The sequence below is a fragment of the Diceros bicornis genome, chromosome 4 (genome assembly GCF_020826845.1).
Source record: "Diceros bicornis minor isolate mBicDic1 chromosome 4, mDicBic1.mat.cur, whole genome shotgun sequence".
Taxonomy (NCBI): Eukaryota; Metazoa; Chordata; class Mammalia; order Perissodactyla; family Rhinocerotidae; genus Diceros; species Diceros bicornis.
In genome coordinates this window covers 99,246,870-99,318,061 of record NC_080743.1, presented here as the reverse complement: position 1 = coordinate 99,318,061, position 71,192 = coordinate 99,246,870, and the positions used below count along the sequence as shown (strand labels likewise).

The 71,192-nt window shown below is 45.8% G+C and overlaps 2 protein-coding genes across 2 annotated transcripts; both read left to right on the top strand.

Moving 5' to 3' along the window:
* The first annotated feature begins 43,015 nt into the window (after positions 1-43,015).
* Positions 43,016-48,794, top strand: IL19 (interleukin 19). Its single transcript, XM_058538148.1, has 5 exons — positions 43,016-43,244; positions 43,398-43,463; positions 45,896-46,048; positions 47,234-47,305; positions 48,694-48,794. The coding sequence occupies exons 1-5, from the start codon at positions 43,092-43,094 to the stop codon at positions 48,751-48,753; spliced, it is 504 nt and encodes a 167-aa protein (XP_058394131.1). The 5' UTR covers positions 43,016-43,091; the 3' UTR covers positions 48,754-48,794.
* Positions 48,795-66,933: 18,139 nt separating this feature from the next.
* IL20 (interleukin 20) lies at positions 66,934-70,226 on the top strand. The gene is made up of 5 exons (XM_058538143.1): positions 66,934-67,092; positions 67,382-67,447; positions 67,563-67,715; positions 68,427-68,501; positions 69,515-70,226. Exons 1-5 carry the CDS (start codon positions 66,934-66,936, stop codon positions 69,590-69,592), a joined length of 531 nt encoding a protein of 176 aa, XP_058394126.1. The 3' UTR covers positions 69,593-70,226.
* Positions 70,227-71,192: the final 966 nt, after the last annotated feature.

Sequence of the window (71,192 nt, the reverse complement as noted above, 5' to 3'; positions counted from 1 at the left end):
CGGAGTGACTTCTTCCTCTTCCTCCTTGGAAAGGAGATTGTTTCTGGGGACGGCTGTAGGACTAACAGAGAGAACTAATCAAGGAACATGATTTGTTCATTATGAGGGCAAGGCTGGGCGCATTCCTAGCAGCCGTGCTGCTGGCTGCCTTCAGGGGGTCCCTGGGTTTTGATTTGAGTTCTTTGCACACTGATCTGCTCCATCTCTTCCTGCGCCCGGTGCCCTGCCTTCCAGTCCCTCCCTCAGCTCTCTGCCTTCCAAAGCCTCTGTGTGGATTCCTTCACCAACAGCTTCACCCTTACCAGGTGCTCCCGTCTCCTCCCCCTGCAAAACCCCCACTTTCTTTAAAACACTTTACCACTTTAAAACACACTAGAACACTTTAAAAAATAGGTTATAACTGTAATTTCTCACCCTCCCAGGAAAACTCAAATAGTTTTAACTGGTAATATTGCAAATAGAGTGTCTGAGTAAAGTGGAGCATTCCTGGCTCTGTGTGTGTGTGTGTGTGTGTATGTGTGTGCCTGCGCGCGCATGTGGGTGTGTGAGAGTATGTGAGTGCGTGTGTGAGTGTGAGTGTGCACTTGAGCGCAGGGTGGGGGCAGGCCCTGGGCCCTCCCAGACTGGTTGGATTATTATCCCATCTTCCCTTTCCAATATGAAAGATGAATAGAGCCAGCCACGGGCAGATGCCCGCTTCTCTGGAATTGCCCATCCCGGTAACATCTGTGGCGTCTAAGGGCTGAGTTTGAGATGACTTCTCTTTGTTCTAAGCTTCTGAGGAAGCCTGAGAGGTGGCAGAAAAATTTCACCCTGAAAATAATATTCAAGCAAACCAACTGCCCACCACTCCCAGATTAAATGTGGGTGGGTATTCCTGAGCCTGGGGCAGGTCTGAATTCCTTAGAGTGTCTTTTCCTTCTCCAATCCCAACCCAGGCATGGCCTCGGCCTCCTCCCTGTCATGTTAAGGGCTGTATTTAGTTGGCAGGGGTGTAGGCTCTCAGACAGGGTGGCCAGGAAAATTTGGATAATGACGAAGACATGATTGCTCTGGTTGCCCCTTTGGGGTTCAGCACATTCATGTTCCCTCCATTTTCAAGAGGTGTTTTCAAGACTGAGCCTGGTGGCCGGCCCCTTGGCTTAGCGGTTAAGTGCGCGCCCTCCACTACTGGCGGCCCGGGTTCGGATCCCGGGCGTGCACGGACGCACCGCTTCTCTGGCCGTGCTGAGGCGGCGTCCCACATACAGCAACTAGAAGGATGTGCAACTGTGACATACAACTATCTACCAGGGCTTTGGGGAGAAAAAGGGGAAAAAAAAAGGAGGAGGATTGGCAATAGATGTTAGCTCAGGGCCGGTCTTCCTCAGCAAAAAGAGGAGGATTGGCATGGATGTTAGCTCAGGGCTGACCTTCCTCACAAAAAAAAAAAAAAAAAGACTGAGCCTGATATAAGTATCATGTATTCTTTAGAATAAATGATAGAAACAAGACAAGAGCTAGCCCTTGCCATGTCTCAGGCACTGCTCTAAGCGGTGTACATAGATTAACCCCTTTAATCTTCACGACAATCCTAGTATAGACCTGTATAATTGATGTCGGTCCCTCCACAAGTCCATCTCACAGTTGGGGAAGTGAGTGTCAGAGAGGCAAGGTGCCCAATCCAAGCTCACACAGCTAGAAGGTATCAGAACCAGGATTTGAACCTCTGTGCAGGGCAGCCACAGGGGCCACACTCTGTTGTCCCTTAATAGACAGAGTTACGGGGCAGCCAGTTGGCATATTAGGAAAACCATGGGCTTTGGAATCAAAGACATTTGGTCCTAATTCCAGCTCTGCCAGCTTCTGCTGGGTGGCCTTGGGCAAACTGTGGAACCACTGAGTCTTACTTTCCTCTCCAATCCAAGAGTCACAATGATACATTTCACAGGGCGGTGTGGAGACAAGCTGAAATGAAGTAGTTAAAGTTCACCAGATGGTGCCCAGCACATAGAAAGTACCCAATAAATGTTAGTTCCCTTGTCCCTTTTTTTGTCCCTCTGTTGGGAATGGTTTGCATTCTAATAACCATGGAATGAAGGGCTTTCAGGATCAATCACGGAGTGGATTAGAAGGATTTGTGTTGTGGGAGTGTTTGTGGGATACCCAAGCAGGCCACTGACAATGGAGGTCCCGGAGTTGTGTCCTGACTAGGCCTTCTGTGGATGACTTCTATAGTTTCTGACACTTTCAGTCTCTCCATCTCAGGTGGAGTTTGCTCTCTGAGGAATCTGTGGGGTGACTATTTTTAAAATAATGTGAGGCAGCTGTTGATGGCTGCTTCAGGGGCAGCACGTGAGCCAAGTCCCAGGAGGGGAAAGCCATGAATCAGGAGTCATGTAGCAAGACAGGGTTTTCCTACAGGCCGGCTTTGGTCAGCACGGGTCCACGGTTCCCTTGAGGGATTCCCCGGCTGCATGCCCCAGCGGCCACGCTCGGGTAGAATGCCTTCGATTCCCCCATCTGGCCTGACTCACTCCAGCCCCCAGATTGCTCAGTGACGCCCAGAGCTCCATCAAGGTGCTTCTTGGAGAGTCAAATAGGACCCCAGTAGGCAGCCCCCCAGTCGCCACAAGGCTGGGCGGGGGCCTGAACAAAATGGCACATCTTCTCAATTCTGGGAAAGGTTGAGCTTTCCTTTCACTCTCCATCTCACACCTGGAACCTCAAAAATAGAAAAAATGCAAAGGCTGGAAAAAATAATTATAATAGTTATCAATGCTTTCTGAATCTCTGACACTACTCGATTAGTCATAGCCGCAGGTTGGGTGGCTGTGATCATAACACTTTGTTGGCCTCTTTAACAGTTGGTGATGATTAATTACATCATTTAATTGCCGGGCCAGGGAGGAGAGTGCCCGTTGACAGGGCGGAGAAGCTGAGCACCGGGGGAAGAAGAGTGGGACGGGCTGACACCATTAAGGGTAAAAGCCCTGGGCAAAGGCTAATTTTAGTGCACCTGAGTCATGAGGGTGAACCCCCAGGTCAGAGATCATCACTCAGTGTCCCAAAGACATCTAGAGGGCTCATGAGGGTGAACCCCCAGGTCAGAGATCATCACTCAGTGTCCCAAAGCCATCTAGAGGGCTCCTGGGTCATGTCTCCTCTTGACCCGTTAGGTAGTAGATGGACAATGTTCTCCAGCACTGAGGCCAGTCTTACTCCATCACCATTACCGTCAAGCTGCTTGCCAGTTTGGCCACTGGCAGAGACTTCTCATTGGCCACCAGGTCCAGTCTAAATTCATATCAACACCTCAGTTTCCCCAACTGCAAAATGGAAATAAAGATACTACCACTCTTGTTGGGAGGATAAAATGAAATAACAGGTCGTGCCTAGCACGACGAGTGGCATATAGTAGGCATTCAACAAATGGTGGTTTATTTCACAGGAGTTTCTCTCTATGGTCTGTCCCATCATATACTCCAATGTCCTGTCTCCTGTTCCCTAAACCACTCTTCCTGCCTCCCATGCATTCACTGATTGCCATGCTATGGTGCCCTAGGTGTTTCTCCTCCATGAAGCCTCTTCCCACTGCTCCAGTTCTCACTGACACACCCTTCTCTGAGCCTCCTATATTTCAGTTTGGCCCTTGATCATTGTATACCCTCTTGGGTCCTCCCTACTGTGGCAATGAGTGTAAGTTTCATCTTCCCATGTAGGCTATAGTTTCTCAAGTTCAGGAACTGGACTCATTGCTTTTGATTTCAATGCCCAGCAGGTCACTAAGTAAGCAATAGGTTCTTTAGAAAAGACCTGGGGGGGTGGGTGTGGGTGTGTGACAGTGGAAAGTTACCCAAAGTGATGGGGAAACCAGCTGGGGCACTTCTGTTTGGGGATTTCCCTGGACCATGTTTCATGACCTGTCCCAATCCCCCTGCCTGGTCAAGCTGTAATCCTGCCACACTCCCTACTTTCTATACCTATCTCTACCCATGGCACCCGTTTGAATTGGCAAAGGTGCTGTGAGGTGGAAAATGTTGGGAATCTCAGGGCAAAGGCCAGTGAGTGCATCTTTCAGGGCAGGATGAGGGGCCCCAAAACCTTGTGCTCTACGGATCACTCAAGGCCTCCCAAACCCCACCCCACCTCCTTGTGCCTATTGAATCAATTCTGGCTGTCCTGCTCTGGCCCAGATGTTTCTCTTGGGGGCTGGGAGGAGGGGCTCCCTTCTTTCTGTGCAAACAGCTCAGACATAGGGGCCAATGTAGATCCAGACACATGGGCCAGGTGAAGAATTTGAGAACTAGAGTAACACTGGCAGCCAGCAACAGTCTGTGGGCAGTGGTCTGAGAACTAGAGTAACACTGGCAGCCAGCAACAGTCTGTGGGCAGTGGTCTGTTAGAGGGGTTGGACAAGTCGTCTGAAATCTGTAGTACCTTTCTAGCTCCAGCCCTACCTTCTTACACATTTCAGCTTCTTTGCATCCAACTGGGTTTATTCTGTCATAAACACAGGTTGCCTTCTGCTCTGGGGCTGTTTTATGGGACCAGTCCTGAATGATGCTTGGTCAGGGGTGGGCTTTGAGTTTGCTCAGCCAGAGCTGCTATACCTGGATGATGCTCAGACTAGATGCCTAAAGAGCCTGGCCTCTCTTCTACTTACCACCTAGTTTCCACCCTACCCAAGCCAACTCACCTTGGACCATTCCCTGTGCTCAAGGGTTGTAAAATGTAGTATTCTGGAGCTGGAAGGAACCATAAGGACTAGCTAGTTTACCTTCTTCCTCATTCTGTGGATGGGGAGACAGATTCGGGGCCTGGGAGTACCTTGCTGTGAGCTCACACGGCCTCTACACAGGGAAAGCAGTGCACTTGCCTACCCCGATAGGAGCCTGCCCCCCGGCTTTTCCCCGGAACCCACTCTCACTCTATCTATTGTGTCTGAATCAATGACTCCCTTCTCCTTATTCCTTCTACTACCAGTCTTAAAACTCACCTTCTCTGAGAAGCCTTCTCTGATTAATTCAGTTCACTCTCCATCCTGTATTAGACTTGAGCTATGTTAATTTTCACTTAGTATTGTTTTTTCCTCCATGAGCTCCTGTAGGATTATTTCAATGTGTTCTTTATCATCCCCATTAGTCTGCCAGCTCCTGGAGGTAGAGTCCATAGGCTTGCTATCCCTATCATTCTAGGATCCCCTGAAGGCCATGGTCTCCTTCCTCTGGATCCCCACCCTTTGGCCAGCTCAGGGTTACACACTCAGGGATGCTCACAGTCCAGGAGGTGGGTAGCATTGCCTGATGACTCAGGTCACAAGTCTCTTTGAGTTGAGAGTGAGGCTGGGGTAAGACTTCGAGGAAGAAGAACCTTCCCTGACTTCTATGCTGGGGTCAGCCTCTAAGGGTCAGGGCTCACCCCCTGCAGTACAGAGGCTTTGTTGCTGGACAGGAAGTGAACATCCTTGGTTTTTGCATGGCCAAGTTAAGTAACTTGTCTGGGGTCACACGGTGACACATTCATTGCCAAACCTGTTCCTTTTGCCAAGTCAGTCCTCCTTTGTGCTTTCTTGCTTAACTCATGCAGAATTCTAGAATTCTCAGGCAGGAAAGGAAGCCGTGGTAGGGGGTGGGTGGGCTGGGGATCATGTTATACATCCTCTTAAGCAGAACACATGGAAGTCAGAGGCGCCAAAGAGTTTCCACACTTACCTGTGATCACCCGTTTCAGCATTCCACATCTCAGAAAGTTCAGCTATTCTTGCAAATGTCTAAGTATTTGCTGCTGTGATTTGATCCGGAGCGCCTTCCTGTGTTTTTCCCACCAATATGGGAATGGTCAGGTGTCATGCTCATTTGCCTAAAAAAAATATTACTTGAAAAATTGCTCTCCAGATTGAAGCACCTCAGTTCCCTGATTTTTTTTCTTGCTCAAGGCCCAGCCAAACTTCCTGCTGCCCCCTCCAGACCTGCGTTTATCACCCACCTCTATCGTGAAGGCAGCTGGCCGTTTCAGGCCATGTTCTCTCAGGGATCAGGACTCCCCGGGGCATGAGGGGAGCCCAGAGAAGGTGTGGTGGTTTGTAGGAAGTGCAACATTCTGGGATATTGGCTCTGGTTCTTTCTCCAAGTGACTTTAAGATGAAGCAATTTCTGAAGAGGGTTAAAATAAGAACCTTGGATGTTATCAAGCCCAATCTCTGATTTTAGAGACAAAAGAACTGAATCTCAGAGCTAGTTACTGGCAGAGCTAGGAATTTGTGAGGGCCACAGACCTCCTGACTGCTCAGGGAACCCAGAACCTTCTATGTCTGGTTGTGCTGAGTTGGAGTTGAAGGAGGAAGCAGAACACAACTGCTGTAGGTTGTAGGGACAAGTGACTTCCCCTGGGCCACTCGCTGCCTACCTCTCCCTCCCCAAGAAGCAGAGTCCAAGTTTCCATCGGGGCAACCCTACCCTGCTTCCCAATCCAGACCACCATCCTGAAGGGCCATGAAGCTTTTGTTCCAGTTGTAGAGATGCCTTTACTTTTCTCTGAAGCTTTGGCCCTGCCTTTAACAGCTCTGGGCCTTACCTTGGTTGGCTGTAAAATGGGGAGAATTGTCCCAAGTTCTTGTCTGCTGCTCCCACGCAGTACATCTGAGAAATGCTTTGAGATCCTCATAGAGAGGAGCAAGGGAAGAAACTTCAACAAGAGGTCCAGATCCTCATGAAGACGGGGAAACCAGAGTGTTAAAATCCAATGGCTGTTGGCCTGCGGTGCTGGCAAGTCAACCTTACAAGCATATACAGTGTTAGACATTTTTCTTGAATTATTTGCACAATAACTGTATGAGGTGGGGTATAATTTTACCTCAGTTTCACAGAGAGGAGACTGAAAGTCAGAGAGAAAGCTGAAACGACTTGCCCAAGTTCACCCGGCTAAGAAGTGGCAGAACTGGACTTCCAGCCCAGGCAGCCTGACCCCCAGGCTTGGCCCTGAGGCCATATTGCAAGACGGAATGGTGAGTCCCCCTCCCTGCCCCCGCCACACACAAAGGAAAGGATGTGTGACCTAGAGGATTAAGAAAGGGGGATGATCTGTGAGAGACAGAGGGAAAGGGATCAGGATCAGAAAGTTTGGGAATTGCTGGGTTAGAGGAGTGGTAAGAAAGGGAGAGCAACTGCTCACTTCTCTCCCTCTCAAGCTGCTGAGCTCATGTTCTTCACCTGGCGAGGGGGTTCATCCAGGCCTGTGCTGTCTAGCCTGCAGGGGGCTTGTACCAGCCCCACTACAGCCCAGGTGTCACCTCTGTGAGGAAAGTGGTGCTTTTGTGGAGCCACAATCCTCTGGGGATTTCAATTTGTGTGGAAATGACAATGACAGAAGAAAGGAAAGTGAAGTTTAGCATCAAGCTCCCATCCCCCCATCCCCCAAGTCAATTTCCTGTGAAGGTAATAAAGCTAAAGCTCAGGGTCTTATACTTGCACCAGCCCTTTCCACAGCCCTGGACCAAGTTTTACATTAGTAATTACATATATATATATATATATATATATATATATATATATATATATAGTTTTTTCCTTAAAGAGAGCTCTCCCTCCAACTGTATATGCCTCAAGGCCCCGTCAAATCTGGCTATGCCCCTCACCCACCCAATCGGCCAAATATCAGAGTCCCACCACCCCTGAGAAACACCACCGACCCCTCCTCTGCTCCTCGAGCCCTCCCACACAGTGTGAGCCTTGATTGAAGGTATGATTCAGCTAGGAATAGCTGGGTTAAATTTTTGTAAAGAGGTTGCCGTGTGTGCACTTTGTAGACCTCAAAGCCACCAGAAGGTGGGAGCTTAGTGTACTTTCTTTGTAATGATGACTCTCTATGATTTTTCTCCATAGATAGATGCTTGCATGCACCTACATGATTCCCAGAAGATATTTAGAGGGAGCATTTACATACCAATCTGTGTGTTCCTCACCATCCACACGTGTGGATGTACGTAAGCACGCATATACGCGAACACTTCTGAACTGACTTCTAGGCTGCTGGCCAGGTTTAGAGGAGATGGAGGGGCCCTGGACTGGAGATGCTGAAGGGGAGTGAGGAAATGCGGAGAGGAAATGAGGACCAATAAACTATATTCTCACGGCAGATGCTGCTGCAGGTCGCTGAGAGACTGGAACCAGGGGCAGAAGTTGTCAGAAAGCCAGGCCTTGGCCTCTTGCTCTCTGAGGCCACATGGCCACTCCTTTCTGCTCTTCTTGGTGCCCCTGCATTCTTCTTTCTCCCCAGACCAGCCTTCTCTGCATCTCTGAGCAGTTTGCAAAAGACCACAACTACACGGCTCTGGAGGCTACTTGTCTTTAATGCAAGGGACCAGCAAAAATGGATTAGTGCTCTGAAGTCTCAAATCCCAGTTCCTGGGAGACAGAGACTAATGGCTCAGCCTAGGTCAGGTGTCCACTCTCCATTCAGCTTCATCCAGGGGACCAAGGTCATGTGGCTGCCAGGGCAAGACTGGGAAAATATCATGAATGATGTCCCAAGTCAAATGGCTTGTCTTCCATGAAGGCCCCTGACCAATACTATGGAAGAAGTTCCCACTCTCCTGGCACTCTATTTGTCCCTTTCCGTGGCACTTATTGCTTCCTACCTTGTGTTAGTATTGCTTTTATAAACATCTCTGCCTCTATCCCACATATCCATAAGCTTCTTGTTTGTTTATCTTCATGTATCTAACAGTTCGTGTAAAAAAATTTGGGCATGTGCTCAATAAATATTTGAAGTCATGATAATCCCCAAATAAATCAATTTTCAGGAAACTAAAACAACTTGGCTAAGTCTGTCATTTCACTGCACTGTCTTGAGTAGATTAAATTCAATTAATTCAACCAATATTTGTTGAGTACCTTCTACGTACCAGGCACTGTCCTGGCTGCGTAGAGGCTACAGCGGTAAACAAGACAAAGAAAGTCCTTATGTCATTGAGCTTCCAACTTAGTGGTGGAGACCATCAATAGACAGTGTTTACTATGAACTGGACTTTATGCTGGTGCTAAGGCTAGAGATGTGCAAGTCTCCAGCTCTGCCCTGAGGGAGCTCAGTTTCCCTAGGGGTCACAGACGAATCAGGATATGTTATTCCACAACAGGACAGTGCTATTAAAGGATGGGGGAGAAGTGCTGTAAGACTTCAGAGAGAGAGTGATTTACCACCCGGGGGAGAAGGAGGTGGCCAAGGGAGGTTTCACTGAGAACCGTGACACATGACTGAACTTGAAGGGTGAGTAGGAGTTTTCTAGGGAGAGTGTGAGTTGGGTAAGTGAGTGCGCGTGTGTTTGGGGGATTGGGGGCAGGGGGCAGGAGCTAGGAGGTGATCAGACCCTTCCAGACAGGCACATGCAAAGGAGATTTCAAGCATTTGTGAAAGGGCTGCTCTGTCTAAAGCGTGGTGAGACATCCAGCGCGTCTGGAGCACAAGGAACATGGGGGGAAAGAGTGGTGAAGCGGGCCAGGAAACTTGCTTGGCCATGTGTGCTCAGCCCAGGAGGTGATGAGCATCAACAGCCAGCTGCCCTGGCGTCTGGAGGGCAGTGATGTTGACTGCTTCAGACACGAAGCCAGGCATAGCCTGGAAACCAGCAACAACACCTGGCCAGGATCATATTCTAGATGGCCCGAGGACAAGGCATTGTGCCTTCCCCCGGGTCATTGACCTCTGGCTCATAGAGAGAGATGGCTGGATGATGAGATGAAAGTTTCACTCCCACATTGCAACCTTCCTCAGAAAGCACCGGATCTTCCAACTTTCACTCCCTCGTGAGTGGAGTGGGATTTTCTAAATTTTGCAATTGAATTTGAGAAATCAGAAGAAAAGTTGTCCATTTGTAGTTGGAAAAAAAAAAAAAAAGCCAGCAGAAGGGGGCCTCTGTACCCACGTGTCCTTTGAGTTACAATCCTACAGCCCACGGCCCCTTAGTCAATGATATGCTGACGGCCAGAGAGAAATGATTCTAGAGACGGCTCCTGTCCTGGGGTGGCGTTCCTCATGGGACTGCAGGTCTGCTCTCCACTGTCCCAATGTGCCTGAGCAGGGGTGGAATATAGCCAGCTTCTTGGGACCTTTCCCTAGTCAATGTCAAGACCATTCACATCCTGGTCACCTGCTACCTTTTCAGCTCTGTCTCCATCCCCTCCCAATTCCAGGTTAGCCTCCAGCCATGCTCCCTCCTGCCTATCTCAGATGTTCAGGTCTCTGGGACAGTCTTAGACAGCCTTCTCTCTCTTCTCTGCCTGTCAAACATCACTCATCCTTCAGGTCAAACCCTAAGTCCCGGTGTCTGTGAAGGCTTCCCCAACCCATTTGACCCAAGAGCTCCCTCTTCTGTACTCTCCCAGCACTTTAGACTTACTTCTGTTACTACTCTCACCTCATAGTATTAGTTATTTGTTCTTATGTTAAGTCGACTGAATCTGTGGCGCTCAGGGACTAGACCTCAGTCATCTCTATCCCTGGGCACTAACAACAGTGCCCAACATATAACAGACTCTCAATGCATACTCCATTTGTTAGTGAAGGGTGGTTCATCTGGGCATCTTGTCTGTGGTGGTTGGGTAGCATGAAGACAGCTTGGGGAAGAATTCCAGCAAGCAGAAAATGGGAAAGGGCATTCTAGGGGGAAGAAGCAGTGTGAGATTGGTGATGGAGATGGGATTAGAGCAATTCTATTAGACTCTAAAGCCCACAGCCTTAGGGAACAGTAAGTAATTTAGGTTGGCTGGAGCCTAGAGTAAGTGAAGAGGACGGAAGTGCAGAAAGGTGTATATTACAGTCACGTTATTAGTAATATCTAGGGTTTTTTCACTGCCTATCCTGTGCCAAACCATGGTGTAGGTACTTTAAATATGTCACCTCATTAAAACTAACAGCAGTCCTATTAGACAATCACCCCTGTTTTAAAACAAAGGAACTAAATCTCAGAGGAGTTGAATAATTTGCCTAAGGTCACACAGCCGATAAGAGATGGAGCCATGAATAAATCGAGATCTTTTGATTCCACAACTCAATCTCAAGGGGTATGGATTTTTTTTTTTTTTTTTTTGACACAGGCCAGTTCCAAACCTGGGCTTCTCTTCCATCCCTGTCCTTTCCTCCCTGCACAGTTCTGCCCACTTGTCCTTTCTCTTTGTTCTGTCCCCTCTGCCCAAATGACTAGAACTGGACTCCACCCCAGGTTAACTGCTAGCCTTAAAAAAAGACCAATCTTCTGGCAGATAAGAACGGTTTTTTGAGGAAGAGAAGGATGGGAAGGTGAGGGGAATGTCAAAAAAACAGAGGACCTGGCCAAGCTTTCAAGATGATGATGGAGCAATGGCCCGGGGAGGGCAGGGAGGAAGCTGTTCCCTTTTCCAAACACTTTTCCTTTTTAGGGATTCAGTCCTAAATGGGTGAAGTTCAAAATCAGCCTTGCTCAGAATTACCTGGGCCTGCTTGTTCAAAAGCGGATTTCCTGGCCCCACCTCAGATATTCAGAAGGTTTTTTGTGGCACCCAAGAGTCTGCCTTTTTAAACAAGCACCTCAGAGATTCTACAAACTGAGAACACGGCCTCTGCCACGCAGTTACGCCCATGGGCTTTAGCATTGTGCCCAGAGCACTTGAGGTGCCAGGAACTTGGGCTGGACGCCCTCCAGGTGCCTGCCCCCATCAGAGGCATTGACCTGGAGGCCGTGTGTAGGAGTCCCCGTCTTTCGGAATTAGCGATGTGGTTAGAGTAGCAACGTGACTCTCTGTGGACGGAGGAAGATAGGTCGGATGTGAGAGTCTCCCTCCGTGAACATATGTGCGTCATCTCAGTCAGAGCTTGTATCTTTACTCTCAAAAACAAGTCATTTTTGTTCCTGTCAGCATCTTGGCTGGCCCACAACAAAGAGGGCAAGCTGAGATGGAGAGACTGAGATGATGTTGCTGCTCAGGTGATGCTTCAGGGCATGGCGGGGGTTGGGGAGAGCAAGAAAGCATTAATCGACCTGCCTTCAGTGGCACAAAAATATGATAGAGAAAACTCTGCCAGAGGACATAAGAGCACTGCTTCTGTGAGTTTTAGGGACCACAGCATTTTTGTTTTTGCTTTTTATCACCAGGGATGGGGTGATCTAGGCCAGAGCTCTGTAAGGAAGTGAATTTTAACCTGGATGCCCTTCCAGCTAATCTGAGGCTTTAAAAAATAAGAGACACCCAGGCCTCACCCCAGATCTATTAAATTCGACTTTCAGGGGTGAGACCTGGAAATCCGTACAAAGCTTCCTGGGGATTCTGGAACAGCCAGTCTGGCATTGCTTCAAGGACTACCATTTGGAAGCCACTCCACTAAGGTCAAAGGGAAAATCATTCCAGCTTGAACATTACAATATCAAATCACCTTTTGTCTCCTTGCCCCATCTTTGTCTTTTCCCTTCCGTTCTGGCCATGACATGGCAAGAGGCTCAGAAAAACGTCACCGCTCATTTCTCTTGTAGGGTAGCACAGGGATCTGTCTAGCTGTGTAAAACCCAGAAGGGCCTTATAAGTTTAAGTTTAAATACAACACATATTTATTTTCAATATGTTTAAATATAGGTTGCTTGCAATTTACACTGCCTGCTGAGTTTGCAGATGACAGTTGCAGGATGTGGGCTCCTCGGCGTGGAGACGAGTTGGATGACATCTGTCCAAGTCATGGCACAGAGGGCCCCTGCACTGGGAGAGTTGGGGCCAACGAATCCTGAAGTCCTTTCCAACACAGACCTTCCCTGGCTTCAATGTTAACTGTTTCAATTTTTCCTGCTTTTCATCTGTTTTCTACACCTCCTTAGATTCCCTACTTCGGGACAACCCCCAGATTGGGTGCATTGGAATCATATGAGTAGTGAGAAGCTGAAAGTGACTAGACGTGGAAGGAATTAGGGTTACAAAGTCCCCCCAGGTGTCCATCATTTGAGTCATAGGCTGCGTCTTCGCTCTCGATAACAAGCTTTTATCAACTTCAGCATCTTTTCAGGCGCAGTACAAGCCCAATAAAGATGGAATTGTGTGCTTAAATGTGTTCCTGACCAGAGATGCCCTACATAATGACCCAGGAATCAAACAGACACAAGAGACCAACCCACCAAAGAAACCTCCCTCAACCAGTCTTCTTGTACTGCTTTCTGCACTTTCGTTTGGGGGTGGAGGAGTAGAAAATGGGCTGGGATTTTTCTTTTTTTTTTTTGGTGAGGAAGATCAGCCCTGAGCTAACATCTGTCACCAGTCCTCCTCTTTTTTTTTTTTTTTGTGAGGAGATCAGCCCTGAGCTAACATCCGCCAATCCTCCTCCTTTTTGTTTGCTGAGGAAGATGGCCCTGGGCTAACATCTGTGCCTATCTTCCTCCACTTTATATGGGACGCCGCCACAGCATGGCTTACCAAGCAGTGTGTCGGTGCGCGCCCGGGATCCGAACCAGCGAACCGCGGGCCGCCGCAGCGGAGCGCGCGCACTTAACCGCTTGCGCCACCGGGCCGGCCCCACCAGTCCTCCTCTTTTTGCTGAGGAAGACTGGCCGTGGGCTAATATCTGTGCCCATCTTCCTCCACTTTATACGGGACGCCGCCACAGCATGGCTTGACAAGCGGTGCGTTGGTGCACGCCCGGGATCCGAACTGGCGAACCCCAGGCCGCCACAGCGGAGCGCGGGCACTTACCTGCTATGCCACTGGGCCGGCCCCGAGGGCTGGGATTTTTCCATCTAAAATTCTCTATTTGTTTGGGCTCCGAAAGTCCATTACATCATAGGAAAAGTAGCTGTACCTTTGAAGAAACGAATGGGGACTCACTGCCGTGGGTGGAGCCATCTGCATCCTAGAGGAATGCTCTTTGGGCGAAGAATCCACCAGCCCCCTTCTTTTGCAAATCCATCCCTTCTTCAAAGTCCCACTCAATCCTTGGCTCCCCTGTAGACACTGTTCTGATCATTTAAGCACGAAGTGATGTCCCCCTGTCCACGCCTGGCTCTGATCCTGGAGTACACCTGTATCTGTACAATTCACTAGGCTCTTAATCACGTGTGTCTTTCTGATAGCTCTCAATTAGCTGCCATGGATTATTATTTTTCTTTTTGTGCTAGTTTTACTTTCTCAAGGATACTGTGAGCAAATTAATGCATTTCCATCATTCATTTACATGTCCAACAAATAGTTTTTGAGTGTCAACTTGTGCTGGGCCTTATTCTAGGTCTAGATATATATATCTATGTTGCACCTTGTTCTAGATCTATCTATCTATCTATCAGGTGGTAGGTGCTATAAAGACAAAGTAGGCTAAGGGAGGTGAATACTACGACAAGGGAAATCATTAATCAGAAAGATGAATGACAACACCATTCCTTTTTTTGGTTTATTTCTCAAAGAATACCACATCCTAGATGCTAAAAAGAAATTGACGTCTGTGTGATTAGAATAAGCCGTTATAAAAGGGAAATGATCCAAGTGGAAGAAAAATGTTATTAAGCTAAAAAACATGGCTAGGAATTAAACTCTAAAATGGAAGCCATGACTTGCAAATGGCCACTGCAGGAAACTAAATTAGTGAGTAAAAGATAAACTGAAGATAAATTTCCTAGAACACAGAAGCAAAAGATAAAGAAATGAAAATGAAAGAATAGAAGAATTCACTCGCTGTGAAAGACAGCGATCAAAGAGCCAACCCACAAATAATAGGCGTTCCTAAAATAATTAACAGAATCATTTGGAGCAGAAGCTGTATGTAGAACATTTATTAGCCTTAAGCAAAATCTTGTTTTAAAAATTGAATGTGCTGACAGTATTAATCAGGAGTCTTTGGGTTGTGTCAGGGTCCTAGCCCAAAAGGCTTAAACAAAAAAGGGATTCTATTGATTTGCATAAAGCAGTTCAAGGGTTCGCCAGGAATCCATCTCTCCCGCTCTGGCTTTCCCCTGGATTGGCTTCATTCTTGGGTAAGTTGTTCCCATGGGGTGCCACACACTCACTCCAGGCTTATATTCTTTTAGCTTTCCAAGCCCAAAGGGAGGAAAGCATTCTGTCTTTCTAATGCCTGTAGCATTAACTTTGGGTTAATCCTCATTGACTCTGGCCTGGGTTGGGTCATGTACTCACCCTTGAATCAATCCGGGTGGCTGAGAAGGGTTGTTGCATTCCTCTCCTTGGCAGCACCCTCCCACTCTTGGAACAAGGGACCGTCAGCTCTATCCAGTGTCCACATGGGCTGCAAGTAAGGGAGAGACAGTTTCCCAGAGGATAATGGGGTTGCTGATTCCAGAAGGAAGGGGAATGGATGCTGGGTTGGCTAAATAACATCACACTGGGCAGATTAAGAGAAGAGCTACTCTCAGACCTATTCATGTAGAATTTTTAAATCTAAAAGATCACCAAAACCCTGTAAATAAATATACAGGAAGAAAAAGAAGTCACATTTGCCCCAGATTTCTCCTCCATAAGTCTAAACGCTAGAAGACAATAGCACAAAATCTTTTGCATTGTGAAGGAAAGAGGTTGTGTGACCCACAAATTCTATACCTGGGCAAATTGTCTCTCATAATGTGTGTACCCAGAAAATATAATTCCCAGCACTCTCCTTGAGCAAACTAGTAAAAAAATGTGTTCCAGAACAATAAGGATAAATTAAAAGTAGGTACAAATCATCACCAAGTCCTGTGATTCTACATCTGAAATTGGTCCCCTCTCTATCACAACCTCTATTACTGCCTCAGTCCGAGCTGCCAGCATCTCTCATGTGCACCGTTGCCACAGCCTTTTAACTTGCCTTTCTCTCCCACTCTCAACGCTTCTAAGCCATTCCCCACATATTATCCAATGGTTTCCTAGTAAACCAGATCATGTCACTTTCTTGCTTAAAATAATTTATAGCTTCGTATGACATGTAGAGTAAATTCAAACTCCTTCCCACGGCCTTTGAAACCTTGCCTGATTCAGCCTCCACGCATTGTCCCCAATCATGCTATCCTTTGCTCACCCCACTACAGTCACAGGGCTTCCTATCAGTTCTTTCTGTGAATGTGGAGGCTCCTTCCTATCAGGCCTTTACACATGCTGTTCCCTCTACTCGGAGCTCACTTCTCTTGTTTTCTCTTTGGCTGGCTCCTTCCCTTCCGTTACACCTCAGCTTACTTATACTGCCTGCTCAGATGTTTTCTGGGCTCACAAGCTAAAAATAGGCTTCCTTCTATTTTTCTTGGCACCCTTATCTCAAACCACTGTTCACAATCTGTAATTAGATATTTACTTGTGTTTACTTGTGTTATGTCTGTCTTGCCCTAGAGTGTGACCCCATGAAGGCAGGGACCATATCTCTTTTGTACACCCCCGAATTCCCAGGTCTTAGCAGAGTGTGGGACACAGAAATGGTGCACAGTATATATTTGTAGGAAGAAGGAGAGAAGGAAAATTGAAATGAGGTAGCTATATATAGAAATAAATATATATAGAAAGGTGTCGAGGTAACTGACTTCACGGTAATTTCTAAGGTGATGGCAAACATTTTTTTCTATTAAAGAGATGAACTGTGATGTTAAAAAAATGGAGTAGGGAGCAGATTTTAAAGTTCTAGATTAAACAAACAAACCCAGTACATAGTGCTTTCTGTTCCTAATTTAGTGCCACAAAAAGTGATATAGGCTGACGTGATGCAGAGGCTCTGAGAGCAGAATTAGCTGTGAGTGTAGAGCGACTGTGGCCCTGAAGGAAGGCTAGAATGCAGTGAATCAGAGAGAGGTAAGAAGGGCATTTCTTGTGTGTATGTGTGTGTGTGCGCGCGTGTATGTATGTGTACATGTGTGTATGCGTGTGTCTTTGTGTGTATGTGTGTGTGCACTTGTGTGTGTAGGGATAAGGTAGAAAAGATTAAGTCAGCAGAGGTCTAGAGGTGAGAATGAGAATATGTAGTGAGGGGAGGGGTGAAGGGCACAGCAAGACTCCCATGTGCCAGAGGACTCACATTGGGTTAAAATTCAGAGGAAATCCAGAAACTGCTGCCGCAGGGACAAAGCTTTCTCCTTGAGGGGATTAGGGGTTGATTGTGTGCCTGCTGCAGACCTAGGACTGTGACAACGAGGACATCTTGTGGCACAACAAGGAGGGATGAGACAGAGGTAGCAAAGAAGCGACAGGCGTTGAGGTGCTGCCCCGGAAAGGAAGGCCTGGGGGTGGGGCACACGAGTGAAGGGGTGCATGAGGATCCTGGATGACAGCAAAGGAGGCAGAAAGTTCTGGAAACAAACTTGCATGACTCTCCATGAACTCAGGAGTAGGTCTTGTTCAGGGGGCGTGAGCAAAGCTGCTCTCTATTCCTGGAAAACAATCTTTCTGTGTGTCGATAAAAAACAATCTTCCCCTCAAGGTGGCCCCCATGAGTGTTGCTGCCTGTGGCCTGGGCACTTTGAGGAGCAGTGAAGTGTGGCACATGTAGCATTTGTAGGCAGAAGGTCTGGGCTGGCTTAGCGGTCTCTGCCATTTCATATCTATGTAACCTCAAGCTAGTTCAGTATCTTAAGACTGTTCTCATCGAAAGGAAGGGATAGTGGTTAATGATCCCCAGATCCTTGTGTGTGACCTCCATATGTGAAAGGCTTTGCAATCTGTAGTGTCAGTTATTCTTGGGCCTGCACGGTGTTGGGGGTAGGTGGGCGTGAGTTTCTGGAAATGCTGTCTGTGGGCCTGACCTCCACTGGCTTTACCTGCCAGGTCCTCACTTGAGCTCAGCCTCAAAGAAAAACTATTGGCCGGAGGAGCAGAATGTTCCTCCACCCAGTCCTCTTCTCTGGGAGCGATTTTAAAACATGATTTTATCCTTCACCCAGTCTCTGAGAATGTCTGCAACACATCCATATGAACCTCTGGCCATCATCTATCTAGTTTTAGGAGAATCACCGGAAAAGGTGAATCCGTACCATCTTTACCCCTGTTGTAAGTAGCATGTGAAAAAACAAGTTTCGACGAGCAGTTGCCACTAGATGGCAGCGTAGTAGTCTCGGCACGTCAGGTGAGAACCCCTTCAGACAAGAAATGTGGTAGCTGTGGGAGTGGGCTGGGGTGATGAGAACGATATACTTCCAGTAAACGACTTGCAAGATACTTCTCTTCATTTCTAATGAGATTTGGAAATTTCCTCAGATTAATCAGTGGATGGTGAGTTGTGGTTCAACAATTGCCAGACACAGAATCAACCATCCCATATATGTTTTTGAAAACCTTATAGCAACTTCACCTGCAGGCAGTTGCCCTCAAGGCGATGCCCATTCTTCTCAAGACCACTCTTGATTGCCACGAGACTCAAAATTAGGGTCAGATCGCAGCTTTCTCTAAGAGAGGACAAGTACAAAATCTGACTCAGAAGGAAATAGTTCGTATGCTAAAAGAAGTGCAAGATTTTGTAGTATATATTGGCAGAAACCTGGGAAATATATGCAGGAGTATATTCTAAGGGTGCTAGGCCAAGGATGATGGAACATAGCACTGTATCAGATCAAATTTATTGGGTGTATTTATTAGATATTCTGGGTTTAATGTGTGAGCTCTTACAATTTGAAGTGGCTCTAAAGATGTCTCGGTTGGCTGACTCAACAGTGGCAAGTATTTAATAAGGTAGGAATGCTAGAACTTCCCTGACATGATATAGAGGAAGGCATTTAAAACTTAGGGAGAAAGGAATGATGAAGTGACTTTATCACATGAGATCTGCACACCTACCCACCAAATACATCAAACAGAGGGCCCAGAGGATGGTTCATTAAGTCATTGAGAAATACACTGCTGATGGTAGCACTTGCATCTCTGAAAAACTCTGTGGTAGCTGGCTGTTTTCTGTAAGCCAGATATAGTGGTGAAAGACACCTCCGTTGAGTTGGGCTCCCTGATTTCAGTGGGAATGATGGAATTCCCTTATAGCAGAGGTCAAATGACAAGAGACAAAGGGACCACACTTACCATAAAAGGCAGCAGAGACGTAGTGGCAATCAAACTGTTTTGAAACCTTGGGATCTTTAGTGGAACTAATTGATCATGGTGCACCTAGGAATGAAAAAGATTGATAGCCTACTAAAATGTTGGTTGATTTTTGTATGTAAAAGTCTGGTAGCCAAAAACCTGACTTGAGTGGCCTCTCATGCAATTTCCAGAACTAAACCAGTTCCAGACTCAGAGTCCCTTAATTGAAGGGGGACAAAATGACCCCTCCTGTGGGTTTCAGTTAGCGTCTTTCCCTAGCTATTCCAGTGCTTGCTTAACGGGTCTGTGTATAATGTGGTCGTAATGTCAGGGATGGGGACTACGCATGGGCTCAGTAACATGGACTTAGCAACATGGACTTGCCCTAATCAAGGCTTTTCTGACTATCAATGCTGCCGAATGCCTAACTTGGCAACTAACCTAAGCCCCTGAAATAGTACCATTCCCTAAGGGGCCCAGCCAGCCCCCAGGGGCAAGTTGATTATATTGGACTTCTTCTATCATGGAGGGGAGCAAAAATTTTTCCTCACTGGAGAAGACGTGTATTCTGAGTACATATTTGCTTTCCTGGCCAAGAATCTTCTGCCAGCAACATCTATGATTACAAAATATGGTGTACTATACACAACATTGCTTCTGACCAGGAAAATCGCTTCAAAAGAAGTGCAGCAGTGGGTTCATGCCCATGGAATTAACTGGTACAATCATATACCCCACCATCCAGAAGCAGCTGGCCTAATAGAAAGATGCAATGGCCTATTGAAGATATGATACCAGTTGGGAGATTACCCCTGAAAGGATAGGCTCTTTCTCAAAAGACCCGTATTATATTTTGAATCATAGACAAATATACAGTTCTGTGTTCCCCATAGCTGGGCTACACGGGTCTGGGAATCAGAGGCGGGAGTGGGCTTGCTCCTCTCACTATTAAATCTCGTAGCCTGCCCACAGATGTTCTGCTTCCAATCCCTGTGACTTTGAGCTCCGTTGGTTTAGAGCCTTGATTCCCAAGAAACAAATGCTTCTACCAGGACACACACCAATACTTCATTGATTTGGAAGATGAGACTACCCTCTGGCCGTTTTGAGCTCCTTATCCTACTGAACCAACAGGCAAAGAAGCGAGTTGCTCTACTGGCTGGGGTGATTGATACTGATTACCAAAGGAAAATTGAGTTATTGCCACTCAGTGGGGGCAGGGAGGACTATATCTGGAGGTGTTCTCCAGGGTGACTTTTAGTATTTTTGTGTTAGTATTTCATGAATAGTAAAAGTTAATAGAAGATGACGATTTTCCCACTCTCCTACCAAAGGCATAACCAGTGATGATTGAGACCCTTCGAGCGAGATGAATTACTCCACCATATAAAAAAAAAACAGCCAACCATCTGAAACACTGGATGAAGGCAAAGGAAATGTGAAATGGAAAATGAAAGAAGGAAGTTATAAATATCAATTGTGGCCTCATGACCTGTTACTTGCTTATTATGTCTATGTATGTGTATACGTATATGTAATTGTATATATTAACTATTTTGTTCTCTCTCTCCTTCTTATCCTTATTATTTTTTACCAGTTTTGTTGGAAGTTAACTTTACAATTTGGTTTTTAGAAAACATATTCAGATGGAATTGTTACTGAATTGGAGAAATAATTAGTGTTGCTTTGCTTGGAGATGAGTGAAATGACAGTTTGGACTTTACAAACCTGAATTTGGGGAGAAGGCAACACTGTCTTGGTTTATATGCAGGAAAGTTGCATTTTGAGAAGGAAACAAAGAAGGTTTTTTGTAATTATATCAAAGTTCAAATTTCTGTAGTGTTTTGGATGCTGAATAGCCAAAGGGGTGGACTGTATCAGTTATTAAGTTATTGCCTCTCAGCTCTAAACTCACCATTTTTTTCGAATGGGAAAATAACTTTATTTTGTTTAGGAGAGTGGGCAGGCATCCAGTATCAGAACTTCTGAAATTGCACCTTGGTGCCGGTGGCCTTGGTGACCTTGAGCACCAAGGATCCTAGAGCTGGGACTCTGAAAACCACAATTTTGCTTTTCCAGTTGGCTCTACCAATAGGGACACTAGATGGAGACTGCGAGGCTGGAGGAGAAACAAGGGCTTTACTCCCTGCTGTATATTTCCCGAGGCTTTCCTGTCTGCCTGTGGTTCCTGTATCACCCTGGCAAAGCTACTTCATCATAACATAAGCATTTTCTTCTTGTAGTGGCAGCTGGATCCAGTTTGCAGTTTTTCTAACACTTGCAGAATCAGCCTCATCATGTCTCCCTCGGGGACACCAGCAACAGCCAGCCAGTGCCCCTTCCACAGAGATCTGGATCCCAGTCCCCTGGGTCCCCTCTTCTGAACTCAGATGACTAGCACTGGCTGAGCGATGCTTCCTACTCAGAGGTTTGAATTTCAGTTCCTCAGGGCCTCTCTACTAAGTTTCTAAGTTATAAAAATTTCAACCTTTTTCCTTTGCTTCCTTAGATCTCAGCAGTTGCAGCTTTCATGGTATTTTACAGTTCTCTTTTAAGTCTTTTAGTTACTGTGATGGTTAGTTTTATGTGTCAACTTGGCTAGTGTATAGCACCCAGTCATTTAATGAAACACTTATCTAGGTGCTACTGTGAAGATACGCTGTAGATGTGGTGAACATCTACAATCAATTGACTTTAAGTAAAGGAGATTACCCTCAATAATGTGGGTAGGACTCATCCAATCATTTGAAAGTCTTCGGAACAAAAACTGAGGTTTCCTGGAGGAAGAAGAAATGCTGCCTCAAGACTGCAACTCTGGCCTGAGTATTTCCAGCCTGCCAACCTGCCCTACAGATTTCAGACTTGATGGCTCCCACAACTGTGTAAGTCAATTCCTTGAAATAAATCTATATATATGTATGAAGAGATTTTGGTTCTGTTTCTCTGGGAATCCCTGACTGATACAGTTACCTAGTTAGGATCTGTGTATCACTTAACAAACTAAATTCTCTCTCTTCAAATAACTGGTGTGGTTTTGCTCTCCTGACTGAACCCTAACTGATTCAGTTAGGGTTCACAATTGGTAGAAGTTTTTAATAAAGACTCCTATACTAAAGGTGAGTTTAAACAGCTAACATGGGCAGAGATTGCAGCCAGTAAATAGATCACTGCTTAGGCAGAGAAAATAGATGCCGAAGTAGAGTGTGTAGGTTAGAAGACTAACAAGAGACAATGATTAACACATAGAGCAGGTAAGCAGCATTCTTCAGAGGATAATGAAAGGAATTTAGAGCCTCAGAAGAAGCAAGTTAATAAGGCTGTAATTAGAATACACTTTGAGCGTATACAGATTTGAAGAACAAGTGTTTTCTACAAATAGCAGTACAAGTCTACTGGAAGGAAAGGATTATTCCAGGGCAGAAGAAAAAGAGAACAGAACACGTTGGAGTATATAAAGGTTAGAAGTTGGAAGATAGGAAACCCTGTGGCTCAGAGCAGAAGCTACTTGTTGAGATATTGGTTGGGAGTCCAGTTCTTTGGGGAGTATGTTCTGTTTATCTCTTCCTTTGTAACAAATCACCAAAGAACATAGAAGTTTAAAACAACAACAACCACTCATTTTGCTCACAAATTGGGCAGGGCTCACTGCAGACAGATCATTTCTGTTCCACACAATATTAGCTGTAACAGCTAGACCAGGGCTGGCAGATCCATTTTCAGTGCGTGTCACTCATATGGCTGGGGCTAGCTCTCTGGGAGCTCAGTGAAGATGGTGGGCTGTGAGCTTCCCCTCCATGTGAGCCTGTCTCTAGGCAGTTTGGGGTCACTACTGCAGAGTGGCTGGGATCAAAGAACAAGCATCCCAAGAGAGAGAAGGTAGAAACCAACAATGTCTTAAAGTCTGGGTCTGGAAATTGGCCCGGTGTTGATTCTGCTGCACTGCATTAATCAAGTGGTCACAAAACCCAGGTGCAAGGGCAGGAGATATAGCTCTCACTTCTCAGTGGGAAGAATGTCAAAGAATTTTAAGGGCCATGTTTTCAAACTGCCATAGAGGAAATATTAGAAGAAGCAACCAAAATTTTACTCTCGAGAATGCCTTGCTAGCCAAGTCAACTGGTAAAGCATATGTAGTTCTCTTTGCATTGGGTGGGTTCAGTCGCATAAGTCCTTTAGAAATCCTGAGTTAAAGTACCCCTTTCTTGGGCCATCCCCGTGGCTTTGCAGTTAAGTGAGCCTGCTCCGCTGCTGGCGACCCGGGGTTCAGATCCTGGTGCACACCGATGCACCGCTTCTCCGGCCATGCTGAGGCCGTGTCCCACATACAGCAACTAGAAGGATGTGCAGCTATGACATACAACTATCTACTGGGGCTTTGGGGAAAAAAAAAGGAGGAGGATTGGCAATAGATGTTAGCACAGAACCAGTCTTTCTCAGCAAAAAGAGGAGGATTAGCACGGATGTTAGCTCAGGGCTGATCTTCCTCACAAAAAAATAAAAAAAAGTACCCCTTTCTTTACTGTTATATATATGGCTGTCTTGGTTAGGTCAGTCCTATCTGATTATCAACGTGATTTTGGGGATTAGAATCAGCAAAATGAGAGTAGCATAATCCTATGTAAAACATAGGCTTAGCAAGAAAAGCACACCGAGGCAAATCATAATCAAACATATCTTAGAGGCATCCAGATAAAGAAGACACATTATGTTCAGAGGAACAAAGATGAAGATGGTAGCCTATTTCTCATTGGAAACAATGCGAGAGGGAAGACAGTGGAGCACTGTCTTTAAACTACCGAAGGAAAAAAGGGGTCTGTCAGTCCAGAAGTCTATACCCAGTGAAAATAGCTTTCAAAAATGAAGGTAAAATAAAGACTTTTGCAAACATACAAAAGATGAAAGGAGTCATTGCCAGCAGACCTGCACTACAAGAAATGTTAAAGAAAGTTCCTTAGGCTGAAGAAAAATGAGACCAGATGGAAGTCTGAATGCACACAACAGATCAAAGAGCACTGGAAATGGTACTACATGAATAAATGTATCAGATTATTTTCTTCTAAGAATCTCTTTGAACAACTGGCTGTTTTAAAAATAGCGATAGTGTATTTTGTAGTTTATAACATAAGTATAGGTAAAATATGACAACAACAGCATAAAAACAGAGAGGGGAAAAATGAAAGGACACTATTGTAAGGTTTTACACTTTACATGGAGTGGTTTAATACTATTTGAAGGTAGACTGTGGTGAGTTAAAGATGTATACTAAACCCTAAGGCAACCACTAAAATAACAAAACAGTTTTATATAATAAGCCAACACAGGAATAGATAAAAGAGAGGAAATGGAATAATAATAAACTCAATGAATTCAAAAGAAGGCAGAAAATGAGGGGAAAAAAAGCATTAAAAAACAGATTGGGGGGCTGGCCCTGTGGTGCAGTGGTTAAGTTCACTCACTCTGCTTCGGTGGCCTAGAATTTGCAGGTTCAGATCCTGGGCACTGACCTATGCACTGCTTGTCAAGCCACGCTGTGGCGGCATCCCATATACAAAATAGAGGAAGATTGGCACAGATGTTAGCTCAGGGCCAATCTTTCTCAGCAAAAAGAGGAAGATTGGCAATGGATGGTAGCTCGTGGCCAATCTCCCTCACCAAAAAAAAAAACAACAAAAAATTCCAGATGATACGAATAGAAAACAAATAACCAGAGAGAAGACTTAAACCTAACGATGTCAATAATCACATTAAATACAAATGGCCTAAACACCCCAATTAAAAAACAGAGCTCATCAGATTGGATTTAAAAACGAAGGCCCAACTATATGCTGTCTACAGGAAACACACTTTAAAGACAAAACTAAGTTAAAAGTAAAAGAATGCAGAAAATGTCAAAAGACGTACATACTAACACTAGTCCAAAGTAAACTAGAAGTTATATGCACACACACACACACGTTTTCTGATCACAAAGGAATCAAATTAGAAATTAATAGGAGAAAGATATTTGGAAAATCTTCAAATATTTGGAAACTGAACAGCACACTTCTAAATAACCCTTGGATCAAAGAAGAAATCAGAACAGAAATTAAAAAGTGTTTTGAACTGAATGGATACAAAAACACCACGTAAGAATTTGTGGAATGCTACCTAAGCAATACTTAGGGGGAAATTTATAGCATCAAATGGCTGTGTTAGAAAAAAGCTTCATCAATCTGCTAAAGGGCATTTATGGAAAACCTACAGCTAACATCATACTTAATGGAGAAAGACTGAATACTTTCTCTCTAATATCAGAAACAATACAAGGATATTCACCTTCACCAGTTGTATTTAACATCACGTTTGAGAGTCTAGCCACTACAATAAGGCAAAAATATAAATAAATAAATAAAATAAAAGGCATCCAGATTGGAAAGGAAGAAGTAAAAGTGTCTTTATTCATAGTCTACATAGAAAATTCTATAGAATCTACAAATGGGCTACCAGAACTAGTAAGCGAGTCAAGCAAGATTACAGAATACCAGATTAATATACAAAAAGTTGATTGTGTTTCTAAATGTACAAAAATCAATTGTGTTCTTATTTATTAGCAACGGACAATCAGAAATTGAAATTAAAAAATATTATTTACAATAGCATAAAAATGTGAAATACTTAAGTTTAAATTTGATAAAAGATAAAAAAAAACTGCAGTGAAAACTACAAAACATTGCTGAGAGAAATTAAAGACCTAAATAAATAGAGAGATATACTTTGTTCATGGGTCAGAAGACTCAATGTTGTTAATATAGCAATTCTCCTCAAATTGACCTACAGATTCAGCAAATACCAATCAAAATTCCAACAGATGCTTTTTGTAGAAATTAATAAGCTTATTCTAAAATTCATGTAGAAATTCTAAGGATTGAGAATAGCCAAAACAACTTTGAAAAAGAAGACTAAATTTGCAGGGCTAACATTTCCTGATTTCAAGACATTACAAAGCTCTAGTAATCAGGACAATGTATAAAGATAAATAGATCAATAAAACAGAATAGGGAGTCCAGAAATAGATCTGCACACATTTGGATAACTGAATTTTGATGAAGATGTAAAGGCATTCAGTGAAGAAAGGATAGTCTTTTCAGCAAATGGTGCTGTAGCAATTGGATAGCCACATTATAAAAAGAAAAGAACTTTGATGTTTACTATATACCATGTACACAAACGGATCATAGATTTAAGGACAACTTAAAATTATAAAACTTCTAGAAGAAAACATGGGAGAAAATTTTTGTGACCGTGGCTTAGGCAAAGATTTCAAAGATATGACACCAAAAGCACAATCCATAGAAGAACAAGTTGGTAAATCGGACTTCACCAAAATTAAAAACCTCTGCTCCTCCGAAAGCACTGTTAAGAGAATGTAAGATAAACCACAGAATGGGAGAAAGTATTCACGAAACATATGTCTGATAAAAGACTTGTATCCAGAAAATATAAAGTACACTAAACTTTATAACAAGAAACAAACAATTCAATTTAAAAAATCAGCAAAAGCTTTGAATAGACACTTCACCAAAAATGTTATACGGATGCCAAGTAAACAGTGGAAAGATGCTCAACATCATGAGTCATTAGGGAAATTAAAACTGCATTGAGATACCGGTACACTGGAATTTATTAGAATGGTTATAACTTAAAAAACACTAAGTGTTGGTGAGGATTCTCGTATCTCTATTAGTGGGAATGTAAAACAGTATAACCACTTTATAAAACAGTTTGGCAGTTTCTTAAAAAACTAAACAGACACCTACCCCATGATCCAACCATTTCACTATAAGGCATTTACCCAAGAGAAGAGGAAGCATAAGTCCATAGAAAAACTTCTACACAAATGTTCACAGCAGCTTTATTTGTGATAGCTTGAAATTGGAAATGGAATGTCCATTAGAAGGTGAATGGATACAGAAATTGTGGCCTATCCATACAATGGATACTGCTCGGCAATAAAAAGAAATGACCTGCTCATACGTGTAACACCGCAGATGAATCTCATGGATGAATTGTATTGAGTTAAAGAAGCCAGACAAAAAAGATTATATACTTTATAATGCTATTTGTATAATATAGTAGAAAACCCAAACTAATCTATGCTGTCAGAAAGCAGATTAGTGGTTGCCTGGGCAGGGGTGGGAGTGGGGACATGAGTGAGAGGGGCAGGAGCGAAGTATTACAGGGGAGCAGGAGAAAGCTGTTGGGAGTGCTGGATATGTTCATAACCTTGACTGAGGTATGGTTTTTATGCCAAAGCTTATCAAATTGTACGCTTTAGTTATAATAAAAAGGTCAACCAACTCAGAAGTTTACAAAGAAAACAAGTGAAAATTGTCCCTTCTCTCCAGATCCTACTTAGGTTTAGACTTTAGCATTTCTTAATTTCATCTAGACCTGGGCTGTCCAATATGGTAACTACTAGCCACATGTGGCCATTCAAATTTAAATTAATTACAATTACAATTAAAAATTCAGTTTCTCAGTCGTAATAGGAGGCATATTCAAGGGCTCAATAGCCATACGTGGTGAGTAGATTATTGGACCATGCAGATTACAGAACATTTCTGCCATCAAAGAAAGTTCTCTTGGACATCTCTTTCCTAGACTCTGTAGAGATGGGGGTTGCCATAGTCTCATCAGCACTTTTACAAACAACTTTGATCTTTTGCTGGCCATTTGTTGAACAATTACTTTGTGCCAGAAACCACCCTTTAAATGAATTACCTCTAATTGTTACAAGGAAAAACTAAGGCTCAGAGACGTTTAAGTAATTTCCCAAGGCTCACAGTTACTAAGCGGCGTAGATAAAACGTATGCCTACATCTATTGAAGCCCAGAGCCTGAACTCGAAGGGATTCTCGTGTGTGGGATCTCGGTGTGTGGGATCCTGTGGCTGGGCCACTCCTTTTTCCTTCTATACTTGTGAAGACTTTCTTTTTAGGTTCAACCATGGAGTCTTATATTTATCCCTCCTAAATTTTATCTGGTTGGATTAAACTTATTGCTCCAGCTTGTCACAGTATTTTAGGATCCTCATTCTGTCATTCCATATGCACACTAGCTTTCCAAGCTTCATGTCTTTAGCAACTTTGATAAGCATAGCTTCCTAAACTTTATCTAAGTGGTTGATAAAGGACACAGGATATAGAGGCCTATGGCCAGCTATTAGAATCCCCCTTTAGCTTGACATCACTTTACCAGTATGTGCTCCCCTAGGTTCTAGCATCACACCCCATTCCCATCCTTATATCAATAGGAGGGGGAAGTGCCCTGTATTTGGAGCCAAAAGGCCCTTTAGCACCATCTAGAATCCTTTACTGATGTTAATTAGCTGATATCGTTAGCTTCCAGATGTTAGCAAACAACGTATGCTTCTAACCAAATGTGGGGCCTGGGAGGATCAAGATATTGGCACCTACTGTTGAGGCTTGTCATTTTCCACTCGGTCCTCTTCTTACTTAGTTGACCCGTCTTTAAAGTGATTGTATTGATAATCTGTTGCCAAAAAACAAACCATCTCAAAACAGTGAGATGAAATAAAACAATCATTTATTTGCTCACGAATTTGAAATTTGGGCGTGGCTTGGTGAGAGCAGTTTGCCTTTATTCCACGTGGCATCAGCTGGGTGGGGGATGACTTGAGGAACAGCTGGGGACTGGTGCAGTGAGGCTCCTCTGACATAAGCTCATTAAGTGTACACTCTGAGGGTTTCATGATGTTGCCTCATGCCTTCCTGCCACCCTCCTCCCCACCCCGCGTCCAAACTGCCCATATTGACCAGCATGGGTTTCCCAGGACTTGCCACCCTCAGCCATCTCCAGGCCTCTGTCTAGCATGCCTCTCCTTCCCTGTCCTTAACTAACTCCCATGCATCCTTGAAGACTCAAAGTGTCACCTCCACCTGGAAGCCTTCTCTGATATCCCCCATCTCCACACTCAGTTTGCACTGAGTCCCTCTCCACTGTTCCCACAGCACGTGTGTTTCTCTTCTTCAAAGTACCTATCCCTCCATAAGGGGTTGTCCTTTTTATTTATTTCCTTGCCTCTCCCACTAGACTCTTAGCTCTTTAAGGGAAGGAACTGTTGTGTTTTTGTGTTCCCAGTGTGTGGAATATAGTAGATGCTCAGTACGTTGAATCAATGAATAATGTGATGATAAAACAGATTTTGTAAGTTAAAATGACGCTATCAAAATACCAGATTAGTACTGGGACCCAGCACCTGTAAAGGGTCTTAGTGAAGCAGGCTCTCCTGGACCCAAGATGAAGCGAGTTCAAGTATGTAAAGCATTTCAGACAGTGCCTCCCGTGCAGTAAGCACCATGCAAGTGGTTGCTGCTGCTTTCCCTGCCACAGTGATGACGACAACTTCTGCAGCTACGGAGGCAGAGCTGCTCTTGTCAACATTTCTTCTTGTTCTTCCATTAGGCTTTTCCCTTGAATGAGACCCTGAATGACCTTAGCACCCTCCCCAGTGCCCTTGCTCCTCAGGCTCTGGGAGTTCCCTGAAGTTAGAATTGCAGAAAGAGGAATCCTCTGGGAGAGGAAGTGTGTTCAAGGCTCACAGAGTTTGGGCGTGTCTTTCTCTTGGCAAAAGCTTAGTCCCTGCTCCAGTGCCATCGGCTTCTCTCCCATGGGCTTCCACAGCAGCAGGTGGATGCCAGGGGTTTCTGAGCTTCCTCGGGCCTGCAGAGTGAAGGAGAGGCAGAAGTAAGTCAGGGACAGACTCCTCCGGCACTGGCACCCTGGCATCAGCATCCACCTTCCCTTTGCCCTGTGAACCTGGGGTGGTTTGGGGAAAGCACTCCCACTGGAACTAAAGCCGATTACTCTTGGGGAGAAGGCTTGGTCTGCATCTTAATTTGGAGGAGGAGCCCAGGTTCTTCAAGTTCCCTCAGGCCTTGCTCCTGCCCCGCCTTTCTTGGGTGGCTGGAAGCTGAAAAGTCCCCAATTTCTCCTCAACACGTCCCTGGCCCACCCTGCCTGGAGTTTAGGGGCACCTGAGCATAGCATTTTAGCGTGAACTGTGATTAATATTTGGTGTTGGGAAAACCAGGGTTCCAGGCTAAGCTTGAAAATTTTTTGGGTGAGGAAGGAAGGGGAATTTCCAAGATGGCCCTGAGAGAATCAGTGGGGCATGGTCCTGGGTAAGAGGCTTGAGTGCGGTGGGGACTGAGGAGGATTATGGGGAAGCCCCAGGAGGGAAGGGCTGAGAGCACAGCACGTGAGGATGGCAGATGCAGGGCCTTGAGGAACCGCAGCTCTGGGCAAAGACAGGGCAAGAATCTGGCAGGATCTGGAGTCTGGATGATCTGGGGGAAAGAATGGGATTCAGATTTTTTCCGGTACTCTTCTGTCATGTTTCCAGGTAAAACTCACTTCCTTGGGGAGACCTTCCCTGACCCCTGGACCTCCTATACAGGCTCCCCTGGGGAGCACTGTCATAACCCTCACCCTACTCCAGAGTCGAAGTCTGTGGTCCACACCCCAACTCCTCCCTTACTAGTTCTAGGGCCTTGTCCAAGTATTCAAGCTTTTTGCCTAAATTCCCTCAATCTGTGTAGTGTGGCTGAAAATAGTACCTCCCCACAGCATTGTAAAGATGAAATAAAATAATACACTGAAAGTATTTAGCACAGAGGCCAGTTCTTGAATGGTAAGGGTGATGTGATGGCAACAACTGGTTAACGGCCTGTCTCCCTATGACTGTGAGGTCTGCCGGGGCCAGGACTATTTGTGTTGTCCACCACTGTATCCCAGAACCTAGCTCAGTGCTGGCATGTCATAGGTGCCCAGTGAATGTTTGTTGAATGAATGTATAAGTGACTAGGTGTTAGGGACCTTGTAGCGGTTAGAGTCTAGGGTTATAGGTCACTGTACTCATCCTTTAAACATTTTTCTCTAGGTGATCCAAAGTTAAGAAAAGACACCAAGGTTATTCCTGGGTGGAATGACTATGGGTAACCATTTTCCTTTCCTTCTATTTCTCTGTAGTCGCCACAATTTTTCTATACTAAAACAAGGATTACTTTTCTAATAGTTAAAAAAGAGAACATGTTATTAAACAAACAAAACATTATGCATTATCTGGAAGGGAGGAGATGTCACTGAAGGATACAAACGGGTAGGCCATGCAGGGAATGGTTGTATTTCTGTCCACCTTCCCATCAGTCCTCTTAGCCCTCCAAGGCCCCTTGGGGGTCTCACAGGATGCTTCCTGCCAAGGGAATTCTCAAAGAACAAAACCATGGGGACAAGGCTCCTGCTCTTCTCATCTTGAGAAGGATCTCTCTGAAGCAAGTTTGAATCCTAACAGGATATCCATGTCTTCAGAAGGAAAGAATGTTCTCAGCCCTGCATCTTGTGGTGCCCCCAAATGACCATGAGCATGTGTGGTGAGGGGTGAAACATCTTCCCCTGGTCCTCACTCTGGCACTGCCACTTGATGTCAGTGGAGTATTTGTCTCCGGAAGCCTGGGGCCCCCAGGTTGGGGGAAGCACTAGCAGCTGCCCCATGGGGAAGGGAGGAGAGTGGCCATGAGGAAAGAGGCCAGGACTAGGAGCCAAGGTGCTTAGGATGTAGTTCTAGCTCTCCCTGGCTGCATGATCCTCCAATCACTGAGCCTCAGTTTTCCCACCTGGAAATAGGGGAGATGAGAACACCTATCCTACTTACATGGAATTTTGAGTACAGAGCAATACCATATGTGGAAATGCTTTGGAGAGCATGAAGTGATGGGCAGATGCTGTTTGTGAATGGGAGGAAGACTGTTGGAGAAGAGGAAAGCCCAGACTCTCCTAGGTGAGTTATGGTCCTATTGCTTGCAATTTCAGATTAAAAACTGATTATTGAGTTTCCCCTTTCAGTATGAGCTGTCCTACATATTACACTGTCTCGTCCTCATCGGCCCCATGTTATAGACGAGAACACTAAGGCTGATATAAGATAGCCTTATGGGACTTGCCAAGGTCACACAGCTAGTAAGTGACAGAGCCAGAACTCAAGGCCAGCTCTTCTTTCTCAGTCTATTTTGTGGTGACAAATTTGTCTCCATTAGCCCAGGACTTCTCCATCTTTAGGACTGAAAGTCCTGTGTCCCAGAAAACCACTCTGTCCCCAACAACCTGGGACAGTAGGTCACCCTAAGTCCGGTGCTCATTCCCTAACTCAGCATCATTTGGCTTTGCCAGTCACGGTGGGGGCTGTAGACCTATGGGAGCCAGAAATTAATCACCCTGCTTCTTCCTGAGGGGTAAATGATGCAAGCCCCCAGCCATGTGAAAACCCTTCTGCAGTCAGGCCTAGCATGAGCAAACTCCACTGAAAGACCAGGTAGGCAGCTCCCTTCTAGCATCAGATCATTTCCCTGTTTCTGTGGCTTCCATCAATGAGCATGTTGTAACCTGCTCTTAGGGAAAGAGATAGAGAAAAGACAACTCTTCCTTTCTAGATAAATGCCCCTCCCTGTGTGCTAATCATCCCTTACACATGTAGACAGCATATTACAACATTTGTAATGTGGGAGGGCAGGGCAGAAATTATTACCTCCGTTTCTCCAGATAAGCATACTGAGGCACAGAAAGGTCAACCTGTCCAAAGTTATACAGCCAGAAACTGTCAAAATTAAACCCAAATTTAAGTCTTTTAAAGTTTTAAATTTAGAGTTCATGAACTTCTGATGGTCCATGGAAGGACATCAGAGGGAAATTTTGTGTGTTGTGTACTTTTTTGGGGGTCATTACATATATTTCATCAGTTTCTCAAAGGAATGAATCAGACATCTTAGATCTATGGTCTGTGCATGATTAACTTTCTCTGTGTATAAACATTGATGGTGCTACAAGAAAAGCTTTAGGGGTGGAAAGTTACTCTGGCACTTAAAATATGCTTCAGTGCTATTGTGCTTCAAGAGCATTAGGCAAGATAATTAATTTTACTTTGATATAGCTGGCCAAACTGAATTTTCTCTCTCTTCCTGTTTGATAATTCTTCAAATCTGTAAAACGTCATGTTCAGAATTTTTTCTTCTGGTGCCACGTTTTGTTTAATCCTCAACGTAGTTTCATACACTGAAGAGAAAGGCCTACATAATTCATCTCTTCAACAGCCAGGGTTTCCTGCCTCCAGTCCTTCCTGGGGCTGATTGTTTGGGACACTGAGAGAGAAGCATGTAACACTGTGGGCCTGACCTCTCTGATTTTTCTCCGCCAGGGCTTCACCTACAGGGTGTAGAAAAATACTGTCTCTGTGGTGCAAATCCAGGGGCCCCTTCCCACCAGGCACCCAGCTTAGGAGGCAAGCTGTTCATGTTGAGCTTGTCAAAACCCCATACAGGTGGCTGTGGGGAAATACCAAAGAACTATACAATTGTCTGTGCCTTTGAGAGGCTCCAGTCCCTGTCCTTTATTCATTCAAGAAACATTTATGGAGTGCCTACTATGTGCTACATTTTGGATGTAAAGTAATGAACAAGCCAGACAAGATCCCTGCCACCATGGAGTTTGTATCCGAGCAACAACTTGATCTTAGAGTCTGAAAGTAAAAGGTTGAATTAACAAAGGAGCCACCTGGTCGCTAGCCGGAACACACTCTTTAGTGGGAGAGACACTCTCAGTCCTCCTCAAGCTTCAAGTCTGTTGGGAGAGAGATTTCAGATGGCTCAAACAACCTGAAGTGAAAATGAACAGAGCACAAGTAAGTTCACAAGTGCTGGGGGAAGACGGAGAAGGAAAGGATGCACTGAAGGTGGCAAGAGAGGGATTCCTGGAGGACCTGCATCCTGCTGTGAGTTTGAGCCCTCAGCTGAAAATCCTAGCTCACTTCTAAGAGATGTGACAGCTGGCTCCCACTCAGCCTGCCACACTGAGAGCTTGTACCCGGAATATGGTGGGGGTTTAGCCAACCTAAGGGAGAAAATCCTCTAGAAAAGGAAGTCAAGCAAAGCCTCTGGCTTTGGAATGGACAGGATCCTAAGAGCTGGGATGATACCAAGGGAGAGTGCTGCTCGTTGGGGTTTCCTCCGGGAGACAATGTGGATGTAAGATGAAGTCCTCGTGCCTGGCATGCTCTCACACCCCAAGTATTTCAGATCCATCAGCCTCGCTCTGCTGCCCACTCAGTGTAACTATGCAGTGAGCCAGCAGCCTCCAGCCCAACCTCCTCCTCCTCCCAGTCTCCCAAAGTTAAGCTCTCCCCAGGAACTCCCTGGGTCCCGGTGCCCGGGGGAGCAGCTCTTTTCAACTGACAAGGTTCATTTCACCAATAAGGGAAAAACCGTATCTGACTTCCACAGAATTGAGGTTTCTGCTGACATGCCTGGATTTGTTGATTGGGAAGAGCACTCTCAAGCCATACTCTATACCATTTGCTGCTCAGCTTTTCTTTTGCTTGGAGGGAAGAGATGTCTCTATTTCTGTAGAAAGAAGGCTTGACGTCAGAAGAGGTGACAAAGGGTGTGTGAATGAAAAGAGCGCTGGATTGAGGCTTCAGGGATGTGGGCTCTGGTCCTTGCTCCACCGCTATTCACTGCATAGCTTTGGGCAAGGCACTTCTCTCTGAGCCTCAGCTGTTTCTTCATCTGTAAATGAGAAGGCTAGACCAGACGCTCCTCAAGCCTGGTAGAGTGAAGTGGTTAAGAGTGGCGGTGCCGGAGCCGGGCTGCCCAGATTGCATCCAGCTCTGCCACCTACCCCGTGGGGGCCCTTGGGCAAGGTATTTGACAGCTCTAAGTCTCAGCTTCCTCACTGGAAACAATAGACACAAAAATAGTATCTGCCTCATGGGGCAGGTGTGAAGATTAAAAGAGATAATGCATATAGTGCATTATGGTGCCTGGGCTGATAAATGTGCTTACTACTTGTTAGTTATTACTCTTAGCCTAGCTCCTTCACTCTGTGCATTTTGAGTTTGTGACCATGAGAAATGTAATATAATGGAATGAAAGGCACACGAGACATTTGGACCTAACACCATTCTTCTGGTTGTCCATGGCGTGAGTTGAGACACCAGGGCTGTAGCAGAGCAGGACTTCGCCTTCTCCCAGTGGCTCATGCAGCCTTGGGCGGACTTGTGTGACACTCTGCTTTGAAAGAGGTGCTGTTATGATATGTTTGTATCGGCAGGATGGGGGAGAGAAGTGAGTATGTTTGTATGGGTGTTATAAAAGAGTTAAATCTTTATCTTCCATTGTAGTAAGCCGATAAATCATTTCTAAAATGAAGAGTTAAGAAATAGCAATAAATGAGTGCTCTTTAGAATTACGAAACTAAATAGCAGAGGAAGAAGCTGACCGTTGAAATCTGTTGCCTACGGGGCATAGGAATAGAGGGGTGGGGAGGACTGGGGCAAATGACTACAGTTTTTCATCATATATATGCCTTCTAAAATTCTGTATGTGGAAATCTTTGATTAAAAGCAAAAATTAAGTCAGAAAATACACACAAATGCAGTATATTATCATAAGGTCTGTGGTCAGTGGAGATTTACTGTTTAGCTAAGGAGGTTTAAGCTTTGGGCCCCTCACTCGCATGGACTCCTTTCACGGCCCTGGAGGGGCCCGAGCATTGTGTTCCCATGTCATACGTTCTTCTCAAGTTCACAAGAGTAAGGTATATCAGCCTTAATCGCCTCAGATCAATGTCATTTTCCACTCCGACTTCCCCTGGACCACACTTCTCCTCATGTCAGGTGACGTTAGAGAGGTCACAATACCCGCGGGTCTGGCTAAGCAGCAGTTGATTTGGGGATCCACTTGGCCCTTAGAGAGATGTATTTATGTGGCTTGTACTCACATCTGTGTGTGGTTAAGATACTGCTACCCATTCTGGTGTGAGAATGGCATCCAGAAATACTCCTTCCCCCTGCTCTGGTGACTTTTCTTACTGGAAGTGTGTGGGGAGTAGAGGAGAAGCAGGGTTTGAGATGTGTGGAGCCAGAAGCAAGTGTGTTGGAAATTCTTCCAGTCATCAGACATGTAAAATTGTAAGCCAAAGATTTGGCTTTCATTAAAATCTAGTCAAAATGGAAAAATTTACTCAATAATACAATATGTAAATTAGAAATGTCATATACTTTTTCTTTTCTGATGGGAATCTTGTGAATTTCTGTGTTTGTAGGGCACAAACTTATAGCATAATTTATGCATTCCAGCTATCAACACCAAAACACCATTTTGAACAACCATACCAGAGGAAAGACTGACTTTTTAAATTCTCTTTATAGAAAATAGCAGTTAGAAAATCATTGTCATAGAAGAAGCAAACAAAGAGGTGTCAGGTAGTTTATAAAAGTGTTGAATTATCTTTCTGGATTTTATGGTGTTTGTGGTATTTGTCAACTTTTTAAAATTTGTAATTTGTTGTGATTGATTTCTCATTCTAAATAAATATACACTTTTGTCTCTAAGTTTGTACTTTTATTTTTAAATTCCTTCTCTTAAAAAGCAACCCATGAGCTACTGGCCCCATATGAGCTAGATCTGGCCCTGGCTGGGGTTGAAGTTTGTAGGGGGTCCAGTGTAGGGCTGCCAGATTTAGCAAACAAAAATACAGGATGCCCAGTTAACATTGAATTTCAGATGGATAAGCACTGAAATGTGTTTATCTGAAATTCAGAGTTAACTAAGCATCTTGTATCTATCCAGTGAGACTATGAAAGAAAGAGGAGTCAACTCAATGAGGGGAGAGGAAAGTGCTGGGAGGAGGGGCAGACAGAAAGGAAGAGACTTCACAGGAAGTAAGGGAAGTCACAGGAAAGAAGTCACAGGAAGTCAAAGGAAGTCACACTGGAGCTGCGTCTAGAAAGTTGGGTAGGTATTTGCAAGGCAGAAAAGCAAGTGGAGTGCTTTCTCGGTGAGAGCAGGCAGTTGGGTGTGCAGGCTCATCAAGAGAGATGAGGTTGGAGATGTGGACAAGGTCTGCCTTTCCCTCCCCTCCAGCACTGGAGCCACCGGTTGGGTTCCCTCAGGCCGTCGACTTCCTGGGTGAAGGCAAGTCAGACAGCTTGGCTTGGGCGAGTTGCAGCACCTCCCCTGCTAAACAGGCTTGAGGTTGTCCACCTGGAACAGAACAGGCATTCTGTTCCACTCCACCTGATCTGGAGATGAGAAGGCCGCATGAGGTTAGACAGGGCACTGAGCTAGAAGTGAGGAGATGGAGGCTTGAGAACAGGGCGCCACTTCCTCGCGGTGTGGCGGGAGGGCTGGTTCACGTCTCCATTTGACCATTGCTATAATGCGAAGGTTGAACTGGGTGACTTCTGCTCTCTTTTCTGACTCTTATTTCTAAATCCCAAACAGAGGAGAGACTTTTTAGGTTTAAAGCCCCCCAGAACTAGGAAATTTATCTTTTCTTGCTTTATTTTCAAAGCTATATACAAATTCCAAATATATCATTGCAATCCAGACATATTTACCAAGACATCGAAACATTTATATTCTTTCTGTTTTTAAGTCCCTGCTTACTTCCCAAATGAAATAATCCATCAATCTCAATATTACTTTCTTTTACAGATCCTTTCTCTATCACACTTTCCAGTGTTGTACAGGCTTCACAATGCTAGGTTCTTCCTCAAATCTAACCGAAGTTATTCATATAGACCTAATCCATTTTATCTAGATCACTCAGTAGGGCCACCCTTTGCTCAACTCCATGGAGCCTCATTCCCATAGGAGGCCATAGGCACAGTGCCCTCTGGAGTTGTGCAATGCCTGGCTCACTTTCAGCCTGAGCTCCAGGCCTCAGCACTTAGGAGTGGGCAGGCTCCACTCGTTCATGGAGAGAAAATTGCCTTGGCACCACCATGAAGAGTTCATGAAGTTAGAGTGGACAGTGGGTGGGGCTACGGGATTAGAAAGTGTGAGACAGCTGTGTCCAGCACACATCAGACTCACAGCATTCTCCATTCTGGCTCTCTAGTCTTCCTTCACATTCTTTCTGCTTTCCCATTTAATGAACAGAAAATTGAGCTCTGGTACCCCAATGGTGGGTCAACTGGTTCTAGAAGACCCAGTTCTAAGGCTTGACATAACCCTACATCTATGGATGAAATCCATAGTTTGATTGCAATCCTGGGAGGGATGCCCTTCCATCTCAAACTGTATTCTTATTTTTTATATTAAGTGTTAGGCAGCAAGACTTAGGATGGAAGGAAATCATTTCTTATTGTCCCTCCTCCCAATTTAGGGGCTCTAAAGGGGGCTGTAAAATTAATCACAAAGGTTATCATTTTCTAATATCTTATTATGTACCAAGCACAGTACTGAGGGCTTACATTTAATCGATATGCCATGCCCTCATGGTGAATAGTCAGTAGGCACGATTAGCACCATTTTGCAGATGAATAGACAGAGGCACAGAGATGAACTGGCTGGTTCAGTCTGACAGTCATATGAGCAAAGGCAGGCATCCTCGGCTGGGCTGACTACGATAGGCCCGGCCACTACGATACACTGCATGCTGGAGAGGAGCTATGAACACATCACGTATTTTCCTTCCTCTGCAAGCTTCCTGATATGACGTCATTGCCCTGAGATGAAAGCCGGGTGAGAACACACAGTCTGAGCCCAAGGGGATGAATGCGGGGTGAGAGTCAGCATGGACAGTTTTGCAATCATCTCACATCTCACAGCTGGGTCCCCATCTGTGAGCTCTGAGCCAGGCAGCTCAGGCAGTGCTGGAAAAACGACACCCACTTCCCCGGCCTCACCCCCTCCCCAGGAAGCAGGGGTGGGGGTGGGGGAGATCTCTGGACTCAAAGAGTAACTCTTTCTTCCCTCCCCAGCAGGAGGAGAGAGACATCTAACTAACAAAGATGTCTTCTCCTTTTCCAGGTGCCTGACAAATAGCATTAGAATAGATAACGTTTATTGAGTACCTAAGTCCATTAGCTCATTCAAATCATCAGTTTATTTTACTTACTTTACGGAGCTTTGAAAGGTCTTAAGTAGCTCGTCCAGTGTCTCACAGAGAAGAGGGACAGCCTGAGTTTAAATCCAGAGCTACACTGTAACCACTACAATCTACTGCTCCCCTCAACATGTATTATTTCATTATGTCCAAGATGTTGGACAAAAGGCTTCCAGCTCCTGGGGCTCCTTTGCTTTGCACCTACCCCCATCAAAAGCCACCCGTCCTCCCTGTCCTCTTCCTTCTCTGCCAGTGCCCTGCCCACCACTCTGTCTCCCCAGTCTGGCTGCAGGGCAGGGTCTGCTCCAGCCTGTTGTACCAGCCCGTTAACCAAATGGCTTATGGGGTCTCTTGGAATTACACCCATTCCCAGAGTTGCTTCATTTGGTAAAAACAAGCTGTGTTTATCTGGGGAGTTTGTGTTTGGGGAGGAAATTTTTTACACCCTATCCTTCCATCACTATCACCTCAAACCCTGATCTTTGGAGAATTCACGTTATAGAGTCTGTGTAAAAAAGTAATTTAGATAGGGCTTCTTCTGGCCCAAGAGCAAGGATGTCAAGCTCTGTTCCCAGCACTGCCACTGGCTGCTTCAAGCCCCTCTACTTCCCAGTCTCATTTTCTCTCTCTACATTAAGCAAAAATGAAAGGGCCCTCCGAGGGACACAGTGAAGAGGAGAAAGATGATGTCTAAAGAAAGCCTTGCATTCCTGAGACAAAGAAATGTTCTCCATGAAGTTAAACCAAATACTGCCTGTAAAGCATTTAGCTAGTTCTTGGCACATAGTGGGTGCTCAAGGGCTGTATGAGGCATCAGGCAGATGGAGTGGGCTGGAGCCAGGGACACCTGCAGAGTCTCATGGGGCTGGCTGCTGGTAGGAGAGTGCTTCCCTGAGATTGCCCGCACGGGACAGTTGGCGGCATGCCACAGCTCTCAAGTGACCTAACTGGGACTTTTCTGTGTAGACAAAGAATTGTAAGAAATTCTTATTTGCATGGACTGGGGAGTTTGTTTTTGTTAGAAGCTGCATGTCAAGACCCAGAAGAAAGAAGCATTTCTTAATAAAAATTAGTCAGCTATATCTCAAAGAAGAAAGAAAGGAAAACAATGAAGGGAATGAGATGCTAAGGAAACGAGGGGAAAAATAATCTCCCAAAGGCGGACTCACCTAGTAAACCTTAGAGCATTTCCTCTTACCCACCTACATAAAAGTGACCAGCCCTTTCCAAGTGGCAAGCAGCTTGGGGAGAGAAGACACAGGCGCAGCTGGGAGCACCCAGTGAAGGCGAGGCTCCTTCCGGGCTTCTTCAGAGGCTTCGCTGTCCTAGCCCTCATCCTTCACAGCTGCAGAGAGGTGACCTGTTGTCATTGTGTGTGGCCTGTGATGTCCCAGTGCTGGATATTTTGTAGAATGGAGAGGGGTACTCCATTCATCCAGAGGATGAACTTCCTAGTACCTTATTCTCAATAAGAAGAGATGGAGAGTGAGAAGGAAGGAAGGAAGGAGGAAAGTGAAGGGGAAGGACTCTAACGTTTACTATAACCTTTCTGTTGTAGGAATTGTGCTGGGAACTTTTTATCTTTTTTTAATCCTTTGCAGTATTAAATATTTTTTTTAATGTAAGGAGCACCACTGGTTCCATGGGATCTGATCAGAAATGTGTTCCTGTTTGTCTGGTGTAAGGGGGTCTGCCGGGATCTCCAGCTGAGACCTCAGAGGAAAGAGTGCTGTAAACGGGATGGTGCAGTGGGAAGGAGAGCAGGCTCCAGGGCCAGGCTGCCTGTCTTCAAATCCTGGCTCTACCACTTGGTGGCTACGTACCTTGGGCAGGTCCCTTCACTTCTCTAAGTGTCAGCTCCCTCTTCGGTAAAATGGGGATAGAAACAGAACCTGCCTCACAGGGTGGTTGTGAGAATTAAATAAGATAGTTATGGAAAATGCTTGACACGGTGCCCAGTGCATGCACGTATGATAAGTATTAGCTACCACTGCTGTCTGAATCAGCCAAAATGTCTGGAATCGCCTCACCAAGCTAAAGGAGGCATTTTTCTCCTCCACAAAATGTCTGAGGCTCCAGGCACGGGGTGAGCAGGCAGTGTCCCACTGCTTCTGAGAGTTATCTTGTCAGAAGAAAAACTATGCTCTCCTTCTAGTCACTCGGCTTTCTAGAGGCATCCCAGTTGCCTTTAGAGGGGATAGAGCTTTGGGGGACTCTACAGACTGCCCTGCCAGTGGGGTCTATTTTCTTGTTTTGCCACAAAAAGAGAGGTTGGAAAAAGAGAAATTGAACTCTTTAGCAAAATGCTGTTCCATGGTGAGGTCTCAGTGTGTACCTGTCCACTCACTAGAATGATGCTGAGTTAAGGAGAGATGAGGCAAAATGTTTTCTAAACAGGATTTGCTATTTCTTGGCTTTCTGGAGAAGAGCCTGGGACTCCAGAGGAAGATCTGGGGAGTGGTGGTGGGGAGCGAGGACAATGTGGTTCACACTCGCCCACATATGTCCCTTATAACTACAGCAATTACAGCTATAGTTAGGAGTTGGTGGGGTCTGCAGCCCCCTCAGCTGGCTTCCTATGTTTGGTGCCTCCCTCTCTTCCACTGCCACACACGCTACACTTACCCCAGCACCCACATGGCTGGAAGTGAGAGCATTTGGTGGGCACCATGGAGGATGCTGGCCAGAGGACTGGTCTCTTCACTGGCGTTGTCACAAGGCTTATCTTTCAGGTGAAGCTCTGTGTGTGAAACTTGTGCTAGTGCTGGAGAAAGTCTGAGAAAGAGAACTCAACAAACTGTACAATTACGTTGCGTGCACTTTTCTCAATGTGTGTTATATGACACCACTTAAAGTGGTTAAATGAAAGAGACAGAGAAAAGGAGGGATGGCAGAGGCAGGAAGGATGAGAGAATCAGAAGAGGAGGTGATAAATAAATGGCAAGCAATAGGATATATTGGAGCATATGAGGAAGCCATTTGGTGTAAAACTAATTCGTCCTGACCTTGTTTTTCTAAAAAGGGCCTGTAGCCTCTGTTCATTCATTGTGTATCTGCTTTAAGCAATTAACATGTCCCAAAGACAAGAACAAATGCCCTTAAAATATGGATGCAACTTCCCCCACATTGACATTTCCTTAAGGATAAGCATTTCTCCCTAGGCTAGGATTTGTTTGTCCTGTGACCACCCAACTTGAGGCAACAGACCTGCCACCAGCCACGCCCATGGAGACAGCAGACCTGATACCTGCTGTGTCCATCAATCACTGTGCCAACAGGTCAGTCTCGCGACTATTGTAAGAGGGACACTGCAATCATATGTGATACATGCTCTTTGATGGTATATAACCACTCTGTACACCCTACTTCTTTGGAGTGCTCCATTTCTTTGTGAAAGGACTCTCCTGGGCTATACGGTCCTCAAAAGTTGGCTCATAATAAACTCACCCCAATTTTGATTTATAGATTGGTTATGGATTATTTGCATCGACAGCAGCAAGCATCTCAGAGTCTGGCCCTGCCTAGGGACTAGCTAGCAGCAAACATGTCCCTCAGACCCTCTGGCTCAGTGGGTGATGGAGGGGAAGCCACCAACTTGCTTTCTGCAGGGGTCTCTCTCTTCACCATGGTTAATTAGTTATTAGGAGATGTCTTGCGCCTCCCTTTCCCATCTTCTCCAGAAGGTGACATCATCATAGCTGGCTTCAAACAAATGATTTTAAGCAGATACACATTAGGGGTTTATAATAAAAGGGTGTTACCTATTTCAAGGGCAAACATAAAAAACCAAATGTGCTTTTATGGTATTTCAGATCTGTTGCCTAATTCCTAGGGTGTATTACTGACTTTGTTTTTCCTATTTAATTTATTAAAAACAATGCTTTTCACCCCCGTTGACAAAGTGAGCTGTACTGAGTCATAAGAAAGTGATATACACACAATGTACTCCTTAGGACTTGAGAGAACACTGCTTCTGGGGGTGGGGTAGGGACATGGGGGGAGGGGGGAGCGCTCGCATTCAGTTGATTCAAGAAAAGCAGAGGAGAAGACACGTGCCCCTGGACTCCGCAGGCTGAGATATTGAGTCTGTTCTGTTGGTTGCCGTCTGGCTGCCCTGCCAGGTCCACAGGGACCCAGTCGGGGGTCTCTCACTGCTCTCCACTCTTGGTTCCAGCTGACTTCCACCTCTTCATGCAGGACATGAAGGCACGGTGTGTTTCCCTCTGGATCCTGGGCGCGACGCTCTTGCAGTGCTCGGTGCACGCCCGAGGTCTCAGGAGATGTCTGATTTCCACGGATATGCACCGCGTAGAAGAGAGTTTCCGAGAAATCAGAAGAGCCATCGTGAGTACGGGTTTGGGGTGAAGGTGTGGGCAAGGGGGCGTGCCTCACCCTACATTTTAACTTGGAGAGCAAGTTTCTTCTCATTATCTTTTGTGTCTCGGGAGGACACGGAGTACTCATTGCTTGTGGCTGTCCCTATGTTTCCCTCCACAGCAAGCTAAGGACAGCTTCCAAAATGTCACCATCCTGTCTGCATCGGAGACCTTGCACAGCATTAAAGCATTGGTCTGCCTGCTCTTTCCTGTATTATTTTATGGTGCAGTGGCCCTGGGCTGAGAAGGAGATCTCTACGCTGTCTTCTTCTCTTCCCTCATCTCCAGTGTCGTCTCAGTGCTCCAGGCTTCTCATTTGTCCACTGATGTGGTAGGTCATGTTCATGTCTTGAGGACTTTGAAACCCCTGGGAGGGATTCAAGAAGCGCCATTAACGTGGAGAGTGATTGGGGGTGCCGCACACTCAAGTGGGACAGGATGGCTCAGGGGGATTCTGGAAGGTTTCATGGGGAAGCTGAGAAAATGAGCAGTGACTTAAAAGCTGAGTAGGCTGAGTGGATAAAAGGGAGGAAGGGGTTTGGGGAGCATGGGAGAATGTGTGTAAGATCCAGGAATGTGTGTCAGGGGACAGTGAGGCAACCAAGCTGTGGTGTGAGGGACACGAAGGTGAGCGGAAGAGGCTGAGGAGGAAAAACACTCTGGAATCATTTTACCAAGAACCTTAAACGCCAGGCTGAATCTCAGCCTTATAACAGAGGCAGTAGGGAGTCACCGTAGGTTTTTGAGTCAAAGGCTATATGACCACAAAATCTTTTAGAAAGACAGTCTGGTGATGCTCTTTACAGTGGACAACTTGAGGCAGGAAAGCTAATGAGGAGATCGGTCCAATTGTCCAAACAAGAGGCAGTAAGATTGTGTTCTGAAACACTGACTTACAAGGTGATAATTCAATGAACGGAAGGCGCCACTGAGAAGTGCCTTTACATGTGAGCTCCTCCAGTCCTTGTAAACATTCTAGGAAGATCCAGTTTTTTCAGGTATTTATGAGACAGAGTGTAACTTGTATCTGCAAGGAGTTACTTTTTCCTTGGGCTTCTCTGCACAGATTAATTCTTGTAGGCGGTACTGGGCCCGATTTATTTGTGAACACATGTAGCCACTTACTAAATGCTATTCCTGCCAACTGTATAAGAGACTTATAGGATATCCCAGCTGGAAGGGACCCGAAAGGCCATCTATTCCAAAAGGCCATCTTTTTCAAATGAGCAAATTGATACCTACGAGGGAGAAGGACAAGTTAGTGGTTGAAGCAGGAATAGACCCCCAAGTCTCATGCCTCTGTCTCCAGATTCTTTCCCCTCTCAAGGTCTAGAGATAGCTGATGTGGCACAAGGGAAGGGGTCAATGAGGACACAGGTCTCTATCATAGTTCCTCCCTCCCTGATAAAACAAAGGTGTGCAACTTTTTGCCTCTTTGGTTAAGGGAACCAGCAGGAGTGGACAAAGAGAGGGTTTTTGTGTTGCAGGTAGAGTTTGCCGTCTAGGAAAAGCTGCCTGTGGGGCCTAGGAGGCTTGCTGCTTTAATGCTAATGAAGATGGAAGCACTGTCCCACTGTAGACCCCGCCCTTCTCACACTGAGCTATAAATCTCCTGCAGAGTAACTCACCGCGCTCTAGCGCTGCTCTCGCTCTGGGGGTGAGGTGCAAACTGCTAGAAGAGAACTCAGCCTGGCCATCTGCTCTGAGCTGTGCTCCGGGAATTCAGGAGCTCTCCCTTAGAGAGATCTGCACTCTGCCAGCTGCAGACCTGCCCAGATGTATGATTTCTGCAGCTGTTAGTTTCCATCCTTGCAAATCTCAGCTCCGTCCAAATGATCCCTGCAGTTGAAAAACGACAGCCAAGAGAGAGCTGAGCAGGGCGGCCAGGATAAACACAATGTCATTACGATGGAAGGTACATGCCCAGCACACGCCTGGCATGCGGCAGCAATTGAACGGATGGCTGGGAGGCGTGTTGATGGATGGGAGACGTCACAGAGAGGCAGACTTCAGCACAACGTAAGAAAGTACTTTTCAAGAAAGTGGCTCAGGGCCAGCCCCATGGCTTAGCGGTTAAGTGCGCGCGCTCTGCTGCTGGGGGCCTGGGTTCGGATCCCGGGCGCGCACCAACGCACCGCTTCTCCGGCCATGCTGAGGCCGCGTCCCACGTGCATCTATGACATACAACTGTCTACTGGGGCTTTGGGGGAAAAAAATAAATAAATAAAATTAAAAAAAAAAAAGAAAAGAAAGTGGCTCAGACATTGGTCCTTTCAATAGAGAGAAGCCTGCTTCTTGGAAGGGTTTAAGCAGAAGTTAGTGAAGACATGTTGCAGATGCTATAGAGAGAATTCTAGTCCATGACTGGGCTCTATCCCTTGTGAATATATCTCCTGGCGTTATAAAAAGAGGGGATGAACGGCAATCTCTCCTCAGTGCCTTTTCCACAGGTAGCTTTGACGTGGTAAGACGAGATGGACGCTCGGAGACCAAGATGAATTTTAAAAAATGACTTTTAGTTATCTCGCTCCTTACTGCCCCTACTCACATACGCTGCTTTCGTCTCTCAGATAGTAAGAGACAAGGGCCTCTGGGGCTTTCTCCAATCAGTGTCTGTAGCCCCTAGACGTGTGCTGCGTGACCAGGAAACTCCTGGCATTTTACATGGACAGGGTGTTCAAGGACCATCAGGAGCTGAAGCCCCAAATCTTGAGAAGAATCAGCAGCATTGCCAACTCTTTCCTCTACATGCAGAAAACTCTGCAACAATGTGTGAGTCACCACATTAGACTTTGAGCATCTATTCCCCGTCTGCCCCAGGGAGGGCCAGGACATGCTGGCCCCAGTCAGCCATCTGAAGTGGTTCCTGGAGTCTAAGGAAATTCCCTGCCCTGCCATCCACGGGGAGAACTGTCAAGAACCTCCTCCACTGTCACTTCTTCCCCAGAGCTTCCTCTTTGACACTTCATCAGACCCGCTTTCCTCGTAAAGAATCCTCCTGGGGTGACCACTTGTGTCAAGGCATCCCGTAGTGACCCAGGGCCGGACAGTGAAAGGGGCATGCCAAGCACTTGAGGCTTATCATAAGCATCCCACTAGTTCCTTTGTTTCTGGCCCTTTGAGGTTTCTATACCCATTAACCTCTGGGTGGCTCCCTGGTATGACCTATCCCTAGGAGTCACCTATAAATTCATTGCGATCTGTTCAAAACAAACATCAGAAATAAAACCAAACCCAAACAAACCAACAAAAACTTAGACCAGGAGAAATCCTAGGTTCTAGCCCCATCCCTGCCAATAATTTCCTGTGTGACTTTGTGGCAAGTTACTTCACCTCTCTGTGCCCCGAATTCTAAAATTGTTAGAAGAGGTCATGACTCCCGTCCCACTTACATTAAGTTGTATTTAACCAATTATTTAATTAACTAACCCAAAGAATATTTATGAGTGACTCCCTTGCGGGGTCCCATGTTCACAGAGTGGTGACAGGACATGTTTGACACCTCCTTTCCAGTCTGGTGGGCTGTAAACCCAGAAAAGGCAAAAGCCCTGCTCACACACAGGGTGACCCTATACACAGTCCCCACGCCCCTGCTGTTTCAATCCGAGTTTACGCACCTGGCTCTCTCCTGGGGAAGAGAGGGAGACGTGGTGGAAAGAGTAGGGGAGACGGGCCGGCCCGTGGCCTAGCGGTTAGGTGCGTGCAATCCGCTGCTGGCAGCCCGGGTTCAGATCCCATGCACGCACCGATGCACCGCTTGTCAGGCCATGCTGTGGCGATGTCCCATATAAAGTGGAGGAAGACGGGCACAGATGTTAGCTCAGGGCCAGTCTTCCTCAGCAAAAAGAGGAGGATTGGCATGGACGTTAGCTCAGGGCTGATCTTCCTCATAAAAAAAAAAAGAGTGGGGGCAGGGAGAGGTCCTCTGATGGGCGCTGATCTCACGTTCTCATACAGGAGCAGAGGCGGTGTCACTGCAGGCAGGAAGCCGCCAACGCAACCAGAATCATCCATGACCACTATGGTCAGGTGAGGGCGGGAAGATGGAGACAAGAAGTGGGAGCCTATCTGAGAAGCGCCCAGCCTTCAGCCTCCTTGCCATCTGAATTCATTCATTTCCTGACAAGCATTTATGTCAGGCCTTCCTATCCCGTGTGTCTGTAAAGAGGATGTTGGTCTTACCTCTTTTGCTAATTTCCTGGACTCCCCTTCTCCATCAGTCCTCCGCCATTTGCTTATACCCTCACATAGCAGACCTAACCTGTGTTAAGTTTTGAGGGAAAGCGCATACTGTTTAAGATGGGCTGATACAGAGGGAGCAAAGATGCCTCGTGAATTGTAAGCTGTTATGGATGAACCGTGTTCCCTGCTGGGCCAGTGACGCCGTCAGCACTCTGCGTGTGATAAGGAACGGTGCTTCTCACGTGGACGTCGCTGTAGAACACACAGCTCATATGGCAGTGGAGGAAGAGCAGTGCTTCTTACGTGCTCCATCTGGAGATTGTGTTAAAATGCGGGTTCTGGCTCAATAGGTCTGGAATGAGGCCTGAGAGTCTGCATTTCAACGGCACTCTCAAATGATGCCAACGCCTGGAATGGCAAGGAGGTCTGTTCAGAGCTCTGCTTCTTTGTGGAGAGGCTCCTAGGATATGATAACAGCGGCTGAGACCCCTATTGTTCTTACTATGAGCCAGGTATTGCTCTAAGCACACTGCAGGTATTAACAGGTTTATTTCCCACCACAATGCTATGAGCCATTATCTGCATTTGATAAATTAGGAAACCGAGGCACAAACAGGCTAAGTAAGTAACTGAACCAAGTTCATACTGGACTAAGTGGTGGGGGTAGACGCGATCCTGCGCTGCCCGGCTCCGCAGGATATACCTGTGGGTCTCACCGTCTTCTAGTCGGCTGAGAAAGAGGTGGCATAAGCCGGGGCACTTGGGCTCTAGTTCCAGCTCTGCTGTGGGACGTTGGGTGGGACACTTACACTTAGGGGCTCCGGTGCTTTAACACGTCAAGAGGGAACAACACGTTCTTCCTACCCACAGCATAGCGAGCGCCACCGGAGGCAGACTTTCTGGGAGAGAGAAGCGCTAAAGCAAACTGGCGCGAAAAGCGAAATAGGTAGAACAGTCCCATAAGGCAAGTTGGTTTTTTTTCCTCCTGTGAAAAACAGGAAAAACAAAAACATAGGGCAAAGAATGAAGAATTTTGTTTATGAGTTGCTGACATGATTTAATTGCTTGTGTGTGGAAAACAATTGGGTTGCATGTTGTGAAAATAATTTTGGGTTTGTATGCTCTGCATATATAATGGATGAATAAAAAGAAAACCTCGTGGGTACTGGAACATGGGTTGAAAGCTATTACCCAGCCTAGCAAGGCAGGGTCTTATGATGCTTTCCTGGTTTCAGCTGGAGGTCCGATCTGCTGCCATTAAGTCTCTGGGAGAGCTCGACATCTTTCTAGCCTAGACTGGCAAGAATCATCAAGGAGCTTCATCTGCCTGATGACAAGGACCCTAATTACCCAGGGATGAAGGCCCCTGGGAGGCTTCCTGTGGGAGATAGCAGAATTGGAAGGGGAGGCAGGTGGGGAAGGCCCCATTTTAATGCAAATAAGCGTCTTTTTGAAGAAACCTCTCTACTGATTTGGAATTCTCTGCTCTGTGGCTGAGGTATTGGAGGGAAAAATCAAGGTGTGAGCAGATCTCACCCTGCAGCTGAAAGTCCCAGGCTGTCTGATCCCCCCGAAAGTAGCCGAATCGTCTACTGTCATATTTATAATGAAATATGTCTGTTGAAAGGTCCTGTGTGCAGACCATTCTGGAGGGAAAGGGTCAGCTTCCCCTAATTTACTGGGAAGTTGTTTATCCCGTGTCTGTGATGTGAGCTGAGCGACATCCTGCAGTGCGTATTGTACTGACTCATTTTTCTGAATAAACTGTTCTTTACCATGTTGGAGGAAGAGGGAGAATCCCCCTCTGCCCTTTCACTTTAAGGTTCTTATGGCTGGCCAAATAATTAACGACACAGGTTAGCAGGAGAAAATAATACCAAGTTGAATAACATGTATACGTAGGAGAAACCAGGGACACTGCGTTTCTCAACACAATAGCAGAAATTCTCGTCTTAAATACCATGTTCAGCCAATGACAAAGGAGGATGTTGGGGGTGGGGGGAGTCAGTTACAGGAGATTACCACTAAAGCACTGTAAACAAGAGTAAGGTTATTATACAGATTTAAGGCCTCACCTTCCACATTGATAAGTTTCTAGAAATGAGGTCATCACCCCTCTTCCCAATACAGAGAGGGAGACCTTTACAAATGGAGATTTCCCTTATAAATGTAAATGTTTGTTTGGCAACTCCTCACAGGGCCATCCAGAGAATGTGGCCAGAGAGACAGAACTTCCGATAAGATGGACTTGTTGGTGCCTTTTCTATTGTAACGTCTATTTTACATTATATTACAGCCATCAGATAGAAGATCTGTTCCAGGAAGGAGTTAACTATGTCAAATTCTTTAGGCAGTTAGTGGGGGAGGTCAAATGTCTGTCAGAGAAAACAATCAAGGTAAAGAGATATATTTCAGGGTGGCCAAATCTTGATCTCCCACAACCAATTAGTGGAAGTGTCTTCTGACTCATGGAGGGTCAGTCAAGGAATCATAAATGGTGACTATTAGAAATGAAAGGGGCCTTAAAGAACATAAATAGATGGGGAAACTGGGGCCTAGAGAGGGATAAGAATTCACTCCGAATCTCAAAGTGAGTTAGTGCAGAGAAGCGTTCCAAACTGAGTGTCTAAAGTCTCCATCCAGCGCCCTGTTTTCCCACACAATGATCAGGAAGATGGACGTGGGGCTTCTGACCGCTGACTCCCTGACATCACTCCATTTCTGATCTCCCCTCATTATCTGTGTCTCTGTCTTTTCTCTCTGTCTCTCTGACTTTCTCTCTCTTTGTCTGTCTCTGTCATTTCTTACTGCTCCTAACCTAGATACATCTTTGACCCTAAATTCATCCTCCATGGGTATGTGTGTTGGGCTAGAGAGAGGGATGGTTGTCATGGTGACAAAACTGAACAGGTACAGCACAAGGCATGGGATGTGCTGGGCAGAGGGGCTTGGGCCCAGGCTACAGTGGAGAGAGCCCAAAATGAGCACCCTCTTCTAGATGGACGCTCCTCAGACAGCTAATGACAGTGACAACTGACACTTTCCATGGAGCATCTGCCATGTGCCAGGTGCTGAGCTAAGCACTTCCTATGCACTCTCCTGGGTCGGTGTTTATACTGTAACTGGCTAGCTGAAGCATCCTCTCTTTATTCCTACTGAGAAAGAGATGTCACAGAGCATGCTTCAGCTTGCTGAGCAGGACCTCTGAAGTCAGACAGACCTGGTTCCAACGCTATGTGACTTTGAACAAATTACTTAACGTCTCTAAGTTTCAGTGTTCTCTTCTGCAAAATCTCAAAGTGCTGTTGTGAGCATTGTGGGAGATCAAGATTTGGCCACCCTGAAATATATCGCTTTACCTTGATTGTTTTCTCTGAGGGACATTTGACCTCCCCCACTAACTGCCTAAAGAATTTGATATGGTGGCTCCTTCCTGGAACAGATCTTCTATCATGATGGCTGTAAAGATAATGTAGGATAGAGGTTACAATAGGAAAGGCACCAAGCCTCTTTTATCAAAAACTCTGTCTCTCCCTGACCACATTATCTATAGATGACCCTGAAAAAAATTGTCTTCCTGCCCTCTGAAGTCCCAGGCCACTACTCGCCCCCAACACGCTCCTCGCCTTTAGCTGCAATACTTAAGCAAGCAGCTTAGACAGAGGGACGAGTTGCTCATTTCTGAGTTTCTCCCATGTATACATGTTATTAAACTTGATATTATTTTCTCCTGCTAACCTGTCTTGTTAATTATTTGGCCAGCCAGAAGAACCTTAAGGAAAAAGGCAGAGGGAGATTCTCCCTCTTCCCCCGACAGCATCAAGTGAGGTAAAGGGCCCCCGGGAGCCCCAGCAAGGTGGGAAGCTGCGTTGTGTAGTGTAAAGAGAGACAAGCCAGGAGCCAGGGTCCAGTTTCCAGGCTCCTCCTGCCAAGAATCGCCCAGGGCGTGTCACTAAATTTCTTTGATCATTAGTTGTCCGTAATGTGGGTATTGACCTCTGTACTATCTACTGTGTATGATAGTTGAAAAGCCAGGTCATTACGATGGCCTCAGGAGAGACCTATTAACTGCTCACACTGGCTCTCCAGCTTTGTTTCCCGAAGCCGTGTCCCCGCTGCTTGCCCGGGCTCTCTCCAACCCAGCCATACTGGCCTGGTTTGTGTAGCTCAAACACACCATGCATGTTCTCGCCTTAGGGCCTTTGCACTTTCCGGGTATGCATACGTGTAAACTGAGGTAGGGTTGGAAAAACCCTCCAATGTTATACTTTATTGGGATTACTAGGCTGTTCAGAGGAAGCAAGGCTGTTTGCAGAGGACTCAACCTTTTCAAGATGACCTTGGATGGACATCCATCCTGAGCCGGCTGGGTGACAGGACCAGTTTTGTTAGCAGTTTTGACCTCTTAAGGCCGCCCTGGGGTGTGCTTCCCCTGACACCTGCATGGCTGGCACATCTGCCTCCTTCAGACCTTTACTCAAAATGTATCCTGTTTAGGCACAAAACCCCCATTTCCACCTTGAGCACATCTCATACTCTTTCTGCTTTCCTGGCATACTCTTTTGTTTATCATGTTTCCCCACTCAGATATAGGCTACGTGAGGGTGAGCATAGCTTGGTTTCTTCACTGCCTGGCACTTAGTAGATGTGAAATTCACATTTCTTTTCTTTTTCTTTCTTTCTTTTTTTTTTTTTTGCTGAGGATGATTCGCCCTGAGCTAACATCCATTGCCAAACCTCCTCTTTTTTTTTTGCTTGAGGTAGATTATCCCTGAGCTAATTTCTGTGCCAATCTTTCTCTATTTTATATGTGGGTCGCCACCACAGCGTGGTTGGTGAGTGGAGTAGGTCTGTGCCCGGGATCGGATCACACGAACCTGGGCAGCTGAAGCAGAGTGCACAGAACTTTAACCACTTGGCCACAGGGCCAGGCCCTAAATTCACATTTCTTGATTCAATGATCTGGATGAATTAAAACAATGAGGATAGCATACATTTATAGTGCTTTCTTTATTTTTTTTATAATTTTATTAATTTTTCCCCCAAAGCCCCAGTAGATAGTTGTATGTCATAGCTGCACTTCCTTCTAGTTGCTGTATGTGGGACGCGGCCTCAGCATGGCCGGAGAAGCGGTGCGTCGGTGCGCGCCCAGGATCCGAACCCGGGCCGCCAGCAGCAGAGCGCATGCACTTAACCGCTAAGCCACGGGGCCGGCCCTATATAGTGCTTTCTATAAGCCAGGCAATAGTCTGAGAAATATACATAATATATTACAATATGAATATATATATATTTCATTTAATTCTCATGACAATCCTATAGAACTTCTGAGAATAAAATAAAATGAAAAAGGCCACCTCATTGAAAGCTAGCAATACAGATAATTAAACTCTAAGGAGGAAACCAGGGCACAGAGATGTTAAGTAAGTTACCCGAAGTCACACAGCTCATGAGCAGCAGAGCCAGAGGCTTCCAATCCAGGCAACCTGGTTCCAGAATGAACTATAATGTCAACAACAATGTACATGTGTTGAGCACTCATTATGGGCCAGGCACTGAGGTGAAAGCTTTACTGACAACTTCTCCTTCACTCCTTATGATAGTTCTCTAAGGTAAAGATTAGTGACCAACTCAGTTATACACATGAGGAAGTTCGAAGCTTAGAGAGGTTCAACAACACACCCGGGGTCATGCAGCTCGTTATAGACCTGAGATTCAAACTCAGCTGTCCTACTCCAAAGCCGGGGCCCTCAGTCATCATGGAATGTGGCCTGTGCATGATGGGAGGTGGGGAGAGAGGGAGCATCATTGGCATAACGAGCTGTAGCTGCATGAAAGAAATATCGTCCTATCGATGGCTGTAGACGTTGCGCTAGAAGAGAAGGAGGCGGCGGCGGAGCCAGCGGGAGGAAGGAATCCTGAAGGAGGAGCTCTCCCTCCTGTGTCGCTTGCCTGCTCTCGTCATTTCGACCGCTTCACTTGTCCGCCTGGCCCTTCTCTCCTTCCAGACTTGAAGAATGTGTCCTGACTCTTGTAGTCCGCAGGGGGCCTGGCACAAGTTGTGCTTTTGTTTTTGGTGGTGTTGTTTTTCACGGAGCTGGTGCTTGATAAATACGTGCTAAGAAAGCAGGTATAAGGTTCTCTCCTAAGCCGTACCTTCTGAGTCCTCAGACAGCCCCCAGGAGGCACCCTCGGGAGACATAGGGCTCACCTCCAGCTGCCAAGGGGCAAGGAAGGGACCCCACAGCACGTGGCAGGACCACACCAGGCACTTGACGTATTTGATCTCACTCAAGCCTCAGGGGAGCCGAGGAGGTCAGAGGTCTCATCCCCATGTGGTCAGCAAAGGCGCTGAGACTTGGGGAAGGGCGGGGGAACCTGCCCATGGTCACATGGCTAAGGGACAGCAGATCCAGAGAGGGAACCCAGGTCTGGTCTTCCTGGCTCTGGTGCTCTCTCCACTTGCTGCTGGGGGAGTTCACTTTGTTTTGGCCAAGGCTATGTCACCCAGGGCCCAGATTACTACACTGGATGCCAGCAATGCAGGTCATTAAACTCAGATGCACAAAAAGGGGCCTTGTCTTACTAGCAATAAGCCTGTGAAGTTACACATGAATTTATGGACCAACATAGAGCAGAGAATCAGAGGCTGACTTCTGAATGTGTCACATGATGTTTCTGGCCCAGCTGAGAGTCTGGGCTCCTCCTGGAGGATGCTCTACCCTCTTTCCTTCTTCCAGAGCAAATCGCGGACAGCTGCACATGCTCAGGGCAGCTGTCTTGGAACTGTGGACTTGCCCAGAAGTTTGGCCAAACTGCAGAGAGGATAGGTTTTTGTGTGAAATCCCGGTCCTGCCGCTTACTGTGTGACCTTGGGCAATTACTTAATCCGAGGCTCAGTTTCCTCATCTGTCCAAATGAAGGAGAGAGCTGCCTCGGGGAATTGTTATGAGATCCCAGACACCGTTTATACAGTTCCTGGTGGATGGCAGCTATGTGGTAGGTGCTCATTAAAAGTGACAGTTGTTGGGGCCAGCCTGGTGGCATAGTGATTAAGTTTGTGCACTCTGCTTCAGTGGCCCGAGGATTGTGGGTTCGGATCCTGGGCACAGACCTATGTACCGCTTGTTAGGCCATGCTGTGGCAGGAGTCCCACATATTAAAAAAAAAAAAATGGAGGAAGAAGGGCACAGATGTTAGCTCAGGGCCAATCTTCCTCAGCAAAAAGAGGAGGATTGACAACAAATGTTAACTCAGGGCTAATCTTCCCCCCCCAAAAAAAGTGACAGTTATTATTTAATGATTCTCAACTTTTCTAATCTTATTTCCCATAAAACACTTGGGAAAGCCTTCCTTTGGTTTTGGGAAAGCCTTCCTCTTACATGTTTTATAAACTAGCAAGTAAGACAAGGTAAAGGCACTGGCCTGGGCCAGCTGTGCTTTCCCCAACATCCTCCTCTCCAGGAGGCTGGCAGCTGCATCCCTGAGATGGTGCCCGCAGCTTCTGTGCGGCCAGCCAGGCTCCAGGCGCCTTCCTGACTGTCTCTGCTCCTCAGACCCCCTCGTGCAGGCTCGCTGCGCTCCGTCCTTTCTCTGTCACAGGCTCATCCCAGTGCCGGACTCTTCCCAAGCCTCTGTCCGAGCCCGGTTTCGCTCATGCCTGCACAATCCCGGCACGTATGAGTCACTTGACATTCCTCATGTGGCCTGAATGGAGGGGCCGAGCAAACTGACCGTTCCTGGAGGAAGGTTCAGGAATTGGCATATCACGTTTGGCCAAGGAGTGTGGGGGAGGACAAATTCTTAAAAAGTTGTTATGAGCTCTAGAGCATTCTAGAGACAGTGTATACTTCCAGTTCTGTTACTGAGAGACACTCCCTTAGCCCAGTCTCAGATCTCTGATGTGAAATCACCATCAGTAAAGATTTGAGTGTCGTAAAGAGGCCTCTTCTGCTCAGGCACAAGGCTTGATCCAGGCAGTGGGCCCGGGAGAGGGTTCAGAATCCGACTGTCACACCAGAGGATGAGTCTGACTCAGCATGCCTGTGGTCTGGAGGCTTCTGTCTGGTCACTCTCCCAGGTGCTCTAAGAAGACTGTGCGCCTCAGTTTCCTTACTTAGAAAGTGAAGAGAATGTCATGCCTACCTCATAGGGTTGCCGGAGGGTCAAATAAGTTTGTACTTTATGAAGTTCTTAGTGCCTGGCACACGCTAATCCTACCAAGAGACGACAAAAGAGCCTGCGGTCACGTTCTTGTTGCTGTCCTATCTCCACCCCCCGCCTAGGCATAACTTCCTGAGAACCTTCGCCCCACCCCCAGGGCAGAAAGCGGCCTTCCTCTTGCTCCTTCCTCTCTGCCCCACCCACATTAGTGTTCCCTGGGACCCAGAGTGGTTTTCCAGTTCTTGATAAGTCAGAGAGATCTGAGCATCCATATCCTCTCTCCAGACTGAGCTCCTCAGGGACAGCTGCTTTGTGAATGGCTGCACTCAGTAAATAAATATTCCTTGAACGAATGAATGCCTGAACAAATGCATGAATGCAGCAAAGGCAACAGTTGTCTAGGCAGCTCCCTCTTGGAGGAAGCCTGTGGCTTTGTCCTTTGGCTTTAGGAATCTCTGGGACTTCCTTTTATCCTCCACTGGGAACCTCTCTCCCTTGTTTGGTGTCTCTGTTTCTAGCTCACGGCAAGGAGACAGTTTCCCCTCTGTCTGGCCTCCCTAGTTTTGGTTTCGATTGGCCCGATTGTTGTCTTATGGTCCTTAACTCCACCCACATCCTGAAGCCTGAAGGCCTGTGCCTCCCACCCCTCTCCTGGACTAGCCAGCCCTTTGGGTATCTTGCTAACCTGGGCCCCTGCTAAGTGGGGAGTGATGTGGCCCTGAGTGCGCAGGCTCTGGGGCGTGGTCCGCTCTGACAAAGCCAGCAGCGGCACCTTCCTTCTCCCAGCAGGGAGTTCTCAGCTTTTTCAGGCCAGCAGCCCTGTGAGTGGGAAGAAAGAGCTCAAGAAGTACTGACTTCACCTGTTCTTCCTGACCTCCTCAACGCCTCCAAAACCCCCCTACACCTAGCCCCAGAAGAGCAAGATGCAACTCTAGATGAGATGCCCCCAAGGCAGAGTGCAGACAACGCCCCTCTGGGTTAACCTTTGGGGCGGTCACCTTGTGGCAACGAGATTATGTCTGGGAGGCTAGAAATGCTGTCTAAGGTGAGAGCTGTTGGGTATCAGGGCTCAGTCTCTCTGCGGGAACCAGTGCGGGAAACAGTGCTCTGAACTTCGCTAGGAAACGCATCAATAAGCAAGTCTGTTGAGCTCCTGTGACGGGTGTGATGTTGGTCTAGATCCTGAACAGGTCACCGAGGGAAAACTGTCTGTGATTCTTAGAAATGGCAAGTCTCAGACCGCAACTGCCTCCGACTGACGTTCACGGTTCATCGCTTTGACCTTTTTCAGTCTTCTTCAGTACCGGCCACCTCACTCCCAACACCCACAGGGGCACCATCCGTTGTGTACAGAAGTGCCCTCTACTTTCAGGTGTCTGGTTTCAGCTTTTCCTGATGAAAGGAGCGAGGGTCCTTCTCTTCCTGCCACGGCTCTCCATCCTCAAAGCTCATAAAATCATTAGCTCTTCAAAGCCTTGCTCAAACTGGACTTTCTCTAAGAAACCTTCCCAGATATCCTTGTCCCTCAGAAGTAACCTTAGCCCCGCCCCCCTCAACCCAATGCCTGTGATGAACACAGACCCTGAATTGTTCTAGGAAAGTTCTAGGAAAATCTCTCCCATCTTCCCCATAAATAGCCTCATTCTCCTCAGACTTCATGTCACAATTGGGAAGGTATGGTTTCCACGCCCGTGGGCCTTGCACCTGCCATTAGAGTGAGGAATCAACCTTTTGTGTGCCATGGACCCCCTTGGTACCCCAGCAAGCCTATAGACCCTACTCAGACTAATGTTTCTAAATGCATAAAGTGAAATACAAAGGATTATAAAAGAAACCAGTTATGTTAAAATACAACTATCAAAATATGGAAATTACAATAGGTAATATACAATAAATGTGCTTCTTTATTAATGCATTCATTAACAAGATCTAGCAGCGGGCTTATAAACTACTGACATTCTAAGTAGTGAGGAGTATAAACGATATTTTGAAGTGTCTGAAACAACTGTAATGTGATACAAAACATCTGTGATTTCTATCAGCGACAAGTCACAGGTACACAGGTGCAGAATACACAATAGTATTCTATTGTGGTTTGTATTTGTTTCTCAGCCTCATAATTGAAGAAAATGCTAAATTTTGATTAGTTAGTGAAAAGAAAAGATGTGGTTTTTTTCCCATCCGCCTTCTCCCATGTTAAGAACTCCTACATTAGAGGGTCTGTTCCCCTACGATGCTCTGAGGCTCTGTGAGAGGGCCCAAGAGACCATAACTTTTCCACTTGGGTCCCCGTGGGTCGCTCAGGTCAGCGCCCACAAGCAGGAGAGTCTCCCTGCTTGTTTGTGGAATTAAAAGGAAAAGAATTGAGTATATCCCTATTCTCCCAGGTAAGGAAACTGTTCATTCAAGGCCATGTCTGGATTTTTGTTCCCAGAGTCTGTATCCAGGGGAGACTTTTCCCAGTGGCTCCCAATTTGCAGGCAGGGAGCAGAGGAATTAGCTAACTTTGGGGACCCAGCTATGTCAGAGGAAATCTCGGGAGAAGGAGGGCAGCAAGTCAGGCTGGTTAAACAGAGCATGATGGAAAAGTGCAGGAAAGGGAAATGACGTCACTGGTTCTGTCAGCTTTGAGAACAGGGAACCGAAAATGTACACTTCTGATAGCCAGCTGCTCCACCCCGCCTCACCCTGCAGGGAGGTAGCAGGGGCTGCAGGTGGGGCAAAGCTCCCAGCACCACAGGCCTGGAAACAGAAAGGCCTCTACCTGCCCCCCTACCCCCTCTGGCGAGCTGAGGCTCTTCCTCCAGCAGAACCCAGCACCTGTGTTTCTCCGCAAAGTGGTGCAACTGGGCGGGAAGCCCAGGTGCCAGCAACCGTGACGTTGTAGACAGGGAAAACCCTGAGCTGCAAACTCAGGACTTGCCTCCGGAAAAAAGGAGTGGCTGGGTTTTCTTCTTGGTTTCTAGAAAATTGTTTCCTGCCCAAAGTGGCTTGGTTAATATGCTGAGTTTATTTCCTAAGAAGAATTTCCCTTCTCTCTCGTCTGCCTAGCTTATCTTTATGATTGGACCAGTTTTGAAACCCCACTTCCTAAAGTTAGTTTGATGTGCTCGTCAAGTGTACCCCTTATTTCTCCACCACAGCCACATCAGCCCCATCCCTTCAATCTGAGCACTAACAGTGTGCCCAGCACTGTGCTGCCCTTGAAGATCTCTTGGTTAGTGCACAACTATTGCCACGTCTCTCCCTCACCATAAGACCCTTCAGGGCTCCCTATTGCCTCAGGGGAAAACAAAGAATTACAGAATCAGAAGGCAGAGCTGAAAGACCAAATTAAACCCTTTAATTTATTTCCCCACAATTCACAGATGAGGAAACTGAGGCCCAGAGAAGAGAAGTGATTTCCCCAAGACCACAGAGTGGGCTGAAGGTGAGGCTAGAGCTAGAATGTAGGTTTCTACGCTCCCGTCCAAATCCTCATTCATTGGCATGATATTCGTGGTCTTTGATGATAAAGCCTTATTTCCAACTTGATTCTCCACCGCCACTCTGCATGAAATCCAGTTCCAGCCAAGGTAGTTCATGTGCCAGTCCTCAAATGTGCCATGAGCTTTGCTGCCATAGTCATCCCTGCCCTGAATGCCCTTTGCCGGATCCCACTCCTCCTCCCTACCCCTCTTCAGTCTTTGCCCATTTGAATTTTTCCCGCCCTTCAAGGCTCAGCTCAAACTCTCTGTGTGAGCCCTTCCTCCTCTGTGCTCCTCAGTGCATACTTTGTGCTCCCTCAGTACTACCGACTTTCTTTGTGGTTCAGCAAGCACATGCCTTATTCCTCAAATGAAGCTGTAAGCAACCAGGGGCCAGAGACCTGACTGAGGCATCTCTAATCCTCACAGCATCCAGCACAGTGTCTTGCAGATAGTAGGCATTTGGTACATGTTTATTGCAAGAATGGCTTTTAAAATCTATTCTAGGGGGCTGGCCCCATGAGGTAGTGGTTAGGTTCAGTGCGCTCTGCTTTGGTGGCCCTGGGTTCGCAGGTTCAGATCCTGGGCACAGATCTACAACCACACATCAGCCATGCTGTGGTGGCGACCCACACACAAAACACAAGGAAGATTGGCACAGATGTTAGCTCAGGGCGAATCTTCCTCAAGCAAAAAAAAAAACAAAAAACCTATTTTATCAGACACGAAGAGTGATAAAAATCATCTTTTATGCTTAAAGGTTTACGTAACTACGTATATATATAAAATCCTCCTACAACTCCGTGAGCCGGTCAAGCAAGGTAGGTTTTATTCCCATTTTATTGATGAATCAGTGAGTGCCTGAGAGGAGTAAGGACTAGTCTCCAGTCACCCAAGATCACCCTGAACGTTGGTGGTGAGAAAGAAAGTATCAGAATTGGGCCTTCTGGCTCTCAGTGCCACCTGGCCCTCAGTGTTAATACCCCTTATGTTCTTTCCACTGAAGATTCATTTCTTCTGTCAGGAAAGCTTCTCTCTTGGTCTCATTTTTAAGGGACACTACTTACTACAGAAGAATAGTCCATAATGGGTTAAGAGTGTCATTTATTGGAAAGAACACTTGATTGATTTCAACTTCTGGGTCTTTTACCAGCTGAGTGACCATTTGTAAAAAGAGGGAATTGGACTACATGTACTTGAAGTCACTCCTAGCTCTAACAGTTTAGGAGTGATAGTCTATCATTAGGTAAGGAAATTCTTGCCGTTGGGTTAGAATTCCTTAACCCAGAAGATCCACGAACCCTCTCGGCCTTACTGGAGAAGATACTGTGCAGGGGAGCCCCTGGATCCGCCCACCAGTTAGATCCTGGAGCCCAGGCATGGCAGGACGTTGTCCTCCAGAGCTTCTGGGGTTATACCAGCAGGCAGGGGCAAAGAGCAGAGACTCACAGCAAAACTCTGTTTCACTTTTGTCCTTAACATCTCAAGGGGGAAGCTCTTGTTACAAGGTGTGGCAATAATCTGCAATTATTTCTGGCAGTTATTTGCAATGCTGAGTCAACATGTTCTTAGACATGATGTGATTGAAATTCAGGCTCCCAGAAGAAAGAAGTGGATTTCATTATGTTGGGAAGTTTGGAAAACTTCTGATTTCAGGACTTGAGAATGGATTGCAACAATTCATTGTCTGCTTCACAAACTCTGTAACTACACCCATCCTGTTTATCGCCTGTGAGACAGGTCCTCAAGCAGCTGGGTATTGCCTATGATAGGATGGAATTATCCCAGTGATTCAGGAATCCTAGGAGAGATGATGGAAAGTGCTAGAGTGAGAGATTCTTTCTATTATTGTAGAGTCAGTGTGTTAACTTTGTAAGGTTCTCAGACAGGTGAGATAGGTGATCTGTTCTCTTAACTTGAACATCTTGTTGGGCCTCTTCCTTGTACGTAGGGCCAGAAGTGGAACTGGGAATCCTGTTCCCTGGCACAGCCATTCCCACCACTTTTCCCTGAGGACACACAGTTTGACACAAAGAGGATTGAATCCCAAATTAGGAGACCTGGTTGAAGTCCCCATTCTGCCACTAACTGTCTCTTGATCTTCACGCTGCCTCCCTGGGCCTTAGTACCCTGACATCAATAATAACAGTAGAAAGAGACGCTATTTTTTGAGTAACTTCTATCACTTGCCAGCTGGGTGAACTTGGGCAAACCGTTCAACCTCTAAGCTTAAGCTTCTTCATCAGAAAATTGGGTTTTAAGACCTGCCTCATAGAGATAATAATTTACGCAACACACGTTTGTTAAAAGCTTACTATGAACTAGGCTCCATTCCAGGTGTTTGTAATATATAGGGGTGAATAAAACAGATGAAATTCTTACCCTCAAGAAGCTTATGTTCTTAGTGGGATTTTATGAGAATTAAATGAGAATATGTATATTATATATGTAGTGTATATACATTATATGTATATCATATATATACGTGTGTGTATGTATTATGATTACAATGTACAGAGCATTTAATATGTGCCAAGTACTGGGCTTAGGATCTTCTATACATCATCATCATAATTACTATTAGGTTAACCCCATGACAGTGTCAATATCAGATCAGTTTTGACCTACACAGATGAAAATTGCATATGGTTTAACCTAGCAATATTTTTACTATCCTTGATTCTTCCTCTCCCTAACCTAAACACTTAATAAGTCTCCAAATATATATATTTTTTTTCGTGAGGAAGATCAGCCCTGAGCTAACATCCATGCTAATCCTCCTCTTTTTGCTGAGGAAGACTGGCTCTGAGCTAACTTCTATTGCCAATCCTCCTCCTTTTTTTTTTTTTTTCCCAAAGCCCCAGTAGATAGTTGTACATCCTTCTAGCTGCTGCATGTGGGACGTGGCCTCAGCATGGCCGGAGAAGTGGTGCGTCGGTGCGCACCCAGAATCCGAACCCAGGCCGCCAGTAGCAGAGCGCGTGCACCTAACCGCTAAGCCACGGGGCCGGCCCAGTCTCCAAATATTTTTAAATGTACTTAAATGCTCCTAAGTCCACTCACATCTCTCTCTCTACTGCTGCTAGCTCAGGTCGCAATTAAATCTCTCTCTGGGACTACTGCAATGGCTGGTTTCTCTGTCTCCAATCTTTACTGCTTCAAGTCAATATTCTAGTGTGCCTATCTGATCACATTGCTCCTTGCAGACAGCCTTTATAACTCCTTGCTTTTGGATAAAGTTCAAACTGCTTAACATGATCAATATTACTTCTGACCTCAAACGAACTTATCTTTTACTCTCATCTCCTTATCTTCCTATCTTGATATAATTTTAGGCTGTTTAGTAATTACTGATTGATTTGTATGTCTCCATTTTTAGGTTCAGCCAAGGCTGAGATCCTGTGGTTTTAGGATATAACATAAAGAAGAAAGGATTTTAAATCAATATATTCATTCAGTGGTCATCAAGTATTAACTGAGCACCTATCAGGAGCCATTGAGTGTTGGGAACCTGAAGATGAACAAGGAGCTCTCAGGCTAGTGGGAGAAACAGATATGTAACCAAGAAATTGCAATTGACCGTGATACGTAAAAAGAGGTATATACAAGGTAAAGAGAGGTCCAGAGGTGGGAGGGAATCAATTTTGCCTTGGGAAATGTGGGTAGAGAGAGAGAGGTTAGGGTGAGCCAGGGAATGTTTTGTAGAGAAGGTGAGTTAAATTGGTGTCTGTACAGAGTATGGAATGGGATCTATTCAACAGATTGTAAAAGAATAAAGTATGGGCCGGCCTGGTGCTGGTGGCTTAGCGGTTAAGTGCGCGTGCTCCGCTGCTGGCGGCCCGGGTTCGGATCCCGGGCGCACACCGACGCACCGCTTCTCTGGCTGTGCTGAGGCCGTGTCCCACATACAGCAGCTAGAAGGATGTACAACTATCTACTGGGGCTTTGGGAAAAAAAAAAAAGGAGGAGGATTGGCAATAGATGTTAGCTCAGAGCCCATCTTCCTCAGCAAAAAGAGGAGGATTAGCATGGATGTTAGCTCAGGGCTGATCTTCCTCACACACACAGAAAAAAGAATAAAGTATTTTGCTATAGGAAAGGGAGAGATTTGATTATTAAAGTGAAACATGAATAACTGAGTTTAATTAATCATTAGAGGTAACTTAAAACAAAGCAGTTGGTTTCTTCTTGGTCAATGGAAAGGAATTGACTGGCATGAGTACAGCTTATATCTTCTGAAAGTCTTGATTTCAAGTATTCTTGTCAGCCCATACTTCTCAATTTTACTTTAATCAGTTATGGATGATCATGAGAAATTGTTTACTTAGCACTAACGATGGAAAAACAGGCTTGAGCTCAAGAGATATTTAGATTAGATATTCACACATATTTTCAACAGTTATCAAGCATTACGATGGAAAGTTATGGTCTTTATTTTCCAGGGACTTTAGGAGGATGTTAAAAGACATTAAAAAGAGTGTTCTGATCCAAAAGGTAGAAGAGCAACGAATCATAGCGATATTGAATGTCAGAACTGGAAAGGATCTTATACATCATCTGTTCTATTGCTCTCTTTTTACAGATGTGTAGACTGGAATACAGAAAGATGAAATAACATGCCAACATCATCCTGTAAACTAGGGATCCCTGGGCTCAAACATAGGGCTTCAGAGTCTTAGGCACTGAGTAGGAAAAAAGTTGAAAAGGAATATATCATGGGAGATTATGATATATTCCTTGTCTGCAGTTCGTCTCAGGTGCTCTGATTTACTCTTGCCTGGAAGTGTGGTCCTACCTATGGATTGGTCCCGGTCTAAGAAAACCTTCCAATGTTGTTAGGGAGCAAAGGCTGAGGCCCATGAGAGAGACAGCAACATTAGACTCTGTCATGTGCCAAAGAAAAATCTGCTATTGGAAGTCAGACAAGGGGGTATTGGTGTGGCCTAGAGTAGTTCAGGAATAAAGAATTGGGGTCTACTCTTTAATGATGAGTGGAGGGAGAGAAGGGTGGCCATTGTTGGAGAGAAATGGTGGGAATAGCAAAAGCACAGGACAAATAGCAGGAGGGAGTCCCCAGCGTCTGGGGTTGGGGAGAGGCCTGGTTAAGGAGAGCCGGATTTAAAGGAGAGGGCAGAAGCATCTCCTGGAATTCTTTTCCAGTTCTGTAACCTTTTCTGTCCTAATTACCATTTTATCTTCCTTCTGGAAGGGAACCAGAAAGAAAGAGCCATGTCCTTTATCCAACAATTATAACCAGTAATCTCCTAGGAAGTGCTTCTTAGAGGAGGAGGGTGTTCAGGTAATCCAGCCTGCAATTAAATTGCCTTAGGATGGGAGGAAGTGCGATGCCACCAGAGAAATTCCAAGAGAGTGTCAGCCCTCAGCTGTGGAAGCTCACTTCCTTCATGTGACATAGGTATAAATAGTTGGAAGCCTCAGCTTGAGACAGACTCCCGGGAGGCCAGAAGCAGTAGCACTCCCTGAGCTCAGGTAAGACACCTTTCCCTCTCCACTATTTGTACAGTTTTGGGGATCAGCTCAACTTGCCCAATCATTGATCCAGGTGTGTTCAGGGCCACATCTAGGGAGCCCTTTCCATTAGGACAAAGCATCCTAGAGGACAGGGAATTGTCGTGTTATCTTTGTACTCCAGTACCTAGCACAATATTCAAGACAGTGGGTGCTCAATAAAAGCTGATCAAATTGTTGAATTTAACACATATTTACTATATGCCCACTATGTTTAAAGCAACTAACATCATTCTTTATTTAAGATGAATTGATCACTCACTATGTGCTAGGTGTATAAATCATGCATCATTCTATTTCAATGTCAAAACAAGTTTCTGGGGTACGTTTAATTATCACCACTTTGGGGCTAAGAAAACAAAACCCAGAGAGGTGAGTTGACTTGTCCAAGGTCACAGAGATGTACGGTGACTAACTCATCCAGGTTTACCTGGGACTTTTCTAGTTTGTAAACTGAAAGTCCTATGTCCCGGGACCCCCTTTGGTCCTGTGCAAAGTGGGACAACCTGCATTGGTGGGAACTTGTAGAGCAGGGATTCGGACCCCGTTCTCTTGTCTCCACACCCAGCATTCTCTCTGACACTTTGGGGTTTGGTTTGTTTATTCCCTCTTCCTACATTTGGCTGTATCTCAGGAGGGCATGAATGTAGAATACATCCAGCTTATTGTCTGGCCCGAAGGAGAAATTCAGGAAGTGGTTGTGATCACCAGCACCATGCTGGAGCCTGAGGCTCAAGGAGAGATGTACAGCCTGTATACATGTTTTTATGTATTTTATATATGTGATTTTTTCCAAAACATTTAAGCAATTGAAAAATATTGAAAAATTAAAAAGTAGTTCTATTGCAATTCACAATATTATTTTAAGTTTAAATATTTTATTTATTCCCCAAACAGAATTTATTATAATTTTTATTTTCCTGGTTTTAAGAGAAGAAAACTCATCACTAATATTTTCATCATATACTTTTTGGAAAAAATTAATCACTAAAGATACATAAAAACATTAGATAGCTAGGTGATAGATAGATAGATAGGTAGATAGATGATAGATAGATAGATAGATCATAGATAGATAGAGAGTCGATAGAGAGATAGATGATAGAGAGATAGATAGATAGGAGTACTCAGTTTTCCTTTTGTCTTGGGTTCTGATAGGCACAGCATAGCACCATCAGATTCTGTCTTTATTTATAATGCTGATATTTTGTTCATCATGGATTTTTTCATTACTTTTGATATTGCATTAAAATATTATCTATCTTGGTTACTGAAGCTTTTGGTGCCCCTTTAAATTTTGTGCCCGAGGTGAGTGCTTCACTCTCCTCACCCTAATCCCAGCCCATTATCATTTTATCTTAAAACTCAGCGGACACTAGACAGTGCCCTCTTACAGATCAGCCTCACCCCAAGAAGAAATGACCACCCTCCCCGCCTTTCTTCTCTTTCTTTTGGGATCGCTTTCTTGACCTCCAGCCTGAGTTGCAAGGCCAAGAAAGCACGTGGTCTTGGACTCGTGCCCTGTGTGCCTGACTCCCATCCTCCTGTAGAGGGGGCTGTGGAGCCAGAACCCTCTGGAGGGAGGAGAAGCGCTGGGTGGAACTGGGCTGATGCCCATGGGATCTTGCCTTTCCCTGCCAGTAGGGGTGTTATGAAATCATTGCCTTTCTATTTGCCTTCGGGACTGAAATAAATCTATTATCCCCAAATAGCCAATCTGGTCCCAGACCCATGCCAAACAGCTAAACTCCTTTGCCCAGGGGGTGACCATAAAATCCAGACAATTTTCTCCAAGTGTTTTTGCTGGCTCAGCAACAGCTTCTGTGAGGTTCTGAGTTGCCCTGCGGGTTTAAGGGGACCAGGAAGGTGAGCTACACTGCCATTCTAAGGAAAGACTCTATACGTTAATTCGCCAAAACAAGTTTTGACATTTTCCCTGAAATGTCGTCCTCTATCTATTTACTGCAAGTGCCTGCTGCTCCAGGCCTTGTCTGCCCGGCAATGACGATGGGGCTGGGATGGGGACAGGATAAAGGAGCTGGGACCTGTAGCACCAGCTCACACCCAGACCCTGAACAGGCACCCCAAGGGAAGGCTGCTCTTCAAGGAGGCTCAGCAGTTCCTCTAGGTTAGATGAATGGGCCAGACCATGGGAAGCCAGATAAAGCTATTAAGTTTCACCCTCAGGGAACACCTGGGAGAGGCATGTCCCTGGTGACTGGATTAGCTTCTTAAGGCCTGAGATGGGGAAGTTAGTCAAGTCAGGCTCTGTCCCTTGAATTCCTAGCTCCTGTGGTCTCCAGATTCCGGCACAAGATGAAAGGCTCTGGTCTTCCCCTCTGCCTTCTCACTGCTGTGTTTTACCTCTTCTGGACACCTTCTGCTGGGCTGAAGACACTCCATTTGGGAAGCTGTGTGATCACCACAAACCTTCAGGAAATGCGAAGTGTATTTTCTAAGATACGGGACAGTGTGGTATGTGAGGAAGGCACCCCACCACCTTGCGGCTGCCTTTTTTCCTCTCTACTTGTCTTTCTCTGTCCCCTGGTAGCCCAGCAACGTGATCACAAAAAGAGGCAGGCTGGGGACTCCTTACCAGGAGGATGCATCTCTAAGAAATATCTATAGTTCATAATTGAAAATTGTTTTGGAGAGGGACGCTGCCCACTAGGCCATAGCAAGGAGTGGATGAGAGGTCTCGATGTCTCAGACCCTGGCAACAGTCACTTATCTGACCTTTCTTGCCTTGCCTTCTTCTGGTTAGCAAGCTGAAGATGAAATCATCGACATCAGAATCTTGAGGAAGACAGAGTCTTTGCAAGACACAAAGGTATGTGCTTGTCCCCTACGAGTTCTGGGAGGAAGTATGAGTCGGGGGCATCTCCACCACCCCAGTTCTTGTCCCTGGACACCCTCCCCCCACCACATACTAGTCTTCTTTGTAGCCTGCAGATCAGTGCTGCCTCCTCCGTCATATTCTGAGACTCTACCTGGACAAAGTGTTTAAAAACTATCAGACCCCTGACCACCACATCCTCCGGAAGATCAGCAGTCTCGCCAACTCTTTTCTTACCATTAAGAAGGACCTCCGGCTCTGTGTAAGTAAGGGTCTTGGGTAAAAGAATTTATCTCAGCACATAACTTCAATGACTTAGCAACCAAGCTCTTTCTTACCTCCATTTAATGGATGGAAAAACTGAGTCCAAAAGTTCTAATAATCTGTGTTGAGCCATGTGACTAGGTAATAAGAATTCAGTTTTATTGACTTTTGGGTATATGCTCCATGTAAAAAGTCCAAAGAACAAAATGCTAGCTATTTGATGTTAATGATAGTTATCCACTCTCCATGAAATTATGCTTTTTCTGTTACCTGTGGTGTCCTAGTGCATCCTATGTCCAGACAGCCAATCAACAGACCACTGGACTCAATCTCAAAACAGGGTCTGAGTAGGACCTAGAAATCCAATTGTATCTTCCCATGGGGGCTCTCTGGGAGGGAGCTAGACTACAGCTGGGGTGGGCGGTGCAGGCCAGACTGGGTACAGTGATCACAAACTCCTTCAGTGCTGCCTGTTACTAAAAAGAAGCAACGAGCTCCATATTTGAGCCCAAAAAGCTGGCTTCCTCTTCTAGCCGATGACCAGTTTAATGATCCCAAATGATGATGTCTGAAAAGATTTTTCTATAGGAATGGAATATCTACAGGAACATGGGTGAAAGAGTAGAATTCCCCTCTACTTCTTGTCAATGGCAAGGGCAGAAAATCAGAATCTGTAATAAAATTTCTCATTCTTTGGCATTCTTTTTAGCATGCCCACATGACATGCCCTTGTGGGGAGGAAGCAACGGAGAAATATAGCCAGATTCTGAGTCACTTTGAAGAGGTATATGCAATTTTGGCCTTGGTTGGGGTGGGTATGTTTTTAGAACTGAGATCAGAGATGGGTGGGGTGGATATTCACAGTGGTAGAAATCCTGTAGTCCTTAAGTTAATAGCCGTCTGAGGTCATGTGGACTATCCCTCTGCTTTAACCCCGGGGGACACCCATTCAGGCTCTAGAAGGGTACTGTCTCCAGAAGATGCTCTGGGAATCGAAAAGGAATGGCCTTGATTCCATCAAGTCACTCCAGAGACATCTGGATCTCCCAGCTGCACAAACAAGAGGCAATAGTTTTCCAGCATTCATACACTTATACATAGCCTTGAAAACAGTCACTCACAATTTCACACATGCCCATGCCATGCTGTTTCTTACCTCAATGCCTTTGCACGTCTGCCAGGAAGGTCAGGAATTCATTCCTCACTGACTAATTCCTTCTCATCCTTTAAGAGTCAGCCTAGGCATCACCTCCAGGGAGGTACTGGCTGCTTCTCTGAGTTAGGTGTCGTCCTGTGGGGACTTCATCATCTATTTACCACACTGCATTTTAATTGTTTGCTTCTGCCTATCTCCCTCACTTGACTGTGAATTCCCTGTGGGAAAGGATTGTGCCATTCATCTCTGAATCCCTAGCCAGTCCACTACTTAACACAATAAATATTTGTTCAATTGAAGTATGCACGGTAGGCAACCACTACACACACACACACACACACATAGACCTTTCTTAAAAAGCAGCCTAATTACTTTGATCTCTGGGATTCAAGAGACTTGGGTTGTAGTCTCAGTTCTGCTACCCAGGCCTCAGTTTCCCTCTGTAAGACTACAGTGATGGACTCAATGATTTTCCTGCCTCTTGTAAGAGCTTGAGGTTCCATAACTTCTTTCAAACTCTTCATCTTGAAAAGAATGCTCTGCTTATAATCCCCAACAAACCCACCAATGAAAAAAGATTAACCCTGGAGCACGTGTTGTCTCTTAGTGATTTTCTCACCTCCTGAGTGTGTGTCTTTCAGCTTAAGCCTCAAGAAGCGGTGCTGAAGGCCTTGGGAGAGCTCGACATTCTCCTGCGATGGATGGAGGAGACGGCATAGAAGGAAAATGATGCTACTGCTGAGAGTATTCCTGGCCAAGAGTCCCAGTCCTTAGTACCAGTGGAAGCCTGACCCTAAACCACCATCTCTTTGTTATATAATTTAGTGCTGGTCACAGTGTACATTATTTATGTATCATTTGTTTCCTTATCGTGGTTGTCTTCATGTGTTGCCACTCTTAATCTAGACCATGGTTTTATAAGATTTTGGTAATATCTTTTCTACTGTTGGATATATTTATTAGTTAATATTTTTATTTATTTTTGCTATTTAACTTATTTTTGTACTTGACATAAGGCTTTCTAAAAAAATTCATGGATTATATTTATAACCTGACCAGAGCACGTCATGTATTTTCATACAGTAAACAAACTCTGTAAATTCTAGAGGAGTGGCTGGAGGGGGCAGTATTCGTTTTTGTTAAATTAAGGATATATTTACTGACTGCTGATGCTCTGTGAGAACCAATGGCTGCTCAGTGTGTCACAGAAGAAGTTCTGATGTGAAATTACAGCCTTATCTTAACAATCACTGACCACTCGCCCAACGCCCCAACCCCATTGTGTGTCTTCCAGCTGTGGAATCCTGTATGGCCAAAATGTATTTCTACAAATAAAGTTTTCTTTGCGTAACATCTGCTTGGAGTTTGAAAATGCTTCAGGAGCAGAAACAATGGTGGGGATGAGCTTGAATCTCATATCACCCAGGGTCCTCTTGCTCCTTTCGGGAAGAAAGATGCAAGTGGGAACCTGGGCCTTCTCTCTCCTGCCAAATGCATTCCCAGCTCTGTCTCTTAACTCCTTCACATCTCTGATACCATGGATGCCCTCCACATAAAGGGACTGTGACTGAGAGAGGGGCCTCAGCCGTCCCTGCGTTTACCTCATTGGCTTTAAGTACCGTCCTCTCTGCACCCGGGGTTTCTTACTGAGCGGGGGGGGGGGGGGGGGGGGGGGGGGGGCGGTGCATGAGCCCTCTTTTGAGGCCCTCCCGTTTTGGATCCTGTCTAGCCCCAGGGTCTAGGTTGTTCCTGGATCAAGTCTTTGTCTTTGTGACCAACTAACAGGTCAGTGTTCTCTTTCCAGGCCCTTTCACACTGAGCTGCCCTGGGCTGCAGGAGCCAGAATTCTGGCCTGGGCTGCTTGCTGCCTCCCTCCCCGACCCCTCCCCCAACTCTGAACTGCACCCCCAGCTTAAGCAGTTTAATCTTCCCAATTTCAGGAAGAGCAGACTGATGCTGATGCCCTGGCTCCCACAGAGAGCTCTTGTTTCTGCCTCTGTTTTCTGCTCCCAGCCCTCAGCCTGGGCCATGATTCACTTAAATTACTATATTGGTTTTTTTTCTCATTGCACAAGTAAGAACTAAGCAATAGAGAAAATTTGGAAAATGCAGAGCAATATGAAGAAGAAAATTAAAATCACCCATAATCCTACCACTCATAGACAACCATTCAAACATTTAGGTGTATTTTTCCCATATCCTTTTTCTTGGATTTGAGTCATGACTCTACTCTCATTACCTGAGTGATTTGGGCTGTAAAACTTAAACTTCTTGAAATTTAGTTTCTTCCTCTGGAAAACAGGATGATAATGTCCAGCT

Bases quoted from the DNA above. Each gene is read 5' to 3' on its own strand.
- IL19 (XM_058538148.1), top strand. From the start codon at position 43,092: ATGCAGGACATGAAGGCACGGTGTGTTTCCCTCTGGATCCTGGGCGCG. The intron at 43,245-43,397 runs GTGAGTACGGGT...TTCCCTCCACAG, and splicing joins GAGAAATCAGAAGAGCCATC to CAAGCTAAGGACAGCTTCCA. The intron at 46,049-47,233 runs GTGAGTCACCAC...GTTCTCATACAG, and splicing joins AGAAAACTCTGCAACAATGT to GAGCAGAGGCGGTGTCACTG.
- IL20 (XM_058538143.1), top strand. From the start codon at position 66,934: ATGAAAGGCTCTGGTCTTCCCCTCTGCCTTCTCACTGCTGTGTTTTAC. The intron at 67,448-67,562 runs GTATGTGCTTGT...TCTTCTTTGTAG, and splicing joins AGTCTTTGCAAGACACAAAG to CCTGCAGATCAGTGCTGCCT. The intron at 68,502-69,514 runs GTATATGCAATT...TGTGTCTTTCAG, and splicing joins TTCTGAGTCACTTTGAAGAG to CTTAAGCCTCAAGAAGCGGT.